Source organism: Solanum dulcamara, chromosome 8, assembly GCF_947179165.1.
Source record: "Solanum dulcamara chromosome 8, daSolDulc1.2, whole genome shotgun sequence".
NCBI lineage: Eukaryota > Viridiplantae > Streptophyta > Magnoliopsida > Solanales > Solanaceae > Solanum > Solanum dulcamara.
This window is the reverse complement of record NC_077244.1, coordinates 54,777,306-54,849,394: the sequence shown is the minus strand read 5'-3', so window position 1 is coordinate 54,849,394 and position 72,089 is coordinate 54,777,306. Positions and strand designations below refer to the sequence as shown.

Below are 72,089 nucleotides of genomic sequence, written 5' to 3'. Positions count from 1 at the left end.
TTATATTGCGTCATATTGTGGTATTTATGTGTTGTATAGCTTCTGGTTGTTGTGTATTCTAAGGTTTGAGGGTAAAATGGAATTTTTGATAGGGCAAGTTATAGGGGAGGTGCTGCCCGATTACCGTTAACTCCATAACTAACAAATAGACTAGTCAAGAAGAGTAAATAAGGAAATGATTCCTACGGATGCTTGGTTTTGGATTAAGGGGATGGAGAGTTGAAATGTATTAATATCACTATTACTTTCATGTTAAATAGGTTTAGAGAATGACGATACAAGCACGGTTAAGAAGAATCCATAAGAGGTATTTAAAGATAATGTTTCCCTCTTTTGGCATGTTTTTGGCATAAATGTGTAAAGTTTATCTTTCCCTTATTTTGGCATATCTTCAAATTAAGTAGTGAATGATATGATCTTGAGGGTAAATCTTCTCATAAATACCAAGCATAATTCACTAGGACTTCTCAAGCCTTCCATACGTTAGGAAGTGAGGAGTACATAAATTCTACCTTTCTTTTCTTTTGGCATGTCTTAGTCTTAAGTGGATTGTGTATGTAGTGTGGGAATAATTCCATTCATAGAACCCCGAGTATGGTTCGTCAATATTATTCACTTCTCGACACTAGAACTCCTGCGATAGTTGAGTTATGGACTTGTAAGTCTTCTATATAATGAAAAGTAGTACACGTGAAGTCTATCCCTTCCTTCTCTTGAAACAGTTTAAGGTAAGTAAAGTGATACATAATATGACTTAGAGGTTATTCCATTTATAGGTTCCGGGTATAACGCATGACTTGTACTTACTTTTGAGTGATAAGAGCCTTGAAGTAGTTGAACTATAACCCTCGAGCCTCCTGCATACTGAATGATAATTGGATGTGCAAGCTCTTATACCTAGAGTCTCTTTGACATATCTTAAGATGATATTCGGGAGATGTCTGATATATCACCAAGGTTTACGTACACGTATATACATTATTATATTATATAGGGATCGAGCCAAACGTTCCTCAGCACTAACGTATTATATCTATAGGGATCGGGCCATACGTTCCTCGGCAATAATGTATTATAGTTATAGGGATAGGGCCAAACGTTCCTCGACACTAACATATTATATATATAGGGATCGGGTCGTACATTGCTCGGCACTAACGTATTATATGTATAGGGATCAAGTCGTACATTCCTTGGCACTAACTTGTTATATATATGGATCGACCCAAACGCTCCTCGGCACTAACCTGTTATATATATGGATCAAGATATACGTTCCACAACGCTAATAGTATGCATATGCCTACAATGATAAAATGATGCATTTGTAATACTGAGTCCCCAAGCAGGTTAGATATGGTATGTGATAATGATATACATGACCTTATTTTGTAAGGTGTAGGTACAGTACTCTGTTAAATTTTATACTTGTCCCCTGAACCCTTATGGTAATTGTAATTTTCTTATGATGTTTTGTACTTTACATACTCAGTACATATGTCGTACTGACCCTCTCTTTCTTAGGGGGGATGCATTCATGCCCGCAGGTACAGACACAGGTTTTGCGAGTCCGCCAGCTTAGGATTCTGCTCAGCCAGTTTGGAAGAAGCTCCATTATACCGGAGCCGAGTTTTTGGTACTTAGTATTGGATGTATATATTTGCTTATTGAGGGGTACGATAGGGGCCCTATCCTGCCATGTTATATGGTTGCTATTCTTAGAGGTATTTAGACATATGTATGTGGGTCGTTTGTAAGTTGTTCCAGTTGTGCCTATACGGTGTGTTGTAACATTATTACGCTATGGCAGCCTTGTCGTCTTGCACGCTCTTTCATATTTTGAGTAATGTAACTCCTTAGGAGACAAATGAAATCGGCTACATGTATGTAAAAATGTATGACCCATTGGGGTCCTCATGTATGAGTCTTATATTTGTTGTTACAGTTGATAGTTATATACACAGGGGTCCCAGTTGGACCTCAGTCGCAGCCTATAGGGATGGGTCATGATAGAAGTGGTATTAGAGCAGTTTGTCCTTGGAATATCTACAGACTGTGTCTAGTAGAGTCTTGTTTATTGGTGTTTTGTGCACCACATCTATAAATAGGAGGCTACAGGACATTTAGGATGTTACTTTCTTTTAGATCTAAGATCGTGTGATAGAGCCGAGTCATAGGGAATAAAATTCCTCATACTAACCTGTGATTTCAACAGAAGGACAACATCGATAGAAGAAGTGACTGATGATGTTGGAAGTTACAAGGCACGCAAGTAAGCAAGGCATGAAGGACCTATATCATGTAAGGTGTTGAAAAACAATTGACATATAAAGTTGAAAAATGAAAGGAAAAGTATACAGGAAAGTGCAATAGGTGCAGTTCAAGTGGATATACGAGGTAAGTCCATTTTCATACTGCTAATTGTGGGCGCCCTGTGTGGCAGCAATATGATATAATGTGACTATATATATATATATATATATATATATATATATATATATATATATATATGCCCTATGAGGCACTGTTGGCATTTTCTGTATGCAGGGGTTGAGATAGTAAGAAATATAGAGGAAACTCTGCCCAAATCTTCCTAGAAATAAAAATAGAATGGGATACAGGGCTGTAGTATGTCTTGAAAGGTTGTGCCCACAATAATGATGAGATTTGGTTAAACCACGAGTATGGATAGCCTCAAGAAGTGAGTTAATGGTTGAATTGATGGTAATAAAAACTAGGAGGTCAATACTGGTATGGTAGAACGAAGTTGGAAAAGAATCATACGCATTTGAAAATTGGAAATAAGGGTGTAAAGTAGAACACAAACAAGTAGTGACATGGGTACATCCTAAAGAGGGGAAGTGGCTTCAAGTGAGATCCTATACCGATATGAATTAACAGGATCTAAAAGCCAGCAGTGAACCGATAAAAGCCATGATAGGACTACTCTAAGCACCTACACATGTTTGTATAAGGATTACAATATGATGTGTGATAAAAGAAATGGAGGGAAAATCTGAGTAAAACTACAGTATAACATACCTAAAGTATTACAAGCTAGGTTAAGAGGGGTTGTACAATAGCTTAAACAAAATGGAGAATCAGAAGCTTGATAGCCTATTACAGGAAATGGAAACCCCGACTCGGAAATGGAAAGCAGTTAATATGGATTATAGTACAAGCTAACCTCGCATTCTAAGGAACTATGAATTCATACGGGTTATGGTAGATAGGGAAGTTCAATTTACAGCTAACCATTGGAAATTATTCCGGTAGGGATTGGGAACACAAGTGAATCTTAGTTTGACATTTCGCCCTTCGATTAATGGATAGGCCTAGAGGGGATCCAGCAAGTTATTGATGAAGTAAAGCTTATTTAGGAAAAATTATTAATAGCCCAGAGTTAACAAAAGTCATACGCAGATAGTCGACGTCAACCTTTCAAGTTGAAGTGGATGAATGAGTATTTGTGAAAGCGTCACTAAGGAATGGTTTAATAAAATTTGGCAAGAAGGGGATACATTGGTCCTTATCGGATCATTCGTAGAATAGGCAAAGTTGCCTAAGAGTTGGACCTACCATTAGATTGGAAGAAATACATTTAGATTTTATGGATCAATGCTCCACAAATATATAAGCAACCCTCCCAGAATATTCTCTATGGATGAGGTCCACATAACAGAGAAGTTACCCTACGAGGAGTGACCTATCGCCATCTTGGGTCAGCAAATTAGAAATTTGCAAACTAAGGACGTGGCTCCCATCAAAACATGTGATGAGACAAATGTCACGCACCAGGAGGGTACCCTAGATGTGACCAGCACTCGAAGGCCATTTCTGACCTCCGAGTGAACCACCTGGTCCAGTCACACATTCATTCAATCATATTCTCTTAGCGGAAACTCAATTAATGAAATATTATTCACAATATGAGGGCCGAAGGTCAAGCATTCATCAACCCAACAAAAAGAATAATAAGACTCCTCAAATTAACCATTCAACCTCCCCACACTCCAGTCTATGAAGCCTCTATCCAAGTCTAAAAGGTGCCAATGACAAGTCCATGGCTACCAACAATCAAAATGAAAGAAATGACAACAAAACTGTACCAGAAGGCTCAATATCCTCTAGGAACTAGGAGGACTCACCAACTAGCTGGAAGTGTATGCGGATCTTCAATAGAGCGCCGATTGATGATCTTTAGTACCTCTCTCTGCATCATGAAACAATGCAGGCCAAATGGCGTCAGTACATGGAATGTACGAGTATGTAAAATGGCCGGATGAAACCACATTAAGAAAACATCAATATCAACTCAGGATCTCAACTCATATATATATACATGACAACTCACTCAAATGTCCTAAGTTCAACAAGAATATTTTAGACAGGACTAACTCATAAGCCACTGAAAGATATTTTTGAGTTATGAAGAGGTACTAATTCAGATTCTTGATCCTCAAGTTCGCAAATTGAGAACCAAGGAGGTAGCATCCGTTAAAGTTCTATAGCGGAATCAGTTTGTTGAAAAAGCTACATGGGAATCTGAAGAGGATATGAAAGCTAGATACCCTCATCTATTCATGCCTCCTAATGATAATGTTGATGGTAATTTCCCTTTTTCCTATCTTTATTCGAGGACAAATGATCCTAAGGGGAGATATTGTAACACCCTGTGTTATATTAGCCTAAACTAGGCTCGATGACTAAGCAAAAATTTGAGGGAAGGAACTGACCCTAAGGACCCCGAGTGTCCTCTATGATTCATAAAGAGTTCTACAAGTCATAGGGATGACCTCTAGTCCCTTCCTACACTTAGAGAAATTCTGAGTATTGAGATTCACTCTTACGACAGACATTATGAGTCATAAAAATGACTCGTACAAGCACCTGACACTTAATCAAATTTAAGATCTCGAATGTCACTCCTACAAAGCATATTGAAAACTCATCAAAAAGTATATAAGTTGTAAAAATGATTCGTATAAAAAGTTTAGAGACTCATTATTTCAAAATTCTGAGAAACCTGCAGGATGAATTGTATGTACGACTCGTCGAGTGTCCTACGACTCATAGACTTGAGTCATAGACCCTTAAATTTTCTAACCTATTTCCATAATTGAAAATGAAGACTCATGGAGGTTTCTAGAGTCATAGAAATGTTTTGTAGACGTCAAATTTTAGGTTTTTAATGAAAGGTATTCATGTATTTTCCCATCCTTCCCAAATAAAAAGATTGACATTTTGGGACTAAATTGAGTCCCTTATTAGTATCCTAAACACCGAAAGCTTTCATTAACACTTAGATTAGTTGAGACCAAGGATTGGAGAAAAGGAGAAAGGCTAGGGTTCAAGCTATTCCAATAAGGTCTTCGAATCTTTAATTGTTCTTCGAGTCCAGGTATGTAAAGCTAAACTAAAACATGGATTTTGTTCCTCCATGTGCCCATGATTGTGATAGGTTGATTGCGAAAGTATTGAGTCCCTATTGATATCCTTCTTGAGAAATTCTTTTCTAAAATTTACACATTTTACTGATTATTATTAAGTTCATGCCTTTCTACGAATGAATTCCTTGAACATATGATTTGAACTACTTTTTTAATAAACCCTAATAGCATATTGATTGAGATTGAATTGTATATATATCTAAAGATTGAGTCTAGAGCTTTGAACTTGTGAATGTATGATTATGGTCGTGATATGAGCATGATGATAATGTTGATGAACTGATAGTCCTTTACACTTTCATAATTGAACCAAAAGTGAATGGTCTTAACTGAATGTTGTCATAAATGATTGTCTAAAACATCTCGTAAAATAAATGATTGGAAAGGACTAGGAAATTAATTGGTTGAGAGGATTGGTTTGATAGAATTGATGAATCGAAAAGAGCCCAATAGAGACTTATTGATTTGGTATGATCGGTATTGATTGTCTTATGAGCTTTGAATCTTTGGAAGAGTATCGAGCACCAAATTCGGAAATATTAAGTACTAACTCAAACCCAATAACAATGTCGCTATATGTACGAGAGGATTGAACCATTAAGTCGGATGTTTCCTAGAATTTTGTCTTGACATGATAGAAATTGATTGGTTTTTGATCCATGATTGGCTGATTTATTCTTACCCTGACAAGGTAATTAATGAATGTGGAAATAAAGTCAGCTTGTTGTACTATCACTGGCTCATAAGTGATAGTTGTAAGATAAGAGAAACTCCTATATAGGTCTTGATAATACTCTGATTGGATTGGATAGTATATAATTGGTCTTTTTCTAAATCTTATTTTTGTTTAGACTTAGGACATCTTGATTGAGTTGTTCAGATTTCCGATTTGAGATCTCTGAGTTGATTTGATTCTACCTTGATGCATGTTTCATTCTGCTATATTACATACTTGTACATTCTATGTACTAACGTCAATTTGGGCCTGTATCATTTCATTATGCAAAGACAGGCATTAGCGATCATCAACAAGCACATCGTTGGGGATATATTCGTATTCATCTATTTAGTGAGTCCTCCCTTATTTCGAAGGATACTACATGTATCTTTCTATATTTTCTGTTAGCTTTTCTTTATTTGATTTGAGGTAGCCATGAACATGTAATTAGAACCATTTAGACAATTGATAGAGGCTTTATAGACTAGATTGTTGATGTTGTCGATTGGTTTTGTTATTGTCTAGTTTCATTCATACTAGTCATGTTGATTTGATTGATTTGAAAGATTGTTGGCCTTTGGCCTTATTTATGAGTAAGTATACTTAATGAGTTGAATATTTCACTGAGAGAACATGATTGAATAAATGTGTGATTGTACTAAGTGGTTTGCTTGGAACCAATAATGGTTTTCGAGTGCCGGTCACGTCTAGGGTACCCATTATGCCTAATCCTCAAACAAATCATAATAGCACGTTTTAAGTTTTCTCAAGGAAGAGGCTAAGGTTCTTCACCTTCAAGCCTAAATCCAAGATTTCAAGTCATTGTTTCCCTTCTAGGTATGTAGGGCTTTCATAGTGATGGACTAGTTCGTCCACACACCCTACGTATATAAAAATTTCAAAAAGAGTAATCTAGGGTTTTATTCCTTGATTTTAAGAAATTTTGAGTTAAGCCTATTGTTGAATTTTAATTCAATTATTGAGTTATTGTATCCATATCATTAAGTATTATTGTGATATTGTTCATCTCTATATTTCACTATGAACCCTACTTCTTGAGTTGATTTTTGGAGTATTTGAAAATAGATTATTTTAACCATATTATTGCTTGAATTGATTTTTGAAAAGAGTTTAGATACAGTTTTGGAGAAGAGTTTTAAAGAAGAATTTTGAGAAAGAGTAAAGGAAAACTAAGTATTCCCAAATGTAACAGTTTTACATTGAGTAAAGAGAAATTTTGATTTCTAAATAGTTTATGAGTTCAAAGATATTTCAGATATTTACCTCTTTTAAGTGATTACCTCAAATCTAGAAAGAGAATGTTTTTGGACATTGAGTATGATCATAATATAATTATTAGTAGTAGTATTGAGCATCGATATAGGAATGAGTTTAGATAACTCATAGTCCTCATAAACCATGCCACCAACACAGGTAAAGGATTCGTACTTTTTAGATAATTTCCTTAGTGCCCTTAGGTAGAGCTTAGTGGATCCACTTAGTTAAAGATGTCTTTTACCCTAGAAAGGTATAGGATGGTTCTGGCAGCGTGGACGAGATGTTGTATCATCACGTAGTTCATATTGATGATTGTCTGTTATAGAAACTCCCAAAGAGTAAAGTATCATATTTTTATATATTGAGTTGCATTTATTATATCATCTTTTAAAGCATGGTTTTACATATATTTCCTTCTTTATTGAGTTGAACTATTTTTAGAGTTGAGTTGAGTTATATTCAGAGTTGAGTTCTTTGAGATGAGTATCATTGAGTAAGTTCCTTTTTAGCTTCATTACATACTCTACATTCCATAGGCGTATTATTGAAGTCCATATTACATCAAGTATTTTGGTGAGACCTCTTTGCATTTAATTAGAGGCACTCCTGAGTCTTTACTTTCAGCATTTCAAGGTAGTCATGGGCCTGTCCTGGTACATATTCAGAGTTAGTTTAGAGGCTTCATAGAGTAGTGATATAGAGTTTGAGTTTATTCAGTTTTATCCAACAAAGTCATAATTTGAAAACATTTGAGTTTTATCGTATATATTTGAGTACTGAATTTTAAACTGATCTTTCTAAGCTTGCATACTATTGTGCCCATATGAGAATTCATTTATGGGTTAAGTCTTCCGCTTTGTGAGTTAGATAGGCCAAGGATTTTCTTGGGACCAGCAATGATTTTCAAGTCCGGTCACTTCCAAGGTGTAGGCTCGGGCATCACATAATCATAAGAATTATTCGATAGAAAATTAAGAATATAATACCAACACTTGTAGGAATCATCATTGTATTTTTCCACTTTCTCTTGATGAGAAATACGTTTATCATAATTCATAGAGAGAGTGTCAAATTTATTAGGATTCTTCTCAGCTAACACATAAGAAACAATGAGAAGACTTAAGTAGAAAAGTACTTTACCCTTTTATCTCTTGAAATGACTACCATTTAACCAAAATGGCTTGTTAACATCTCCCATCTTGATATCCTTGGATTTTTCAATTGTAGCCATATTGAATATCCTTAAAATTATTGGTGAAAGTTACAAGATTACAAATTATAATTGAAAACCAAAATGAAGAAATCTCTTCAGGTTGAGGCTTGGATATCTCGCTCTCTTTAAGGAGAGTGAAGTCCACTGCAGCAAATTTTTTCATCGGTCCAATAATAGTCTTGTTAATTGGTCCCCTCCAGAATTCAACAACCCAATCATAAAGTGTAACTCAAAAAACTCTATAAACAATTTTGAGTTCAAAGCTCCATAAAAAGAATGTCTCTTTTCAACTGCTAAGAACTCTCTTTTAACGAACTTTTATGCACTCTATATTTTCTTTTATGTAAACACCAAAGTAAGACTATATCTATTTATATGTGAGGAAGTCTTCCAAGCAATGAATAGGAAGATAATTGTGAAGTAAATAGAGAAGATAAATGACCTAGAGGTTACACAAGTTACAAGGTATAATGGAGGAATAAAGAATGAGGCAACGGAGATTGAATGGACAAATAATGGGCAAAGGCTGACCACATTCAGCCATTTATCACTAAATACAATGATAATAAAAATGGCATCAAAAGCCATCAAGCCACCAACTGATGGCAACAACTAATTCATTCAGAGCAGCACCCTTGACTCCAAAAAAAAGAGCAAATTTCCCATATAAAAAAAACAAATTAATATTACTAATTATTAATATTAAAAGGCTAACGACCAACAGCTGGAACCAAACTACTTGGGTTGAAGTGTAGTTGATTGATTGATTGTTTGTTGTTAGCACAACTTTTGGGTTCACCATGTAGTCTCCTCTTTGATTTGTGGATATTTCTATTTCATGTCTCCATTCATATGATGTTATCTTAAATCTTTTTGGAGGAAAGACCAGAGTTTGGGGAAATGAGGGATGGACAATGTAGTGATCTATTGTGTATACATCCAGATACACAATAATTACTAGTCTTGAAATAATAGGGTGAAACCTGGCTTGCATAATCAAAGGTCTAGATGGGATGTTAGGACCATTAGATGGCAAACATCCAGATATATTAGAAGCCAACATAGGGAAATTATGGAGAAACATGTTCATCGTCTCTGTTGATTGAATTGGATTTTCATTGCTTGAGCCTTGAATATTCAATTATGATTCTCGGATCATTGAAAATCTTGCCCTATAAGCCTCTTTAGCACACTGGGCTTCCTCCACGCTTCTAAACTCAACCAATGAGAAATTATTATCATAAAATGTTTTGATTCCATTAATCTAACCAAGCAAAATCATATCATTGTGTATCATAACATTATCCACATGGACCGATAGAGGATAACTTATACACAAGACTTTACTAGGTGACTGAAATAATACGAAGAAGAAGAAGATAAGAGTTAACAGTTGAACAACATTGCATGTTTTATCTAATTACTGAGAAAAGAAATTAGAAATCTTTGAAAGACAAATGAACATTAAATGTTGCCTTGTGAAGCCAACATTCATAGCATGAGAGTAGTTCCTAACAAAATCACAATGCATAAGCCAAGGGTCATGATGACCAATGCTCCTATTGGGATAGTGTACATCACTCGTTTTGACCAAACTACATAGGAGCATTGGACATCATTACCCTCGGCCTATGCATTGAGATTTTGTTAGGAACTACTCTCATCTTATGAATGTTGGCTTCACAAGGCAAATGTAATGTTCCTTTGTCTTTGAAAGGTTTCTAATTTCTTTTCTTAGTAAATAGACAAAAAGTTCAATGTCATTCATCTATTAACTCTTATCTTATTCTTCTTCTTCTTCTTTCAGTTTCTTAGTAAAGTGTTGTGTATAAGTTATCCTCCATTGGTCCATGTGGATAACGACATGATACACAATGTTATGATTCTGCTTGGTGAGATTAATCGAATCAAAACATTTTATGATAAAATTACTCATTGGTTGAGTTTAGAACCGTGGAGGAAGCCCAGCGTGCTAAAGAGGGCTTGTAGGGCAAACTTTTCAATAATTCAAGAATCATAATTGAATATTCAAGCAATGAAAATCCATTTCAATCAGCAGAGACGATGGGCATGTCTCACTTTAATCACCCTATGTTGGCTTCTAATGTACATAGACATTTTCCATCTTATGGTCCTGACATCCTACCTAGATCTTTGAGTATGCAAGGCAGGTTTCTCCCTATTATTTTAGGCCCAGAATTTGCTGATTTACCAATGCTATGTAATCCCAATGACTATATACGGCATGGCATAATCATGAAGGATGGATTATATGTCTGCAATGCTTACTGCAGTGACATTCATGGAAACTAAGTTGTAAGTATTGTTTGTACTTTCCTCGTTATTTCTTGAGGGAGAGATCTTTCTGAAATATTTCTTCTTGTATCCATGACATAGTCAATTGATCCTCTGGAACGAGCTAGACAATCTAACCAAAACACTAAGCAGATGTTGCTGTTGGGTTCAGCATTGTTTCCTGCTTGCCTGATACTGATCAAAAGGATTTTGCCTCATACACAAAACAATTAAGGTAACTGGTGTTACAAGGGTTATGGAAGGTAATTGAGGAGGCCTTTCCAGAAGAATTGAAACAATCTGAAAAATCACACTTGAAGGAGAGAGTTTTGATTGCGATCTTCATGGACATTACAGTTAACATTATTTGGAAAATTGCGGAAAACAAATTACGGCAACGACATGGAAGAAGTTAGAAGATGTGTATTCTAAAAATTCATTGAAAAATCCCCTCTACTTAAAAAAATGGTTGTACAATCTTTGTAGAGGGAACTGCCTACCTAGGTGATGATAATTCATGAGAGGTAGAGGGGACTGGTAACATCAAATTAAGAATGTTTGATGGCATTATCAAAAATATTGAGAATTGGCATGTTTCTTGAATGAAGAGAAATTTGATTTCTCTTCGACTTTGGATGATCAAGGTTATAAGTTTCACTTAGATAATGGAAACTTAAAGTGTGTAAAGGATCCATGGTACTCATGAAGGAAAGCTTCTTTCCAAACTATATTAACTTCAAGCCAATGTATTTAAAGGGGAAGCAATTGTAGCTTCTAGGAAGAGTGATCTAAACCAGTCTCAATTGTGGCTCTTGCAACTTGGTCATATGAGTGACAAAAGATTGTCTTTGTTGAATGAGCAAAATTTGTGGAATTTGCTTTAACATTTGCATAGATTGTTCACGTGCTTGAGCCTAATAGTTCTAAAGAAGTTGTTTCTAGCTCAAAAGCAGATCAGCGGGTTGGTGCTATGTGTGAAGAGATTGAGTCTCTTCAAAAGAATCAAATATGGAATCTTGTTTCAATGCAAAAGGCACAAAATATAGTCAAAAGTAATTTTATCAGAGAAATTATATCTAAAGGTGTTGTTGATATGAAGAAAGTGTATGCACATGATAATCCAATTGATATGATGACCAAGACAATTCCGACAAATAAGTTTAGGCATTGCCTAGACTTGATTGGCGTGTATAGTACTCAATAAGATCATTTGAGGAATAAGGGCAAGGTAGAGAGAGGTTATTCCTATTGATGAAGGAAATTCAAGCCAAGGGGAAGATTTATTAATTATGTCTTGAATTTTTCCCTAATATAGTTTAGGAAACTCATAATCCCTATTGGTTTAGGAGACCCTTTGTCCAAATAGATTTGAAAAAGGAACATTTTTTCTTCTAGGACTGGAAAACCTTTTCCTGATAGATTTGGGACAATTGAATTTTTTATTTTTTCTTCGTCAATTATTTGCTAAGATTTGTTAGTAAAATTTTCAACATTGTGATTTCAAATCAACTAGAGGAAGTCCTTACCTTTTTCCATAACAAATTAAAAAAACTAGCCAAAAGGAATTTGCAATAAAATAAGTAGATGCATAGAAAATAGAAAGAAGATATAGATGATATAAACTAGGAAGAAAAGAATTACAAATATACAAATGTGCCAATATGGATCGAATGCAATGAACAGGGAGAGAAAAAATGTAGCAAAAACAAATGTTGTTTTCATAAATCTGAAATCATTTCTTTTGCAAAATCTATGCATCTGGTATTCAATTCCTTCCCAACCAAGTGTGATTGATGTATGAAACTTCTAAATTGAAAAACATTAGCTCAATAGATGAGGCAAATTAGATTTTCTCAAAATTACAGATAAGTATCAGACAAATCAAAGGGTTCATTGAGTGTGTAGTTAATTGTATGTTCTTTTTAGTTTTTACAATAGATGTTTATTTACATCTAAGATATTTGAGATCTAAAACTAACACATGAGTGATATTTGAAAAAGGACATTTTCTACATGTTTAAACGCGACCTATTCCCATGTATGACACCTAGTATTGAGTCTACATGTTTGTTGAATTAAAGATTTATCAATTTTTAAGAGGGTTTGGTTCAAGACACGCAAATGCAACCTTGCCATTTTATTTACTTATCTATATCTAGACGCAAATTTGTGACCTTAGTTAAGAGGATAGATTATGCATGCTCTCGCTAGGAGCTTCAAACTTGAAGCAATTAATACTTCACTTAGACCGGACAATTATTTGTCCATCTTTACACATTAATTAGTAATTAATTAAACTTATACATAATTTAGGCCCAAAATTCTCGTACTAACATTCTGAACCAAATTAATAAATAAAAAAATCATTCAAACTTGATTAAGAAAGAACAAAAGTAACATCATAGCTATTAAAACTTCATACAAACAATCGTCAACAAAACGACTTTTAGTACCTCATTTGGACTACTCACAAATTAACTTGCTCAAACTTTAACACATCAACTAATATAAGAAACCCAAAATAGTTAAAACTTAAGCTATTCAAATCGAAATTTAAACTATTGAAAAGAAAAACCAATGTGACCATCTTGGCTATATACTATTCAACAAAAATATTAAATTAAGCTAAGCGTTTTGGTCCATACAATACTATTAATAAACATTAAATGATTTCTAACTCAACCTCTAACATTGACCGGAAGGATAATAAATTTAAACATACCAAGATACTATGTGTGAACTTATAGACATTCTAACAAATAATTCACGCAAAACACTTCAAATAAAAGAAAATGCAATCAAAGGGACATCAAGAATGGACAAATGAAATAATGACTGAGATTAAAAAAGAAGATGGAACCTTTATTCGAGTAAACAACGCTTCTAATGTCCGAACTGAATTGAGATCTGAAACGAATTAAATTAACACCTCGAACTAGAGATCCGATGAAGAATTTCCTCCTCAATCTCAAAACATTTCAACTGAACATGTGATGGTGCATGGATATCCACATACGAGCTGTCTATTATTGGAAACATAGGAATTTTATTTTGGTAGCGGCTAATTTCCTTTGTCAATGAAGGTTCTACTATTTCTTAGGTGTTTTTACATGAGCAGGTGATTTTTTATGGCTGCTCATGGTGTTTTCATAGTGTTTTCATGGAGTTTAGGTGGTGCGGCTGATCTCTAGGTCCTCCTTAGATTTAGGTCTATAAGTTTCTATTTATAGGTTCTACTAGGCGTAGGGTTTGGTGTCTATATCTTTGTTCTATCCTTCCTTAAATGCCCTTATGGATTTTAGATAACATCAAAAAACTTACAGAGGAAGAATGGAATATTCTCCTCTCCCACGGAGTATGCTTCTGATTAATATTGAGATGAAATTGACCACGTGGCAACATAATACCATTGGGTTCAATCTTTTTTTGGATTTTCATATTTTGAAAATAATATAAGAAAAATTAATGAACATATTTTTTTGTAATTTTTCTATTTCCTTAAAAATCAAAAACAAAAATATTATCTAAAAATGACAATTTTATGGTTTTTATTCTTTCAACTAAAGTATACTAAAAAATAAAATTAAAATTGAAACAAAGATTAGGTTAAAAATAGATATTTTAAACTAAATATAGACACCTTGCTCCTTTGACCGGAAACATGAATAGTTTTCAGACAAAGAAGTAGACAATGTGACAAGTTTTGACCTGATCATTATTTGAAAGGGGAAAGTAAAGATGTGACCAAGTCCTGCTTTTTGACAGCATTCTGGGTTATTAGCGAATCAGGTCATGTGTAGTTCAGGAAGATAGAATGATGAGATGAGTTTGAGGTGGAATGAGGTCTCGTCGAGGCTACGATAGTTACACATTAAAATGAAAGACAAAAAATAAGAATAAAATACAAGTACAAGATCCTATCTATGTAACTTCTATTGAATCTTCAATCTTGATTTCTTGTCAAGTGATGAGATAGGAATTTTGATCTAAAGTTGAAAGTGAACCCTATTCTCCAAGTGAGCTGGTGCTACTTAATATAGAATGTTGATTTTGTTCTTCAACGAGCTCTTAAACTTGAAATGTGGAATTTCCTTTTTCCTTATAGGGGTTCCTGAGATCACAACAAAGTACGAAAATTGAACAAATCTTTTTCCCTAGTTTAAATAAGAAAATTCTTGGGAATATGAATCAAAGATGGTGCTTAGATTGTGTATCGGAGCTTTGAGCGACACTTGATCTTTGTTTCAATGCATCCACATAGATTTTGATTATTGAATGTAAACTCCATTCTTTATGAAGTTATGTTAAACAAAATCCCATTTTTTCCAGGAGGGGACTGCTAATTAAGTCTTATTTTCTAGGAGTGCCCTGCTAGTGATCCCATTTTTCAGAAGGGTCCTGCTAATCTCATATTTTAAGAGGGTCCTTCTAAATTATGTCCCACCTTCCAAGAGGTCTTGCTAATCCCATTTCTAGGAGAGATTGAACTTCACGGAGTCCACCATAGTTCATGGTGGAGACTACAGGTTGTGAAGGCTCTCATGAAGTTGAACCCTCCCTAAAGGTTTTGGGTTTAAGTTCCAAGGGCCCCTTCAAACTTTGTGGAGACCATTATAGGTCGTGAACCTCACTCTATATGGTCTCTAACTTAGGGGTCATGGGAGTGAAGTTCACAGATGGCTTCATGGTCCGTGGTGAGCACCACGGGCTGCAGAGCCCTTCGTGATCCCTTCCCCTCTCTTCCCCATCCAAGGCATTTTCCAAGGTCCCTCTCCACGAGCCGTGAAGAGAAATACTGCTTGTGAAGGGTCTCGTGGTCAGCGTCTGAAGCAAAATTGTAGATCATTTCGAGTTAGTTCCGGCTAGAAACTTTAGCGTTGTTATAATATCTCCCCCTTAGGATCATTCTTCCATGAATGATAGCCAAGCTATTAACTCACTCAAGGCATTAATGCAAAACAAGTACTCAGATACTCAAACACTCAAACAATCATTACTCGATCTCAAGAATACACATGATTTACTCAAACTCAAAATGAATATCAACTCAAAGACTGGGAAAAGGAACTTTACCATCAATGTAATCATTAGAAGACATGAATATATGAGGGTATCTAGCCTTCAGATCCTCTTCAACTTCCCATGTAGCTTAGCTCCACGAACTGGGTCCGTTATAGGACTTTGACGGATTCTACTTCTTTTGTTCTCAATGTGCGAACCTAACGATCAAGAATCTGAACTAGAATCTCCTCCTAAGTCAAACTCTCTTTCACCCCAATGCTTTCAGTAGGTACAATGAGTGAAGGATCTCTAAGTACTTCTTAAGCATGGATATATGAAACACTGGGTGGAAAATATCTAACTCTGGTGGTAGATCCAACTCATAGGATATATTACCCACTTTTTTCACAATCTAATAAGGACTAATATAACACGGACTCAACTTCCCTTTTTTGCCAAACCTCATAACTCCCTTCGTGGGTGAAACTTTCAAATACACCCAATAAATTACCTCAAATTCCAAGTCTCCTCTCCTAACATTAGTATAAGATTTATGTCGACTTTGAATAGTCTTAACCTTTATTGAATGATATTGACCTTCTCTATAGCTTGATGAACTAAGTCTAGCCCAATCAACTCAGCTTCACCAACCTCAAACCAATCGATCGGTGATCTACATCTCCTCCTATAAAGAGCCTCATATAGGGCCATATAAATACTCTAATGGAAGCTTTTATTATAAGCAAACCCAATAAGAAGAAAGTGGTTGTAAAACCCCCTAAAATATTTCCCTAAGATTCGGACCTTTCTTGTATTCATGTAGGGTCGAACTCTATTATTGTGGAGTATATGCATGAGTTACGATGAGTCTCTGAGAAATTGAAGAGTGTTATAGGTGATGTGGGGTCACAAAGGACCCCTAGGACCAAGCTAAGTCCAAAAGATTCATCGTGTCTAAGTTTTAGGATGAGTTCATATAAAGGGTCGACTTCTAACGACCCTATCTTTTGAAAGATGAAAATATGGTGGCCCATGACCTATTAAATTAAAAGTTGTCGAGTCTTCTTTCCAACGCCACCAAGAATGTAATTTTAGGAGTTCGGAGTCAAAAGATATGACGATCCTAAGACAAACTAGCACGGCAGGAATTTCAGGCCTGGGTTGCAACTGTTGGAAATCTGGGCTTGGCGCCGCAGTGGCGCAATGCGCCACTATCGTGCTAGGAACAAGCCTTAGTAGTTTGGTCCCTGGTGCGGCGCGCCACTACAAGGTGTGCAGGGTTTTTAAGCCTATTTTCCAGAACCTAGAAAACATAGGCTTGGCATTGTAAGGGCGCGATGTGCCACTATTGCGCCAGGAACAAGCCTCAGTAGTTTGGTCCTTGGCGCAAAGCGCCACTAAAAGATGTGCAGGTTTTTAGCCTATTTGACTTGGCGCCGCAGTGGCGCGATGCGCCACTATCGCGCTAAGAGTATTGTTAGCCGTTTTTCTAGATTTTTGAAGAAAGGGCAATTTGGGTATTTCCCCAAATTATATATACACAACCTTGGGACATTTTTAGAGCATATTTTCAGCCCCTCTCTCTCTCTAAAAGCCCTAGAAATCCCTCTGTTCTTCTTCAATCCTTCTCCAACAAAGATTTCATTCAAGAGATTCAAGGTTTCCATTGGAGACCCAACATCAAGGTTTTCTTCAAGTCTTCACTAAGGTATGTAAGACTATTCAAAACATGGGTTGAGTCCACTCATGTGCCCTACATCTTCTTTTGATTTATTGTCCATAAGAATGAAGCTTATTGATAGAGGTAGGTCCAAATAGGTCCTTTTCATCTATTATCCTAATTTCCATTATGATGATGTTGTGGAGTCAAGAAAGTGATGTGCTTCCTGTTTTTATGAGTTGATTGAGATGAGGTGTCGATCATATATTGTTAATTTCCTAACTATGTTGATTTTGATGAAGAAATGTTAATTTTCTTAAATATGTTGTTTATCTTGAATTATTGATTTAAAACCTTGGAGTTGTGTTGAGTCCCAAAAGATTTGTTAAATGAATAGAGGAACGATTGGATAGGTTTACATGTTATTATAAATGCATATTTGATCTACTTTTGAAAGATGTGATTGAGATTGATCGGATAGTATGATTGGGAGAGATTTGATTGTGATAGAGTTGATGAGTTGACAAGGTTGTAAATGAGACTTGTCGATATGATTTGATTGAGTTGATTGGATGGAGTTTTATGAGCATTCAGTCTTGGAAGGAGTATCGAGCACCGAATTGGGTAAGAGTATAGTCCATACTCGAACCCAATAACTACATCGCCAAACGTAGGAGGGGATTAAATCGTTAAAGTCGGATGCTTCCCCAAATCTATTGTCCTGGCATTATAGGACTTGGTTGGATTGGATCCATGATTGGTTGATTTGTTCATACCCTAGCAAAGTATGAATGAACACAGCAACAACGTCGGTTTGTTGTACTTTCACTGGCTCATAAGTGATGGTTGTCAGATAAGAGAAACTCCCATATAGGTCTTGATAGTACTCTGAGTCGGATTGAGTTGAATGGTATGTGATTGGTCCTATCTAAACCATATTCTTGTTTAGACTTAGGACACTTGATTGAGTTGTTATTTCTCTTGAGTTGAGACTCCGAGTTGATTTGATTCTTTCTTGATATTCGTTTCATTTGGCTATTTTACATACTCGTACATTCTATGTATAACTCCATTTGGCCTGCATCGTTTCATTTGGCTATTTTACTAGGATCGAGTGGCTTGGATGTACCAACTATTTCCTTAGATTGAAACAAGAATCAAATTGATATCTTTGGGCATGTGCACCATACACTTTGTAATTTAAGAGCTTTATCATGGCAGACCCTATACAAAGTGTGGCACCTAGTCCACAAGCCCATTGATAGAACTATCATAGGAACCAGGTTGGGGTTGGTGTACAAAAAAAAACTTGATGTGCATGGTGCAATCACAAGGAACAAATCCAAGCTGGTGGTTCAACGATACGATCATGAAGAAGGAATTGATTGTGATGAGATCTTTGCTCTGATTACAAGGATGGAAGCAATAAGAATTCTCAATGGGATTCAAATTTATTCAAATGAATGTGAAGAGTGTCTTTATCAATGGGTACATGAAGGAGGAATCGTACGTCAATCAACTCCATAGTTTTGAAAAACATTGATTAACCAAATCATGTGCTAAAACTGGACACTAGGGACCTGGTCATCTCACTTGAAAGCTGCTACAAAAAGTCTAAGATACTTACAGGGACCTAGTCCTATTCTGTCTATCTGGTGATTTTTTTAACTATGCTGATGCAAATTTTGTAGGGGACCTGGTCGATAGAAAACACCTTAAGAATGACTCATTTTTTGGGGTTTCCTCCATGATGTTCCGGGGCACAGAGAAGAAAAAATCAGTAGCTCATTTCACTGTTGAGGCAGAATATGTAGCAGCCGCATCATGTTGTGCTTAGATCCTATGGATCAAGCAACAACTTGAGAATTTTGAGACAGTTACTAACACTGTCAACTCTTATGTGACAACAGTAGTACATTGAACTGAATAAGAATCTAGTGCATCATAAGATAACTAAGTACAATGATATGAGACATCATTTTTGAGGGACAATGTAGAGAAGGAAAATATTTGCATGAAATCTTGCAAAACTGACCCAGTAATAGACCTTTTCACAAAGACTCTAAATGGGGAGCAATGCAAGAAACATAGGTTGAAGTTGGGGATAATAACCTTGAATTGACTCACTCAAGTTGATGCTATCAACCCTTTCATTGGCTATGATTAGGGAATAGGTATCCTTTTTAGTAATGTGTATCTTTTGGTCTAAATTCAGTCTTATACCTTTTGTAGGTATACAAACATGGTGGACTAGCTAAGGAAGAAAATTTGATGGGACAGACTCAAGGAAAGTATCCTTCAAACGAGTTCAAGAAAGGGACCGGGTCCATCCTCAGAGGTTAGTATCAAACTTATTGCTGTCTAAAATGCCTTTGAGAACTGTTCAAAAATATCACGTGACTTTCTCCACCTTTCTAATTTGTTGTCACATATCTTACAATGTATCAACCGTCTTCTTTTAATTCATCCCTTGAAAACTGTCATGCCCCGGGAGGGTACCCTAGATGTAACTAGCTCTCAGAAACCATTTTTGGCTCCCAAGCGAACCATATAGCCTGATCAGACATCCGTCCATCCATTCAATCAACGAAAGACTTAAAATAAAGAGAATATTTGGCGGGCAACTCAAAACATCAATCTAACTCAAAGAATAAAGGCCATGGGCCAACAATTCAACTCCGATATTCATCATAAAAAAATAGTTTGACAAGAATAATTCAAGGAACAAAATACTCACTTGACCCATCACTATCTAGTCTATGAAGCCTCTATCACTACTATCTAAATGGTGCCAATGACAGGTTCATGGCTATCTTAAATCAAATTGAAAGGGCTAACTTGACGCAAGGATAACATAAACAGTGTCCTCCGAATGCAGGGGAGGACTCACCAATACGCTCAGTGTGAATAGATCCTCAATGGTGCTCCTATTGACAATCTCTTAAACCTGTCTCTGCATCATGAAACGATGCAGGTCCAAATGGACGTCAGTATATGGAATGTATGAGTATGTAATATAGTAGAATAAAGCATACCTCAAAGAAGAATAGCGTCGGTCCACATATCTCAAGTCAGAAAGATAAGAGAGACTCAAATAAGGCGTCATAAGTCTAAAGTAAGAATACATTTTTAGACAAAGACCAATCATATACCATACAATCCAATCTAATCATGTACAATACAGTGCAATTAAATCGTTCAATCTAATTTAATCATATACTGTTAACTCGAAGTCAATCACATATCACCTAATCCAATCAATTCACATATCCATCCAAATCATGTATAATCCAATCATAACTCGTCTAACCCAATCCGACCATATACCCTCAACTCATCAATTAACTCAAAGGACTCAACTCAATAAATAAGTAACAACTAACTTAAGTGTCCTAAGTCTAACAAGAAATGGTTTAGATGGGACCAAATCACATGTCACTCAACTCAACTGACTCGGAGTACTATCAAGACCTAAATGGGAGTTTCTCTTATCCGACAATCATCACTTATGAGCCAGTTATAGTACAACAATCAGACGTTGTTTCCATGTCCGTCCATACCTTGCCAGGGCATGAACGCCTCCCTATTCATGGATTCCATCGATTAGTCAAGTCCTATCATTTCAGGACAATAAAATGGGAAACATCCGACTTTGACGGTTCAATCCCACGGGAAGCATCTGACTTTAACGGTTCCATCCCTACCTACATTGGTGGCGTAGTTTCTGGGGTTTGAGTATGGACTATACTCTCACCCGCTTCGATGCTCTATACTCCTCCCATGACTCCATGCTCATAAGACTCCATCCAATCATCTCAAACAGGCCCTCAGAGCTAGTTTCATTTAGAACCTTGCCGACTCATCAACTCTATCCTCAATTCAACTCAATCGAGTCATAATGGCAAGTCTCATTGGACTCTTTTCAAATAGACAAATCTCAATCATCAAACTCTTCTCTTCAAATTTGATACCATCTCAACTCAATGGATGTAGAAAATATTAAGTATATTAAAAATATAATTTCAACTCCTCAACTCAAACTCAAAATACATAATTTAATGTAAAATACTCAACTCATTTGGAGGCTCCTCAAACTCAACTCATACTTAAACTTCTTTTTATATCAAAGGTAAAAATAATCATTCTTTAGACTCAAAATAGTGTATAAATAGTTTATGCAAAAAGTTCACAAATCAATTATTTAAAGCTCCTCCTCAAAAGATCATTTGTTTTCAAAATATTCATAAGACTCCAATCAACTCAAATTAAGCAAATCACATACCACATAATCACATTAGACTCAAATCTACTTCATCACACAGCATCCTCATCAACTTAACCTCTTCATTCACATCATCGTCAAATATCATCATTCACATCGTCATCAAACATCATCATCATATATCATCATTCACATCATCATCATCAAACATTATCATCACATCATTGTCAAATATTATCAACACATCAATCGTCAAACATCTACTCCAAATTCCTTATTTTAGTCCTATGTTCATTTTATAGAAGCAAAAGGACATTCTTAACTATCCAATTCATTCTTTTCATTCCAATCAATACATATATATACAAAACCATCCATCTTAACCTCAAGACAATTATGACAAAGAAATCTCATCTTGGGTTCATGTGAGTGAAACATGAATCCATACTCTCAACAAACGCAATTCAAGAATATCGTCAATACCTATAAATCTATTTACCAAGATCCATTTGTAGTCAATAATTATGAAAGATACCTATTTAGTAACTCAAGTCATTAAAAACATCAATCAACCAATAGTATATAAAACATTCTATAGTTTAGGAAAACTTTCAAGAAAACCTTCTTAGAAGGTTCAACTCTTTCACAACTCCTATCCAACACATCTATGGGCATATGGAAGAACTCAATCCATATTTTAGGTTAGCCTTACATACCTTGTTTGAAGACTTCAAAGAGACCGTGATGTTAGGCCTACAATGGGAGGCTTGAATTCTTGAAACTCTTGAAGGCACCCTTTGTTGGAGAAGGATTTGAAGAAGAAGAAGAAGAGAGGGAAAATTTCTAGGGCATTTTTAGAGAGAGAGAGAGAAGCTGAGAATAATGGTCCAAAATGCTCAAGGATGGTGTATATATAATTTGGAAAAAGTTCAAGTTTCCCCTCTTTAAAAATCTAGAAAATAGGCTAAAACGCTTCTAGCGTGATAGTGGCGCGTTGCGCCACTGCGGCGCCAAGCCCAGGTTTCCTACAGTCACAGCCCAGGCCTAAAATTCCTGCAGTACCCATCCGTCTTAGGATTGTCATATCTTTTGACTCTGAACTCCAAAAATTACACTGTTGGTGGCATTGGAAAGAAGGCTCGATGACCTTTAATTTATTAGGTCGCTGTCCACCCATATCATCATATTTTAAATGATATGGTCATTAGAATTCGACCCTTATACAAACTCCTTTTACAACTTATCCAAGACGAATTCTTTCGGACTTAGCTTGATTCTAAGGATCCCTTATGACCCCACATCACCTCTAACACTCATTAATTACTTAGGAACTCATCCTAACTCATGCTTTACAATAATTGGGTTCGACCCTGCATAAATACAAGAAAGGTCTGAATCTTAGGGAAAATTTTTGGGGGTGTTACAAAAATAAGAACCCATATCTTTTCAGAACCTTAACTTTTGGCTTTTCAACCATGTTGTCTCTTTCCCTTCACTTCTCCTAAGACAACATTTATTCCTTCTAGGTCTCATCAGTTCATGATTTGGCTGTCTTTGACTCTCTCTTAGAGACACATCTCAACCTGGTCCCGTTCCTACAGGTGCAACTGAACATATGTTTGAGGGTGACCTATCAAAAAATAAAGGGTAAATAAATTAAGGTTATTTATTAAATGAGGTCTTTGCTTATTACATGATAAAATTTGGCGAAGAAATTATATGGATAGTGAAACATTCCTTCTTATTAGCCACTCTCATTGAATGTGAGTGTTTTGAGGGAAGAATGGGCAACAAAACAAAGTTCCAAATGTCAAGACTTTTTGGGACAACAAAAGAAACTAAAGGCAACATAACTCAAGGACCAGGTTGTGATGAGACATTTCAGAAATAAAATGCTTATTTGAAGGCAAAAGTTCATGTCTTAACTGCTGAAAGAAAGAGTCTCACTGTGAAGTGTAGGATCTGACCAAAAATCGTTATATGCTTATGCTGCTGAAAATGAGCGCATGATGATGGTTCTCCATTCTCTTCATCCTCGTCCTCCTTCTTCCTAGTCTAATTTTTTTTGCTTTATATCCTAATTGCATTTCTTTGCTATCTCCATGGCTATAACTGATCAGTTCCCTTATGCATTTTTGTTAATGCAATGTTTTTGATGCTATTCTAATTAACTATGCATGAAAACTTGCCTCCCTGTGTACTATTTTTCTTTTCTTGCTCTTGGCTAGTTCATTAATGTTACCGAGAGTGCGTATTATTTTACTTGGTTTACTGTTCTAACTTTTTTATGATGCCAAAAGGGGGGAGAAGTATTGATGACAGGTATCCAGTTCGGAACAAGGGATCTGGTTCATATGAAAGGAGAAAATAATGTCGATAGGGGGAATAGTTTGTCATCATCAAAATGGAGGGGGAATGTTGTATCTTGGGTTTTATGATTTAACAAACTATCGTTCAATAAAATGATGCAAAGAGGGACATGGGAGACAAGAAACGCATACTAGTAGGGGGAAGTTATGTGTTCTTGTTAATTATGAAGCTTTGTGACAGGGGACCAGCTACCTATTTGCAGAAACATGAAAATAAGTCCATATGGTTTCTCATCATTAAAAAGGGGAAAATGTTATAATTCAAGTTTCAATGCATTAAAAAACCATGGGATCTGATTGGAAGACCTGGTCCCATGATCAGTGTGTGTCACATACCAAATGGGAGCCAGCTATAAAAAATAACACCACCTGCTATGGTTGGTGGGCAAATCAGAATAGACTATAAACCATGAGACCTGATCGGGGGACCTGGTCGACCTAGTCCAGTTGTAAAAGCTACCACAACCTGCTGTGGTTGGTGGGCAGCAGCTGAAGGGTAGAGACGTCCAGATAATCAGAAGGTACTAGGTTGTTTCTTCCATATGCTAAATACTATCTTTAGAACATGAAACAAATCAGCTCCACACATTACATTTACAAGGAAAAAAGAAAAATGAGTGTGTGCTCAAAAGAAAGAATACTTCTTCAAAGTAGTAGGGGACCTGATGGAGCTACTATTGAAGAATAGTTTTTAGGTTGTTGCTTTGTTGTAATGTTGTGTCTTATGTTCTAGAAATTGTAAGATTAGTTCCTATACTATAAAGGAATATTGATCATCTTTCCTTATACCAGTTTTGCATCGAGCTCATTGCTAGAGTTAGCTTTAAAAAGTGTATTTGAAGTCTATGTCAACTAGAGGTAGTTGGTATAGTGGGAAATAGAGTTATTGCTTAGTTTCCGAGTCATGGCCAAAGTTAGCTTGATCGGAGTATTCAAAGTCTATGTCAACTAGAGTTAGTTGGGATAGTGGGAAATAGAGGTATTGCTTAGCTCAAAGTCTGTAATAGAGGTATTGCAAGTCAAGGGGTGGAGAGGGTTAGTGTCTAGTTACAACAGGTTGTAATAGATTACTTTGCTCTTGCATCTCAGTGAAGAATGGTTGGTGAAATTCTGTTGGAAAAGTCGTGGTTTTTTCTCCCTTGAGCAAGGAGGTTTTCCACGTAAACATTGTGTGCTATTTTACCTTTTGCACTCAACTTGAGCATTTTGTTAACTCATTGTGTCAAGAAACCTGGTCCCCTGACTCGTGTGGTGGATTCGTACAATCCAACACATTGAATTGACTGTTTTTATTCTTCATTTATTGCTTACATGCACTACTGGCAAGGTGAATAATAAGTATTATCTAAAGCCTGCTCCGTTAGTAGAGATGGTCAGGTAAAGACTTTGGTTCCTTTATTTCCAGCTTGCTAAGTGGTCTTTATCTGAGATACAACTACCTAAGCTACTAAATTTTATATCCCTTTTACAAGGGAATTGCGACTGCTTATGGTCCTTATGGGGACAATAGAGGATACATATTCTAAATGGATAAGGTTATGTACAATATTGGCCAGAAAGTGTGAAAATTTCTTAAAATCGTGGGTTTTGGAATGTAGATCATATCTCCTAGAATATTACTAATTAGAGGTCCCATTACCTATTAAATTAAAGGTCTTTGAGTCTTCTTTCCAATGCCACCATTTTTTCCTCATTTAGAGTTTGGAATAAAGAGTTATGATCGTTTTACTAGAGGTTGACAGATCATCAAAAGTTAGGACTCAACATTACGACTCTTCGAGTTTTGTACGAATAGTAGAAACGACTCATAGAACCTATTAATACTAAGAAAAAATTCAATCTTCAAGGTCTTTTCTACTATTCTTGATTAGGAATCATAGAAATTCTTATGACTCATACAAATAAATGAGTCGTAGAACCTCCTAACACTTAGAAAAAAGTCCAAACGCGAAGCCATTCCTACGAGTGATGATGACGAATTGTCAATAATCTACGAGTAGTAGAAATGACTCATAGGAGAGATTTATAGACTCAAATTTTCAGAGTTGCCAGGACGAGTGGATCCTCTGACTTGTCAAAGTTTCAATGAGTCGTAAAAACGACTCGTATGCGAACAGAATTATATTTTTATAAAGGATAGCTTAGTCTTGTCCCACCTTTTCCCAATAAAAACCTTGACGTTTTGGGACTATTTTGAGTCCCTTAAAAGTACCCTATATTCCTAAGCCCTCATTAACACTTAGTTTATTTGAGACCAAGGATTGGAGAGGAGAAAGAAGTTAGGGTTCAAGCGTTCACTCCCATCTTCCAACTTTTGATTGTTCTTCGAGTTCAGGTATGTAAGGCTGAACTAAACCATGGAATTTGTTCCTCCATGTGCCCATGATTTTGATAGATTGATTGTGAATAGGATTGAGTCCCCATGATTATGTTTCTTGAGAATTCTTTTCTTAAATTTAACATGTTTTACTGATTATTGAGAAATTGATATTTTTCTACAATCTAGTTTCTTGAATAAATAATTTGAACTACTTGTTTCATAAACCCTAATAGCATATTCATGGATATTGAATGTATATGCTTAAGGATCGAGTCTAGAACCTTGAATTTATGAATATATGATCATGATTGGGATGTGAGAATTATGATAGTGTTGATGAACTTGATAGTACTTTAATTTTCCTATTTAACCCAAGTGAATGTTTTCCACCTAAATGCTGTCAGAAATGATTGCCCAAACTTCCCTTAAATAAATGATTGAGAAATCGATTGGTTGAAAGGATTGATTTGATAGGATTGATGAACTGGTAAGAGTCAAGTTGAGACTTCTCGATTTGGTTTGATTTGAATTGATTATCTTATAAGCTTTGAATCTTGGGAGGAGTATTGAGCACCGAATTGGGCAAGAGTAAGTAATAACTCAAACCCAATAACTACGTCACCAAACATAGGAGAGGATTGAACCGTTAAGTCGGATGTTTTCTAATTTTATTGTCCTAACATGATAGAACTTGATTGGTTTTGGATCCATGATTGGTTGATTCATTCTTACCATGTCAAGGTATTGAACGGACGTGGAAACAATGTTGACTTGTTGTACTATCACTGGCTCATAAGTGATGGTTGTCGGATAAGAGAAACTCTCATATAGGTCTTGATAATACTCTGATTGGATTGGATTGGATTGTATATTATTGGTCTCTGTATAAATCTTATTTTGTTTAGACTTAGGACATCTTGATTGAATTGTTCACCTTCCTGATTTGAGATCGCTAAACTGATTTGATTCTACCTTGATGTATGTTTCATTCTGCTATATTACATACTCGTACATTCCATGTACTGACGTCCATTTGGATCTGCATTGTTTTATGATGTAGAGACAGGTTCTAGAGATCATCAACAAGCGCACCATTGAAGATTTGTTTGCATTTCAGCTGATTGGTAAGTCCTTTCATTCTTGCTTTGAGATTAGCCCTTTTATTTTGATTGAGGTAGCCATGAACCTATCATTGGCACCTATTAGACAGTAGTTAGAGGCTTCATAGACTAGATTGTTGTTGTTGATTGACATTGTCTTTTGGCTAGTTTCATTCATACTAGTCTTGCTGATTTGATTTAGCTAGATTGCTGGCCTTTCGCCTTATCTGGAGTTGTTTTCTTAATGAGTTAAGTCTTCTGCTGTTAGAATGTTGATTGAATTGATGTGCGAACGGGCCAAATGGTTCGCTGAGGGACTAGCAATAGTCTTTGAGTGTCGTCCACGTGTAGGATACCCTCCCGGGGCGTGACAAATATATATCATGATAGCATCAGTTTGAAGAAGATTACATCTTCTATAGTCGTACCAAAATGCAGTTTATGTCTTCCTCCAGCTTAAACCATTCTTCTTGTGTTTTGATATCAAAAAGTCTTAAGTGACGCTCAACAAGGAGAGAGCAAAAAAAAAATTCAAATTGAAGGAGAAGAGTAAATTTGAAAGAGAAAAATTATAAGAGGGATGTTGATTGATACCACAAAACTGAAGAAAACAAACCTTTTGTACTTTAAGAATGCCACCAACGAAATGACTTCCCAATTTTCTTGCCATTCTTTTCTTCTCTGCCCTTTCTTTGTTAGGTGTTTTATGTTTATATTATCATACTTTGTTTATCTTTTCTGTTGCTTCACGTTGTTTTCCTAGCTTTAGCCTCAAGAAAATAAAGAAAGAACAAGTGAAACCACTTAAATCACTCGACTGAAAATTGTTTTAGAAGAGTTTGACTTCATTAAAATTGTTTATGCTTCATTTTTCTGTTGATAGCAACCTGGAATCACAACGATGCCATGCTACCTGGTTTCTGTATTTCAGAGTTCTAATTATAGCAGACGATCATCTGAGAAGAAATGTGATATTTCTAATGTTAACTTTTCACTTTAAATACCTAGAATTTATATCTCTGTCTCAATTGAAGAGGACATGAATCATTCTTCTCGGAGGATCTTTATTTCTTCCTAAGTTTTTTGATTTCAAGAACTCCTTAGGTTATTATTTACCCTTCGTTTAAGAGGAAATAGCCGGATGAAACATTATTTTTTTAAAAAAAAAATGCTTTGCTGATAGGTTCTTTCCTTTTTCCATAAAAAAGATTCCTCTTCTGCTGTCATTTGAAACATTGTGCGTATGAGAAAGGATCTCATCGTAAGTGGTCATCTTATAGATTCGGGAATGATAGATAACTTGTGTACCTCAACATTTCCAGGTCAACCGATCTTCTACTTATGTAAAAGGCAAAAACCGTCCTTGCGATTTAGCAGATTTTGTGCCTCATAGAAAGTAAGTTCAAAGCAAAATTGTCTTGTGAGTTCTTAGACGATGACAATCTTTGCTAGGTAATTGTGCAAACTTATTGTTTTTCATAGTTGTGGGTGAGACCTGCCAAAGTAATTAATAGCTGAACTTAGTCTCTGGTGATTGTCGAATTCACCATACTTACAACTTAGTTTCCATCAACGTCAGTGCATCGAGCATGGCAGACAAATGATCCAAACAATACTTACAACTTAGTTTCCATCAACGTCAGTGCAGCGAGAATGGCAGACAAATGAACCATCCTTTGTGATTATGCCACGCCATATATAGTCATTGGGATTACTCAGCGCTGGCAAATCAGTATATCCAGGGCCTGAAATAACAGGGTGGAACCTGCCTTGCATACTCAAAAGTCTAGCTGGGATGTCAGGACCATAAGATGGCAAACGTCCAGATACGTTAGAGGCCTCTAACATAGGGCATAAATAAGGATAAAATAGAGTAAACATTCTATGAAGAGAAATGATATCTAAGGACATAAATAAGGATAAACTAGTCAAAAATTGCCTCCTAGTGGATGTTTCTTAAAGGGCATGTAAAAAAGGGGGGAGAATTTTCGCATATAGTCACTCAAAAATACCTTAATTATGCTTCATAGCTATAGTTTGCTAATTACAATTCGTAGTTATAGTTATAGCAGCGTTTGTATAATTTGCACAACATTTGTATACGTTTGTATAATTCGTTATACAATTTGCTGTTTTTGTATAACATTTGTATATTTCACTATACAATTCATGCACAACGTTTTTATAATTCGCTATTCAATTTGTAGTGTTTGTATATTTTTCTATACAATTCAATTCGCGCACAACGTTTGTATAAATCACGCGAATTATACAAAATTCAGCTGTATAATTGCGCGAACTATACAAAACTCAAACTGTAATTACAGCTAGATGTTTGCCGCGAGCCATAATTAATTGAAACTATAGCTATATTAGCTATTTAACTAGTATATGTTTGCTTCTTCGCGTAATTTTCCCAAAAAAAGAAAACCACACCAGATTATTTGAGACATAGGGAAAGCAAGAAGTGTTAACCAGACTCTGAGATAGTATTTGGGACTTGACATTCCGTAATAAGAACACTCTGTTTAGACCATTTTATGCTTGAAAAAAATCCAAAAAATTTCTCAAAATTTCGAAAGATAGTTTTACTTCAAGATATTTGAGGGCCGCTAAACACTTTAACTAGTTTCAGCAATTATAGCTTCATCTTTTTAAGTGATAGATATATATCTTCAACTCTTAATCGAGGTCTCGAACCTTAAGAGCGTAGAAATTACTAGTTGGGAGCATTTTCCCCTTCAATAATTCCTACATATCATGAGGATTAATCGAAACAATGAGTATGGAATACTAAATAGTTAAAGAAGAAAAGTCAGACTTGATTATAAAACAAGAAATCCGGAAACAGAAAGAGAAGAGAGACAACAGGAAGTTAAAGCATGAAAACATTGAATCACAAATTTGAGAAAAAGAAACTTGTTTCCAGCTTGTGACTGGGAAACATGAGTCTGGTTGGGCAAACAATAATGTCCTAATACATCAGTACCATGAGCTATCCCAGCATCTTGTTGTCTTCCAAGCTAAAGCTACCGATCAACATATCTCCAAGACTCTGGCGCAACAGTAATATCCGATGCAGGAATACCAGCAGACGCTCCTGCAGTTCCTTCCACTCTGCCTGATGGCTGAAAATTACTTAGACTTGCAATAAGGTCAGATGTTAACAAGGGCCTTGCTTGCACAATCTGAGAGGATGTTAGCTCTGGTAAATCCACGTATCGAGGTTGATAGGACTCTGGTGGAAAGGATGTGCCACTAGGTGCAGACTTTAAAACCACACCATAAAGACACGGGGGACCATCAACTTTCAGAACCTTCCTAATGAAGTCTGAAGGTGGCACCAAGAACATGTGGGTTCCGTCACCAAGTTTCGCAACCCCAGCACGATCTTTTGAACTCAGATACCTCAAAAACTCTTCGTATAAGGAAGAATCGTTATCTGTATCAGGCAAAAAGAAAATGATGCTGAACCCGACAGCAGCATCTGCATAGTGTTTAGTCAACCTGTCTAACCCCGTTCTGGCTGAGCAGTTGACTACATCAGGGCTGCAAATAGAAAAATGTCAGCACTTGAATATAGCTGACAAAATCCATACAAAACAGTTAACTTGTATAAGAATTATATATACTGTGCTAATCCAAAGAAAGATCAAACATGCATATATTATGTGCTAACAGCTTTTCTTGACACAATTTAGGAATGAGTTTCATAAGAAATCTGTGAAGAACCCCCAATTCCCCGGCCCCAAAGGTTAGAAAAAAATGCAGAGACCACCAGTTAAATTTTTTTTATTTTGGAAAGATGATAACTGACTGATATTAACAAGCTGAGGAATCTGTTAAATCATAGAGGCAACAAGGAAAATACAAACTATACTTACAGCTCACATCTTATACTTTCCCCAATAGGAACAGAGACAGCACGACACACAGATGCTCCATTCTTGGCGATAATGCCACGCCATATATAGTCATGGACAGAATAGTGCTTTCCAGCAGAGATTCTTGCATCTCTGTTGTTTGCTTGACTGACTGTAGCAGGACCTGAAGGAACATTGCTTCCAAATGGACCCAAACCAAATTGTTCATCCAACACAGGACCTCGATCACTTGTTCTTTTATGAGGATAAGAACTATCATTTTCATTGCTTGAATAGTCGATAGTGATTCTGGGATCATTGTAAAGCTTTCCCTGCAAGCCCTCTTTAGCACGCTGGGCTTCCTCCATGCTTCTAAACTCAACCAGTGAGATATTCTTATCATAAAATGTTCTGATTCGATTAATCTCACCAAGAAGAATCATAGCATTGTGTATCATGTCGTTATCCAAATGGACCAATGGAGGATAACTTATACACAACACTTTACTAGGCAACTGAAAGAAAATAATAAGAAGAAGAAGATAGAGTTAACAGATGAACGACATTGCATTTTTTGTCTAATTACTAAAAAAAGAAATTAGAAATCTTTCAAAGACAAAGGAGCATTACATGTTGCCTTGTGAAGCCAGCATTCATATTAATGGAGGCATTCAACATAATAATATCCACAAATCAATGAAAAGATTGCAGGCTAAACCCAAATAGGACAGACTTAACAAAAGACTCAAACAACATCATATTGTAATTTTTTTTCTAATTTCTAAGAGAATGTTTAGAAATCTTTCGATGAGAAGACTACAGGGTATGCAGGGAGTCGACATATATGCATATAATTTGTTTCATCCCACACATGTTTATAATTGATTAGAATATGTTAACTTTTTATTGAAGGACTGGAAATAGTAGGATGTCACTTCCAGAAATATAATGAAGTCTCTTGGAAATTAACTTTTTTTCAATAAAAGTATGTTTTTATTAACTTGTGTTTAGTTATCTATGATATTCACATGGTATATACCATAGTATAACAGAGTATCAAAAAAGCTGGTTCATTTCTTTAAAAAAATACTGTATCAATCCTCTATGATTGGTTTATATTATATACTGATAGAGTATCACAGAGAATTGGTATTCCTTCAAACAAAAAAATTATAAAACAAAATATACAACAAAGTGTTGGGGGGAGGAAGCACCACAACTAAAGTTTGATATGATGAAAATAATGAAAATAAATTGGACTCGAGAATTTTATGTGGAAACCCCTCTAAATGATAGAAGGGAAAAACCACGGGGTAGAAGGATCTCACTATTTAATATGGAGTACACAGCTCTCAAATACAAGGAGAAAACAACAATTAACACTTCTCTCTTGTAAAAGGAACAACTACTAAAGAGGACACTCAAGACTAAAATATTTATCTTGGTGTATAACTCTCTTTGTATTCTTACTCTCTCTTTCTGTGATTTTTGGATGATTTAAATGAGGGCAGAATGCCCTCTATTTATAATAAGAAGAAACCGCGTAAGCTGAAGGAGTATACGCGTTTTCATTACGTGTAAGGAGAAGTTGGCAATAATTAGTCAAAAAGGGCTAGCAACAATTAGTCAAAAGAAAAGACAATTGCTGCCTAACGTGTACTGTTTCTTCCCTTTTTTGCTTTTCATAGCAACTTTCTTTGACTTCTTTTCTTTCAATATCCCACTTGAAGATTTAATTGAAAATCAATTAAGTCTTCACACCATCCTTTCTACCCAATTACTGCAATGTTACGTTTCAGCTAGGCCAATAGAAGATCGACACCATATAAACTTGTTACAGTTGATTGGCTTTATAAACATATCTGCTAGGTTGTCATTAGTGTGAATTTTCTGAATATCCACACTGCCTTCTTCCACCTTCTCACGAACAAAGTGATACTGAACTCGTATGTGCTTTGTCCTTGAATGAAATGCCGGATTCTTTGCGAGATGCAAAGCGCTCTGACTGTCACAAAATAGAGCAATCTTCTCTTGTTTGTGCCCGAGCTCCTCCAGTAACATCTGCATCCATATTGCTTCTTTGCTAGCTTGTGTAGCTGCTACATATTCTGCTTCCGTCGTAGATGTAGCCACGATAGACTGCAGTTTTGAAACCCAGCTTACAGCTCCTCCAGCAAGAATAAACACATAACCTGTGGTGGACTTGCTTTTATCAAGATCACCTGCATAATCTGAATCAACATAACCTTTAACAGTAAACTCTGATCCTCCATAACACATTGTAACATCTGAGGTACCCTTGATGTATCTCAGGATCCTCTTAACAGTATTTCAATGCTCTCTGCCAGGATTAGCCATGTACCGACTAACCACTCCCACTGCTTGTGCAATGTCAAGTCTTGTACATACCATGGCGAATATTAAACTTCCCACTGCTGATGCATACGGTACTCGAGACATCTCCATTCTCTCTACTTTATTGTTAGGACACATACTTGAGGATAACTTGAAATTAATAGGAAGTGGGGTAGAAATTGACTTACAATCTTGCATCTTGAAACGTCTCAAGATTTTCTTCAAGTAGTTCTTTTGAGAAAGCCAAATCTTCCTATTATTTCTGTCTCGGTGAATTTGCATCCCTAGAATCTTGTTTGCTGGTCCCAAGTCCTTCATTTCAAACTCCCTAGCCAATTGTGCCTTTAAATTTGTGAGACGATCTTTGTTGGGGCCTGCTACCAACATGTCGCCAACATACAACAGCAAAATAACAAAATCTTCATCACTAAATCTCTTGTAATAAACACAAGGATCTGAACTATGTCTGTTGTATCCAAGGCTTATAATGAAGGAATCAAATCTCTTATACCAACATCTCGGCGCCTGTTTGAGACCATATAGAGATTTGTTCAACCTGCAAACCAAGTTCTCTTTTCCCTGTTCTTCAAAACCTTCTGGTTGGAGCATATAAATTTCTTCTTCAAGCTCTCCATGAAGAAATGCAGTTTTGACATCTAACTGCTCCAAGTACAAGTCAAATGTAGCACACATCGCCAGGACCACTCGAATTGTTGTGAGTCGAACCACCGGAGAAAATATCTCATTGAAGTCTATACCTTCTTTCTGAGCAAATCCTTTCACCACCAATCTTGCACGATACTTCTCCACTTGATCATTACCATTGCGTTTGATCTTGTAGACCCATTTGTTTCCAATGGCCTTCCTTCCTTGTGGTAATTGAACAAGATCCCATGTTTTATTTTTATGAAGAGCTTCAATTTCTTCTTGCATTGCTGCCACCCACAGAGATGATTCTTGGCCTTTCATAGCTTCTTGAAAGGTTGAAGGCTCTCCATCTTCTGTTAATAGACAGTATGCAATATTACTCTCCATAGAATAATCTAAGTGCCAAGCTGGTTCTCTTCTCTCCCTAGTTGACCGTCGAACTTCTAGAGTTTCGATCTCAGCTTGCTCTTGTTCTTCGTGCTCTGGTGCTGCTTCAGAAGAAATTGGAACTTCTTCTATTTCTTCAACTTCAACTGTAGTAGTCTCTGATTTTTCTTTTGAAGTGCTACCTTCTTTTGCTTGTATTTTGTTTTCAACAAATACAACATCCCTGCTGATTACCACCTTGCGGGCTGTGGGATCCCACAAGCGATACCCCTTGATTCCATCAGCATACCCTACGAAAATGCATTCCCTAGATTTTGGATCCAACTTCGATTTTTCTTGGGTGTTGTACATAACATAAGCAGGACTTCCGAATATATGTAAGCGAGAATAATCAGCTGGTTTTCCTGTCCACATCTCCATTGGCGTTTTTAGATCAATTGCGGTTGATGGTGACCGATTGATCACATAAAAGGCGGTTTTGACTGCTTCTGCCCAGAATGGTTTTTCCAACCCTGTAGTTGCCAACATAGCTCTTGTCCGTTCCAACAAGGTTCTGTTCATCCGCTCTGCTACTCTATTTTATTGTGGAGTATATGCCACCGTGAACTGCCGTTTAATACCTTCTTGTTTACAGAAGTTATTAAATTCATCACCAATGTATTCTCCTCCATTATCTGTCCTCAAACACTTGATCTTTTTCTCAGATTCAAGTTCCACCCGCGATTTGAATTCTGTGAAAACTGAAAAAACATCTGCCTTCCTCTTGATTGGATACACCCAACTTCTCCTGGAGTAATTGTCGATAAATGACACGATATATTTCGCTCCTCCTAGAGACTTCACCGATGCTTGCCAGACATCAGAGTGAACCAGATCTAGTATTTCCTTGCTTTTAGCAGAGGAACTACTAAACTTCAGTCTATTTTGCTTACTGGTAACACAATGCTCACAAAAGGGTAGTGAAACCTTTTTGAGCCCTGAAAGAAGTTTTTGCTCAGCAAGAATCTTCAAACCTCATTCCGACATATGGCCAAGTTTACGATGCCACATCATCGTTGATTCTTCAAATGAACTTGCTGACGCGGTTGATGCTTCTCCTTCTTGGTGTATTTCACCTTTAAGCACATATAGATTTGCAGCAAGTTTTTCTGCTTTCATCACTACAAGCGCTCCTTTGGATATTCTCATGACTCCACCATGAGTCTTATACGAACATCCATTATCATCTAGTTGTCCTAAAGACAATAGATTCTTCTTCAAGTCTTTTACATGTCGTACTTCCTGGATGGTGCGAACCGTGCCATCATACATCTTTATTTTGATGGACCCAATACAAATAACATCCAAAGCATGATCGTTTCCCATGAACACAGATCCTCCTGAGATAGGATTATATTGATGGAACCATTCTCTCCTCGAAGTCATGTGCCATGTTGCTCCTGTGTCCATGATCCAGATATCAGCAAAACGTTTTCTGCCTTCATTATTTGATATTGCCTCACTACATAAAATATCGCCATCATCCGAGGTACATGCAACATTCCCTTGAGCATTTGATGGCTCAGGGTGTTCACTCTTCTTCTTGAACCGACAATCTTTCTTGAAGTGCCCTTTCTTGCCACAGTTGTAGCACTTGATATTCTTCTTACTTCTTGATTGAGATCTTCCATGATTGTGACTCCCACTGGGGCCACGTTCCATTGGTCTTCATCTCACCATCATCAAGGCTTCAGCTTGCTGCGGACTTGCTTGTCTGTCTTCCTTATTTTTGCGCCTATTTTCTTCTTTCAAGACAGCGGCTGCAATTTCATCGAAAACTAGACTGTCTGTATTGTTCGTCAGGTTGATGATGAGTTGATCATATGAGTCAGGCAGACTTTGAAGTAGAAGCTCCGCACGTTTAGTCCCCTCTATTTTGCAACCCATTGTTGTAAGTTGCGAAAACAGAGTATTCAAAGTATTGATGTGTTCAGTAACTGACATGGATTCTGCCATTGGAAGAGTATACAATCTTCTTTTTAAGAAGATTCTATTATGTAAAGACTTGGCCTCATACAACCCTGTAAGAGTATTCCATATTTCCTTCGCCGTCCGTTTTTCCGCCACACTAGACAACACTTGATCAGCTAGTGCCAAGTGTAGATCAGCAACTGCGTTGCTGTCTATGTCGTTCCACTTGCTGTCATCAACAAAGTCTGTGGGCCTGCCTTCAATTGCAGCTAAGCAATTGTCTTTTCTCAGTATTGCTTTTATTTTCATTTTCCACAATGAGAAATTAGTCCCATTGAATTTCTCAACGTCAAACTTTGTTGTACTCGACATTGTTATTTGCTTCACACCCTTCTAGATCGTTTCTGAATATGTTTGCGAACAATCGTGACAAACTGTACCGTCACCGAAATTTACTATTCACGTGAATAGTACTATTCACCGAATTTTACTATTCACGAAAAGTTACTATTCACAGATAGTACCTTCGCATAAAATAGACAGAATAACCGAGGGCTCTGATACCACTGTTGGGGGGAGGAAGCACCACAACTAAAGTTTGATATGATGAAAATAATGAAAATAAATTGGACACAAGAATTTTACGTGGAAACCCCTCTAAATGATAGAAGGGAAAAACCACGGGGTAGAAGGATCTCACTATTTAATATGGAGTACACAGCTCTCAAATACAAGAACAAAACAATAATTAACACTTCTCTCTTGTAAAAGGAACAACTAATAAAGAGGACACTCAAGACTAAAATATTTATCTTGGTGTATAACTCTCTTTGTATTCTTACTCTCTCTTTCTGTGATTTTTGGATGATTTAAATGAGGGCAGAATGCCCTCTATTTATAATAAGAAGAAACCGCGTAAGCTGAATGAGTATACGCGTTTTCATTACGCGTAAGGAGAAGTTGGCAATAATTAGTCAAAAAGGGCTAGCAACAATTAGTCAAAAGAAAAGACAATTGCTGCCTAACGTGTATTGTTTCTTCCCTTTTTTGCTTTTCATAGCAACTTTCTTTGACTTCTTTTCTTTCACAAAGAGATTTTAAGCTTAAATTTGATATTTTAATTTTTATATCATTTTTAGTAAGTAATTTTGGTAAAAACAAACTATAAAAAATAGAGTTATATTTTAGATATGCGTTTTGTTTTCATTTGCAAAAGATAAAAAATTATATAAATATATTTACTATTAATTTAGATTTTAAAGTCACCTTAGTATTTTTTCCTTAATTGTTTCTTATTTATTCTTTCAAAAAAGAGCTCAATTCTATGTAACACTAACGTGGTATACATTAATATATATTGACAAGGTATCAAAGACTAAGTCATAGTTATGATCATGTTGGCATCATGCGTGAAAAAAGGAGGCATGAATAGGCCTGATAATAACCTTTGGCTGAATTGGTGCTTGCGAAATTAGTTTATGAGTGGGCAAATCAGGGCAATTAGATTGCTTATATAGGCAGATTGTGTGACATGTGTACTTTTCCCTAAAATTTTGAACTCTTGGGACTCATTTGCTTGCATTCAATGGAGATTTGAATTTGAATGGTTCAGTTAATAGAACATTAAGTACATTTATTTTTATTAAGATTTAAGCACTTAATGAGTCTGAATATGACTTCATCATTAAGATCTAGTCTTAATATCATTAGACGCATTCTTTTGTGCGGATAATATATAAAATCACTCTGTCGCAATCACCAGTGACCACCACTAACCACCTCTACCATCACAACCATAACCACTACTATTGTCAACCACCAGTATTGTTGTCTACTACCAACCGACACCGATGCTAACTAAGTACTAGTGTCAACTGCTACTACACTTACCTCCTCCATTATGATTATGTCCATTGTTGCAGCCGCCACCGCCACCACTATCAACCACTATCACCATTACCACCGTAACCGCCGCCACCACCACCACCATCACTATCAGTCACTACCATCATTGTGGTCAATCTCTACTACCAACCACCTTCCTTATAACTAGCATCGCCGCCAATTACCACAAACACAACACCAACCACCCTGCATTCTTCAAGCCACCACCTTCAACTCCACCAACTACTAAACATTAATCAACTTCATCATTACAACTACTAATACCATTATAAATTGTCACTATAATGATAGTCACCACAACACCAACCACCCCCACCATCACAATTATCATCACCATCATTACTAACCACTATAATAACTATTACCATCACCACCACCTCTACAAACTCTCTAAACCATTACTAGCAAGTATAAATGTTTAATCAAATAATGATTTTATTTTATAAATTCCTTTTTAATGTCTAATTATTTTTATATGAATTGTATATTTATCACGTACGACAAATAGACTATGTACATTCAGATGTTAAAAACAAGTCATAATCATTCAATGTTCAAATCTAGAGAAAACATTCTAATCATTCAGATGTGCATTTAGATTCAGACGTTTAAATCTTAATGAAAACAATGAGACCTCAGAAAGGATTTAGACTCAAATAAGTTCAAAAGACTCCATCAATCAGAATGAAAATAAGGTTCGTTTGGATATGATTTCAAATTGTGATTTGAAGTTAAAATTTTTGTTTGGACATGCAATTTGGTTTATTAAGTTATATTTTTCTCATAAATATAAGAAATCGTAATTTGTAAAACTATCAAAAAAAATTCCAACTCTTATACCATTTTACCAAATGGACAAATCATAATTCATAAACTAGTTATTGAAATATTCTAAGGCAATGAATTAATAAATTGCGTATCTTTATGTTTCTTTTATAAATAAATGTTTACGATTACATGTAAGTACTAACTTTCAAATACAAATATATAATGACACTCCAGGTTATTTTTGTGTAAATGTTTTGTTTTCTTCATTTAGAGCGTTTTTGTAGAGATCCGAAGTCTTTTATGACTTGTTGGCACTAAATGTTCAATCACTTGGTTATTCATTTGGGATTTATGCTTGTTTCTGTATTATAGAGTTTTAGGAACTTGAATAGTTGACTTCGATCAAAATATCATGTAAATGGCCTCAGAATAAAATTCTAACGGTTTCATCAGCACCGAAGGGTCATTTTAAGCTAGTGCCATGGTCGGCTTGAGTCTCGAAGATTTTGATGCAAGCTTGAACCTTTAGGTTCTTTACTTTGAAACCTTGGCCTAAGTTTGACCTCGGTCATACTTTTTGGAAAGCAAGTTCAAATGAGAATTTCATCGGCACAGTTACCTCTGGAATATCGAGTTTGGTCTAGAACGACCCTTTATGTGCTTCTCGAGGCTTCTTGTCTAACCTTGAGGCCCTTGTTGAAATTGACTACAATGACACTTGGGTGTGGACTCACTTTTTTGAAAAAGTGATCCCAGTTGGAAATTTCAACTATGTCGTTGAGTCCAGAATGTCAAATTTAGTAGGGTAGCATAATTTGTTTGCCTGCACAGGGTTCCAACTGAATCCCGAGCACTCCAACAGAGAATTTGGATTTGCCAAAAATCAGTTGATATGCATCAGTTGGTGCAACCATGATTTGGCCTTCGCATTTGCGAGCCACCTTGGCCACATTTGCAAAGCCTGATCTGCTAGGCCTGCGCATGCGCATGGAGGCCTCCGCATTTGCCAAGGTCTTGCCAGCTCACCCTCCGCATTCGCTAGGGTCTCTCCACGATCACGAGGGTCATTTTTCCAGTGGTCCATGATCACGAGCGTAGGGATCTGCGATCATGGAGAGCAATTTGACTGGTCTTTTAAATTAAGACTAGCCGGTATTTCAGCCATTTCCAAAATATTCCAAAGGTGATTTATTTCACGTGTTTGCTCCATTTTGGGTGATTCAAAGGTTGGGTTGTTCGGAATTGGCACAGATACACATTAGAGTGTTTGGAGATTAAGAGGAGACCTTCGTTTGAGGTAAATTTGGGCTTAAAAAGGCTGCTAGCCCTTTTTTCTTTGTGCTTTAATGGTGTTTTTATGCATGGTTCTTGTTTGGGTTATTTTGAGCCCCAAATTGTGTTCCATTTTGGAACATATGTTTGGAAGATAATTAGGACCTTTTTACGGAATCAATTCCAGAATTTCTGACGTGGATCCCACATTCCCATTTTAGACTCAAAATTGGTTTGTCTCAAGTTTAAGTGATTTTAATGTCTAAACGACTATATTAACAATGTGACTCTATTTTTGATAGCGTGGTAGCATTTAGTTGCAGTTTAGAAGGGAAAAACTCCAGAGAATTGATTTGGAGTGCGCGATCCATCTATATGTAGGCTATGGGTTCTCGACCTTTAGATTGAACTTGAGCATGTAAATGTATTTTTGTGAATTTGGGGTGGGTATCTAGTTGATCATGTCTATCTAATTAGAATTCATGTTTTAGTCATATTTTGGATATTTTGAGATTGTTGGCATGTTGTTTCCTTTATTGTTGATCATTCATACCTTGTGGTGTGGCTTGTTTAAAGTTTGTTGTTGATGTTGGAACATATTTGTCTTAGTCTAGGCTTAGATTAGTGATTGTCATAGACTTGCGAGACTTGGAGCCGTTAGGCCATAGAATCTCTCCAAAATCGCTTCGAACAACTTCGCTCCCTATAGACTGATATATAGCATACTTGCGTTTGATAGTCTAAGCCTTAGCTAGGCAGTAATCCAGCACGTGAGAACTTATATCCATAATTCCCTCCTTTCATTGGATCTTGTTGTATTTGGTTCTTATTCCCGAGGCCGCTCTCAATTTTGGTTGGATTCGTTCGGATTTGAAGTAATTTATTGATGGCACTTTATTTAGGGATCTCCCCTTGATTCGCATCTGGTGGCTGATCCTAAACCTAGTTGACTCATCTTTATTCTCGGTTTAAATCCCTTATTCACTCTACCAGATTACGATTAAAGTCCTAGCCTCGGCTCTCGGCCCTGGTTAGAGTCCTCGGCTTATCTTTGACCTTGGTTAGAGTCCTTGGCATATATTTCTCCTTGGTTAGAGTCCCTAGCATATCTTTAGCCTTGGTTAGAGTCCTTGGCATATCTTTCACCTTGATTAGAGTCTTTGGCATATCTTTTGCCTCGGTTAGAGTCCCTGGCGTATCTTTTGCCTTGGTTAGAGTCCTCGCTCATTCTTCGCTTTGGTTCAAGTCCTTAACTCCAATTCTGTCATGGTTGAAGTTCCTAACACTCAGTTGACTCAGTTCAAGTTCGTGGAAGATCATGTTATTATTGGAAGTACCATTAGATTCTCTTTGTGGCTCCTAATTCTTCTGTGCACCTATCGGTCTTATAAAGGTCTATTTAGATTTTACTTAAACTTGAATACGAGTGTAACCTCTTGTCTTATGGGGACCAGTTGGGTTTCGTTAGTTCTACCTTCTCTCTTTTTGTTCTTAGTACACTTGTGTGCATTCATGTTAGTTTCTTGCCCCTTTGATTTTTGTTATGTTTAAATTTTATCATTTCATATTGCTTTTACTTGTTTTGCTCAGTAGGTCAATGATGCCTATTGAGTACCGGTTGTTTTGGTACTCATAATACCCTCTGTATCTATTTTCATAATTTAGGTACGACTACCAACTATCAATGTGAGATCGAGCTTGCAGCAGTCTGATTCGGAGACCAGGGTGAGCACATGTCGCCTTCTGTATATAGTGACTAGTCTTTTGCTTTTTGTGAAAGTCTTGGTTCTGTAATTTACTTTTGGGACTTGTATTAATTTTGTAGTAGCTCTGTACATGTGACTTCCAGGTACTGGGAGGGATCTTTTATTTGTATATATTTTAGCTTGTTTCCACTTATTCTCATATAACTTCTTAAAGTTGTTTCTTTTGGTTTAATTTCTACCCTTAGTCCCATTACTTTGGAGTTTCGTTTACCTACTGATGGATTATAGAAGGTGTCATCATGACTCGAGGAATCGAGTCGTGACAACACCATTTTACAAATATACATTGGTTTACTAAATCAACAATAATAGTAACTAGCTATTTTTCGCCTTTTCGGTACAATCTCTAACATGGGATGATCAATCTCGTCACGTCGAACATATTTTTTTCTTTCACAAAATTTAAAATTATTGAATTTGTTTTGTAAAATATAAACTTATGAGTCAAGTTCTATATTTAAAAAAATTAAAATCACAACTTGAAATTTGAAGTCGTGCTTTTTAAAGAATATGAAATCATGATTTGTATGTAAGTTAAAATTTTGTGCAGATTTCATAAACAAACGTTGATTTCAATTCAAAATTTAGATTGGCATCCCAAATCATATGGATAAAGGCCTACTAAAAATCCATTTGAAATCATTGATTTGAATCATGTTAATTTAAAATACAATTTGGAATTTGAAAATACTACCTTTCGGAGAGTTTGAGATGTGAAATCATAATTTAAAATTGAAGTTTTGTGAAGATTTTATAAGCAAACATTGATTTCAAATTAAACTTGAAATTTGGGTTCCAAATCCTATGGTCAGACGCCTACTAAGAATCTACATAATGTAGTGAAAAATAGGGTCTAAAGAGGGTGCGGTATATGCAGACCTTAACCCAACCTTCGTGGGATAAAGAGGTCATTTCTGATAAACCCTCAGCTCAAGAAAATTATTTTTCAACATACGAGAGAAGCAAAGAAAGGCATTTTTGCTTTATAGCATTCGAGTTTCTTTCTGCGAAAATTTGTATTAAGTCATACAACCATGACTATATTTGCGTATGATGCTCGTGGTGGTCTTGCATGTTTGAAACTCATACAATATTTTAAGAAAATAAACTTTTTGAAATATCTCTCATGTATTATATTTTTCATATTACAAATATCTTTGATGTAAATGAAGATCGCCCGTAAAAACTAACTACAGAATCAATTAATACTTTAATTTGTGTGATCACTTATCTGCAATTTCGAGAAAAGCTAATTACTATAATACACACATGATTTATATCATATACTTATAAGGTATCATGGAGGATTGGTCGTTCATTCCTTCAAAAAAAATTGTCCTCAATGATACCAACTGATAAAATCACTTACCGACAACGTTTCACAAAGGACATGTTCATTTCAATAGTTAATTTTATATTTTTTAGCAAGTTTTACTTGAAAATAAAATATAAAAAATGAGCCATATTTTAGGTGTAAAATTTTTCCATTTGGGATATAACTTTTTTTAATAAAAAAAATATGTTTCCATTAACTTCGATTTTATTATAAAGTAGTAAATTTAGTTATCTATGATAAATTTAGTTATGTATGATACGCACATGGTATATCATATACTGATATGGGATCATAAAGATGGATCTTTTTTTTAAAAAAAAAGAGTACTTTGTAATCCTCTATGAAACCCACATGATTTATATTTTATATTGATAGAGTATCACGGAAACTGTCTATTCTTTCAAAAGAAAATATTATAAAAAATACACAACAAAGAAAGTTCAAGCTTAAATTTGATATTTTAGTTTTTATATCATTTTAGTAAGTGAATTTTAGTAAAACAAAACAACAAAAATAAAGTCATAGTTTAGATATATGTTTTGTTTTCATTTGCAAAAGAGAATTAAAACAATTATAAAATATATTTTCTATTAAGTTAGATTATAAAACTAAACGAGTGACTAGTATTTTCTCTTAATTATTTCTTATTAATTCTTAAAAAGGAGCTTAATCCTATGTGATATGGACGTGGTATACTAACAGAGTATCATCATATACGCACAAATATATCACAAAAGACTATATCGTAATTGTGGTCATGACGATGTCATGCTTAGAAGGCACGAGCAATTTTAATAACTACTTTGAATCGAACTGGTGCTTGCGAAATTAGTCAATTAGTGGGTCAATCAGCGCAATTAGTTTGCTTATACGTGACATTTTATGTACTTTTCCCTAGAATTTTGAACACTTAGGAAGGATTTGGACTCAAAGAAGTCCAAAAACACTCCATCAGTGCAAAAGAGTCAAACAACTTGTAAGAAAAAAATTAGAAGTGTTTGAAAGACAGAGGAGCATTACATGTTGTCTTGTGACAAAATCTTGAGGCATAAGGCGAGGGTCTGGACGGTCAATGCTCCTATTGGGATATTGTCCATCCCTCATTTCCCCAAACTCTGCTCCTTGCTCCTGAAATATTATAAGAAAATAATGCCTAAATATTCACTTCAATTTGTAAAAACTATCAAAAAAATATATGCAATTTTACCTAATAAAAAAATCATAATTCATAATAAAGTATCAGAATATCCTAAGGCACCATATTAAAAAATCATATATCTATATGTTTCTTTATAAGTAAATATTTTTATTACATATTATTATAAACTTTTAAATACACATAATTTTACAAAGATCGATTGGTCCACTAAATTAATAATAGTAGTAACTAGTTATTCTTGATATAATCGTCACAGATGCTATGGGCATTTTTCTCACGTCGAGCATTTGTTTGTTTTACATAATTTCACATTATGAATCCTTATTGTAAAATATAAAATTATGGGTCAAGTTTTATATATAAAAAGATTTGAAATCACAATTCGAATTTTAAAATACTACTTGTTTTTGGAGAATTTGAGATTTGAAATCATGATTTGAAATTGAAGTTTTGTGCAGATTTCATATCAGAATTTGAAATTGGGTTCCAAATCCTATGGTCAAACGCCTGCTAAGAATCAATATAATGCAGCGGCAAAATGGTGGTCTAAGGAAGGTGAGATATACGCATGCATTATTCTTACCTTCGTGAAATAAAAAAACTATATTTTCGATAAATCTTCAGAGCAAGAAAATTATTTTTGAGCATATGAGGGAAGGAAAGAAAGGCATACAACCGTGGTGGTTTTGCAGGTTTGAACCGGTCCCAAATGGCCATTTAATATTTTAAGAAAATGACATTTTTCAAATATCTCTCATGTGTTACTTTTAGATCGCAAATATCATAAATGCAAATGGATCTCTTGTAAAAACTACCTACAAAATTAAGTAACCCTTTAATTTGTGTCATCACTTATCTGCAATCTCGAAAAAAACTAATTTTTCTTGTAGAGTTGATTATGTTCAATTAACAAGTTTAAGATTTGCTAATGGTTGCAAAGGAATTCATTTTAAGATTTATAAAAACAATAATAAATATTGCTTTTCTCTTTATTCATCACATTTGATACAAATTGGCACATTTTTCTATATGTTATTCATTCATTTATTCATTACAAGTAAAAGGAAAAAAATGTGATTCTTGTTTTTCTAATTTATTTCATCTAATTCTTTTTCTATTTTCTACGCATCTACTTATTTTATCGCAGATCTCATTTGGACGGTTTTGTTATATTTTTTATATTGAGTGTGCGGAGAAGGGAAAGGACTGACTGGGAAGCACAATGATGATACTAATAAACCTCAACAAATAATTATGAAGAAACAATAAAAATCCATTGAATCAAACAACATAAACAAAGATAAACAAAAACACAAACCAGCTTAGCGAATTCGATCCTAAGAGGATTTCCATGAAAGAAGTATCCTTGGAGCGCGTCTTTAGCCTCCTTGGAGTCGTTGATGTTTCTAAATTTGACAAATCCGAACTCACGAGAGAGATAAGTGGTTACACTATCAAGTGGGCCGAAAATCTGGAACAAAGACGTTATATCATCATCCCTAATGTCAGGGGAAAGATTACTCACCCATAAATTGTTTGGTGGTGTTTCTTTCGGCGCCATTAATAAAACCGTAGAAAAATACTCTCAAGACAAACAAAACTCTCAAACTGAGATTTGGGCAAATGTGAAAAAAGAGAATAAAATGTTGATAGCGGCGGAGGTAAAAAAACAATTAAGTGAAGCTTTGTAAATGATGTTTTCTTCTTTAGGTTGCCATATCTTAAAGGAGAAAACAATAAGCGTCGATTATAAAGATAGGATAATGCGAATCAAAATTTATAACTGGTCACATCTGTTTGAGTTATATCAATAAATGGACAAATTTAACCCTCTAGTTTATGTTTGTTTTCTTTTCTATTCAAGACATTAGTTTTTGGGTAAGTAGTTCTCTTTCTTTATAACAAGAGATGTTCTCTTTTGTTTTTTTCCCCTTTTGTTTTAACAAGCGTTGGATGACCATTTTGGCAATTTAACTGTTGGGCAATGGTTAAAAGAGGCAAAAATGGCCTACCACTATCACGACTCAAATTCAAGGATCGTAATTGACCTTTAGTGAGCAACTACTCATGTCAAGTGAACCAATATTCATCTTAGTCAAGTATAAAATATTAATAAAAAAATTCCTATAACAAGATCATCCCAATAATCCTTATAACCAACCAACAAACAATTCAACCAACAGAAATATCCACAACCATCAATTGTAACAAGATAATGTCTTGAAGCCCAAGAGTAATAACTAAAAATAATATATATGACCTAGTACGTGCTAGTTCCAATGAAATGTGAAGATTGACGATGATGATTTACATAGTATTTGTCACAACACAATCCGTCGACATGCGAGGCACCCACACAAAATCTCGGGTGGGAGAACGAAATATCTACTAACACACAATCAAATAAACAACCTAAAGTAACAGTTTTCAACAATTAAAACAAGCCTCATAACGAAAACCCATTATCATAAAACATTCGTGAAATTAACCCCATATAATCTAAAATTCGTGTACCAAAACATCTAAATATGCTACAACACGGGGATGCAATCCCAAAATAAAAAAGTTTAAGTCCGAAAAAAGTAGGGCTGTACAGGGCAAACCGATAAACTGCACCAAACCGATAAACCGCACCAAATCGACAAACCGAACCAAACCGGAAAACAAACCCGACTAGTGGTTTGGTTTGACTTAGTTTGGTATTTGGAAAAAAAACCCGACCATTATAAGGTTGGTTTGGTTTTAACTAAAAAAATCAAACCGAACCCAAACCGATCCGATTATAGTTATACTACTTTTAAATTATGTTATACATAAAAATATTTATTAAAATATAATTTATAAATATTTTTTATTTTTTTTTCATAATTTTGTTTTCTTTCTTACATTTAGATTTGGACTTGAGAAACCCATCTAAATAATATACAAAAAAAGCTTATCTTATAAAGTTATATTATAAAGTTAAAACTTCAAACAGTTTTTTGCCTCCATCTTATATGTTGATATTTTGTACTAGAACTCTTTTTAAGAAGCACTGCTCTGTGCTTTTTAAAAGATAATAAGAAAAACCCGAAAAACTCGAAAACCCCAAAAAAATCCGAAAAACCCGAGAAAAATTGATATCGAAAAACTCGACTTTTATTGGTTTGGCTTGGTTTATAAATTTAATAACCCGACACAAGTGGTTTGGTTTGGTTTGTAAGATATACGAACCAACCCGATTCATATACACCCCTGAAAAAAGGATTAGAGGGAAAAGATGAACCCATAGCAGTCCGAAAGAAAAAGTTCACCCTTGGATTCAGAAAGCATGAGATTCACAACTGAAGTCGCGTAGCAGCTGCTGGAATATGCCAACACTCAACAAAAAGAGAGAAAGTGTAGTATAAGTATAAAAAATCAACAATGTACAGGTAGGATCATCGGCCAACTCCAATTATATGAATATGAACAGGTAACTGAAACTTAGTAAAACAAGACAACATGATGATATATAGCCACAGGCAACAACTTAAACATGACTCTCAGTCCTCATTCCGATTTAACAATCACAACAAATACGATCAACAATTTTGCAATAAAACCAACCCGTTTCATTCATGAAAACAACACACAAAACAATCACATGTTCCATGTGTGGTATCTGAGCATGCAACATATAGAGAATCTGTATCAGGTGTGACATTCGAACCAACCAATAGATACCATAATCGAATTAAAAGGTCAAATGGGTAGATTCAATTAGAGCCACCATATGTAATTACGATGCCTTCAATCATACCAAATTTAAACTTTAAAATGGATTTACACCTAATGGACTTCTTCCATGTGATACATTGATAAAAGATGGACTTAACCCACTTGATTAGTGAATGACGTTTTTTTTTCAATTTTCATAAGGAGAGGGAGAAGAAAAGGCTATTAGAAGGAGGATATATCGGTGAATCCAAAGTTATAAGTGGTCACATATTCTTCGATTTTAAGCATAAATGGACAAATTTAACCCTCTAGTTTATATTTATTTCCTTTTTATCCACGACATTATTTTCTTGGTAAGTTATTCTCTATCTTTTGCTCTCATATAAGAGATCGATGTTGCTCTCTTCCTTTTCCTTGTATATCTGTTCTTTCTATTTTTGGAAAAGTTTCAAATTTTTATGACTAATACAAACTAACGAAACCTCATATAGAGATACCTATGACAAGATCCGTCACCTTGACAGGAATTGCTTTAAAATTGAGATTGATGCAAAAATATACTAATGGACTGTTGAATTTCATGTCCAGCTAAAAAAAAGAGAGGAGAAAATAGAGAAGAAAGGAATTGAAGCTATGGAAAATTTTTTGCGCTACAACTTTTCCACTGATTATGTGAAAAAATATTTTCTATATATTTTCTTTACGTTTCCCACTGATTTCCTAAGAAAATGTATTAAAAAAATTATGATGTTTTCTACAAAGTCAGTGGGTAATATATCACGCGATTGTTTGCACAAAATTTTCAAAACAAATATATAAAAATATTGTGTTTTTTCTTCTCTCATTGATTGGGTCAAAATATCCCCAAAACTTTATGTAGAAAAATAGAGTGATTATCTAGTAATGTTAAAATTAGAAAATACCAACAGCGAGACTAGTCAATTAAATAGACATACGAAACAAAATGTCACGCTCCGAACCTCACCCTGATGCCACAGGGCATTTGAAGCTATGACACCACATCAAAAGGACCTTACAGATATGAATTATGATAGATCTCAAGCAATTATAAATTCATCCTTTTAAGGTATAGATGGATTTCTTCCAACCTTATTAATCAGAGCTCCAAAGCTCTAAGACAGTAGAAATTTCTAGTCGGGAGCATTTTCCCCTATAATAAGTCCAACACACCGTGGGGATTAATCGAACGAATGAGTACGGAATACTAAATGGTTAAAGAAGAAATTTTAGAGTTGATTATCAAACAAGAAATACTGAAACAGAAAGAAAACAGAGACAACAGGAAGTTAAACCATGAGAACATTGAATCCCAAATTTGAAAAAAAGAGACTTCTTCAATACATTCCAGATTGTGACTGGGAAACATGAGTCTGGCTGGGCAAACAATAATGTCCTAAGACATCAGTAGCATGACCAATCCCAGCATCTTGATGTCTTCCAAGCTAAAGCTATCGATCAACATATCTCCAAGACTGTGGCGCAACAGTAACATCCGATTCAGGCATACCAACAGACGCTCCTGCAGTTCCTTCCACTCTGCCTGATGGCTGAAAATTACTTAGACTTGCAATAAGGTCTGATGTTAACAAGGGCCTTGCTTGCACAATCTGAGAGGATGTTAGCTCTGGTGAATCCACGTATCGAGGTTGATAGGACTCTGGTGGCAAGGATGTACCCAATGAGATGACCTTACTTGTCTCAGTGCCCAAAGTGAAAATGATCTATGGCACATGAGTCTTGGTCATGTGAGCTCTTTGTTGTTGAACAAACTTGTATCCAGAGACCTGGTCCGTGGATTACCTAAGTTAAAATTCACTAATGACAAAGTGTGTTATGCATGTGTCAAAGGAAAGCAGATCAGATCATCTTTCAAGTCAAAGAAGCAAGTGAGCACAACGAGACCTCTTGAACTATTTCATATGGATCTGTGTGGTCCAATAAAGATTCAAAGTAGAGGTGGAAAGAAGTACTACTTGTAATTGTAGATGATTATTCAAGGTACACTTGCACCATGTTTCTAAGGTCCAAGGATGAAACGTATGATGTGTTAATGATATTTGCCAAAATGTTCTAAATGAAGCTAAGTTGCAAAATTATAGAGATCAGGTCTGATCATGGGACTGAGTTCAAAAATGCCAAGCTCTATAAATTTTGTGCTGAAAATGGCATTATCACAATTTCTCAGCACCAATAACTCATCGGCAAAATGGTGTTGTTGAAAGGAAAAATAGAATACTAGTTGATATTGCCGGAACAATGCGCATAGATTCAAATCTTTCAAAGAGTTTCTGGGCTGAAGCAGTTAACACAGTTTGTTATGTGACTAAAAGGTGTTTGATCACATCTACTCTTAACAAAACTCCCTATGATTTACTCAACAACAAAAATCCTAAATTGAGCTATTTAAGGGATTATGAATGTAAATGTTTTCCTATACGCTGGATAATCTTAGTTTTCCTTTGAATTGTGAAATGCATAGTAGGTCAAAAACTAGAAATCTAGCTGCATTCCCAGCACTCATGTCGAATATTTAGCCGAAAAATATCAAGAAAGCCTTGAAAGATGCTGATTGGGTGAATTCCATGCAAGTAGAACTGCACCAATTTGAACGAAGTAAAGCATGGCACCTGGTCCATTACAACACTCTTTTCTTAAAATCACGAGGCAAAGAACTGTTCATTATTCAAGTTTATGTTGATGATATTATTTTTGGAGCAACTTTTGAAGCCTTGTGTGAGGAATTTGTTGCACTAATGGGAAGTGAATTTGAGATGAGTATGATGGAAGAACTGAGTTTCTTCTTGGGATTACAGATCAAGCAAACTCCAAGAGGTACTTCTATTTATCAAGAAAAGTACATTAAGGAGTTGCTGAAAAAGTTCCATATGCTGAATGCAAATCCTATTGATACTCTCATGGGCACAAATTCAAAGTTGGATGCAGATGGACATGATCCTACAGTGAATGAAACCATGTATAGAGGCATCATTGGTTCATTGCTATACTTAACTTCCAGTAGACCTGACATTGTGTTCAGTGTTGTTATGTGTGCTAGATTTCATGCTTGTCCTAAAGAATCACATTTGAAAGCTACTTAGAGAATCCTAAGATATTTGAAGAAAATAAGGGACCTGGTCATATTCTATCTAACTGGGGATTATTTTGACTTGGTGGGATATGCTGATGCAAATTATGCAGGGTATTAGGTTGATAGGAAGAGAACTTTTGGAGTGGCTCATTTTCTAGATTCCTCACTCATCTCTTGAGGTACTAAAAAGCAAAATTCAATTTCTCTTTCAACAGCTAAGGCAGAATATGTAGCAGCAACATCCTATTGTGCACAATTATTGTGGATTAAACAACAACTTGAAGATTTTGGATTAGTTACTCTCACCATCCCTCTTCCGTGTGATAACACTAGTGTACTGAACATGGCCAAAAATCAGTACAACACAAAAGGACCAAACACATTGATGTTAGGCATAACCTTTTGAGAGAAAATGTTGAAAGGGGAAACATTTGCATGCAATTTTGCAAAAAAGAAGCTCAAATTGCTAACAATTTTACCAAGGCTTTGAGCAGGGATCAATTTGAGAAGAACGGATTAAAGTTGTGGATGTTGAAACTCGGCTAAGTTGATTTTATAGAATTCAACCTTCATTGACTATGATTAAGAGCCAGGTATCTCTGTTCTTTGTAATTAATTTTCGGTAAAGTCAGTTTCATACCTTTGCAGGTATACACACATAAGGAATAGGCTAGAGTAGAGGAAGGACAGGAGGAGTAGGGCAAATCAATTTCAATTTGAAGATAGGGACCTAATCATATCTCAAAGGTTAGTATTCTTAACACTACATTTAAACCGCCTGTGAGAACCGTTGTGACTGTCACACTTCAGTCATCTACTGTCTGACTGTTCTCCCATTATTCAAAAACCAAACGTCATGATTTTTTCAAGGGACCTGACACACCTCTATATTTCCTTATATACTATTTTCCTTCCATTCTTCCTACAAAATTTAAAACTAATCTCTTTTAGAAAAGTTCATTCTCTCTCTAACACTTTCTCACAAAACTTCTCTCTATTCTAAGGAAAATGCTCAACCAAACTCTCCCACAAAAGAAATACTAGAAGTGCTGAACGAACTGCATCCATCCACTTTATCTTTTTTTCCTGGTAACCCACTTTCTTCAACCCCCATCTCAACCATTACCTCAGTTGAAGTAACAGAAAATCCCATCGCTGAAATATGCTCTCATACTCTAAATCTGAATGACCCATAAAACTCCTCCCCCGATGGGTCGGTTCAATCCAAAATTCCTGTTGAGCATGAACCTCCTCTAACTTTATCCAATGTATCTACTCTTTGAAAGGGACCTTTCTAAAGGTAAAGGCACAAAATCCAACATCTTGGTTGTATGTGAAGAGTTGGTAGTAGAAAGAGTACTCTTACAATGATAAAGGATATTACAGGACCAATATTTTCAGAAGAAGAAACAAGCACTCTGAAACTCATTTCTAAGTAATTGCCTCCTAAGTTCGACAAAATCCTAGGTATTTTTCCACCCCATTCTATTGTTGATGATGAAGACGATGAGGACAATCGTCATTTATCCTAGGGTGTTAAAAGGAGAATGGTACCCATTCAACTAAAGGAAAGGAGAAAGGTTTTGAAGAAAAGGCTACGAAGTCAAAACCCTATTCTCCTAGGGGTTCTACCAAGAAACTCATGAGTGATGCAATGAAGGAAAACAAAGTTCAAACAATAGAAAGTAGAAGGAGGATGAGAACAAGGTAGAAGAGGACCAAATCCTAGAGGAAAATATCATAGAAGTCTCAAATGGAAAGAGTGATAGTGAGATAGAATGAGAAGATATTTTGTGTTCTGTGGAACAGAGGAAAAATAAGACCCTGCAAAAAGTGAAGCAGGCACCAAAACCTAGACAAAGAAAAGACTTCAACTTGGGAGGAAACTGTTACAAAGGGGAAAGGAAAGCAAGATCTGGAAAAGCAATAGGAAAAGAAAACTGCCAAGAGGAAGAGAGAAATGTCACCTGACAATGATGAAATTTTTGCAGCATCTGAGCCCGAGTCTTGGAAGGGAACAGGTTTAAAGAGTAAAAAGATGAAGGATAAAAAGAGTTGACACGGGATGAGAGAGTCAACATTCTAAAAACTCGAAAGGTGTTGAATGGCAGAGTCTTCGATTTTGAGATTCTAACCAAGCCCAAGATGTTTGACTTAGTTGATGTTGTTGAGTTGCAGACCTGGACTCATCTGTTTGTCGACCATATTCTAGTTCTTCATAAAGCAAATGTAAGGAAATTTTATTATAATGTTGTGTTTAAGGAAAATGGGAGTCTTTACTCCTAAATAGGAAACAAGAAAGTTCTTTTTAATGAGGAACTGTTGGGTGAAATTTTGAAGGTTCTAATAGAAAGAATTAAATATGTTAGAGGTAGGACTTGTTCTAAAGACTTTGTTCAGGAATGTGGCAAACTCCAAAAATTAAGTAATACTGGGATTCCCAAAAAGTTTCTCAAAGGAGAATATTATCTTTACTTTGAGTTTGTGAACAAATTAATCCTTCATGCGTCTGAGAAGAGGATAGTCACATCTGCTACTGAATTGTTTGTCATGGAAATCCTGAGCAAATTTGACGCCATCAATTTATGTTCCATCATTCTGGAACATATGCATAAGACTGTTTCAGTAAAACATGGTAAAAATGGTATAGGGTATGGTTACTTTCTTATTATAGTGTTCAACTACTTGGAAATTCCTCTAGGAGCAGGTGTTAAAGGAACAGTAAAACAAACATTTTCAATCAACACTCTTGTGGAATGTGAGTATATTGAAGGAAAAACAGGGTAGGTCAGCAAGATTCAGAATTGCTAATAGAACAGACTCAGTTGAAGCATGAGCTTGAATAAATGACAGCTCTTTTGAGTCCAAGAATGCAGAAATTGTTCGTTTAAAGGCCCAGTTGGCAAAGGCACAATCTGAGGGACCAAATTTTGTTGAAATGCAAGAACTAAAGACTCATAATGCAAGTCTTGTTGCACAGGTCTCTAGTCTTGTGGACAAGTTGCTTCAACACCATGAAAATTTAGTTGATCGTCTTACTCTATTCCTCGAAACCCTCACTCAACAACCCCCGTCATCTTAACCCTTCTCTTTTTCACCTATTGTCCCTAGTCTATCTTTCGATCTTTAGTCGATACTGTCATAATGGTCCTTTCTGTAGATTTTGTGTAATGTTTTGAATAATACTTTCTTTAACTTGTTGGAATGAATTACCTTGTCTTTACTGGCTTTCTTTTTACTAATCTACATGTTTGTTTATGATTGTGTTGGCCAAATAGCCATGACTTGCCTATAATTTGCTTGCATTGATTTTAGTTTATTGCTACCCTTTTTATGATATCAAAAGGGGGAATATTGTTTGCTGCAAGATGTTTTAGATTAGTTGAAAGGGAATAAATAAAAAATAAGGGATATACTATTAATGATACTGTTGATAGGGGAAAGATACTGGTGATATGGGGAACATGCATGTTGGTTTGTCATCATAAAAAAGGGAAAATGATTTTATGAAGTTTTGATGATTTAACAAATCATGGGAACTGATAAGGGACCTGATCCGATATGAGAGTTATGATGTCGAGAAAAGGACACTCGACAAAAAGTACATTGTACACTCTACCAAAACTGCATATCATTGGTGTGCATCATTTTTGTTAGGTGGCAGGCTTCCGACCAATAGAATTGCTCCAGGGATTTTGTCAAGCATAAATATATGTTTCTTCTTCAACAATGCAATTTAGTTTTTGCATCTAATTCTCACACGCAGAAAAAATATTTTATTTCCGAAAATATCTTCTCAAAGTACAACAGGGACTGATCGAGTTATCACTGTTCTTAGTTGTTTTTAGGATTTTTATTTTAGTGTTCATATCTGTAGATTTATTCCTAATCTATAAAGGAATCAAATAAACTTAGGTTTTCTTTGAATCTGTCTTGATATAACTAGAGTTAGGTTGTAACACCCCGGAATTGTTTTCGCAAAGACTCTAACATTTCTCCACGTGTGTGTAGGCTCGAACTGAAGGATTTGTAATTATATATATGAGTTAGGATTAATTACTAAGTATTTGAAGTGTGTTAGATGTGTTTAGGGGTCATAAGGGATCTCTAACACCAAACCGAGTCCAAAGAATTCTAATCGATTAAGTTTTCGGATGAGTTAGTATAAGGGTCAACTTCAAACGACCATATCTCCTAGAATATAATGAACTGGGTGTCCACCTACCAAATTAAAGTTCATTGAGTCTTCTTTAGAACTCCACCAAGAGTATAATTTTTGGAGTTCGGAGTCAAACGTTATGACCATTTTACTACATACTAGTACTGCAGGAATTTCAGGCCTGGGCGACCACTGCAGGAAATTTAGGCTTGGCGCTCCAGTGGCGCCCGGCACCACTATAGCACCAGAAAACAGCCTCAGTAGTTTGGTCCTTGGCGCGATGCACCACTATTAGATGTGCAGGGTTTTAAGCCTATTTTGGCTTGGCGCTGCAGTGGCGCGATGCGCCACTATAGCGCCAGTAAGATTTTTGCCCAATTTTCCAGATTTTGAAGAGGGGCAACTTGGACATTTTCCCTAAAGATATATACACTAACATAGGACATTTTGGGATCATTTTTTTAGCCTTCTCACCTTCCAAAAACCCTAATCTTCATCCCTTCTTCTCTTCCAAACATCTCCAACAAGAAATCCTTTCAAAAGCTTAAGGATTCAAGATCTTCAAGTCACGTCTTGGTTTCCGATGACATGATATTCAAGAAAGGTATGTAAGGATAACCTAAAATATGGATTGAGTTCTTCCATATGCCCATAGATGTGTTGGATAGAAGTTGTGAAAGATTTGAACCTTCTATGAAAGTGGTTACACAGTGGGTTATAAATATTACATAACTCATTATTCCCCCTTTTGTCATCATCGAAAAGATAGACTGACAGATCCAAGTGCCAAAGGAGTTATCACAATCAATTCAAGGCCTGTAAGACAATCACCAAGGCATTAAAGGCAATACTGATAAATAACATAAAAGAGTATTAAAGTTAACAAGCACAATATAAATTGACAGAGAAAAGATCATTGCATGTAACAAAATAGATATAGTCCCATAAAAAATATCCATGATCATGCCAATAGTAGACAATATCTGAGCCAACACATGAGAAACAAAAAGAACAAGTTAAATAAGGACTGAAACAGATGAATCAAGAAGATAAGGATAATAATAAGGAGGAGAAATAGATGGAAGCACCAGGTTCATCCGAAGAATAATTTCAAGATTGTCAACTCATTCCTTTGCAAGAGTAGCTTCCAACTCACTAATTGTCACGCCCCGAGAGTGTACCCTAGATGTGGCCGGCACTCAAAAACCATTGATGTCCTTCAAGCGAACTACTTGGTCCAATCACACTTCCATTCAGTCACATTCTATTAGCAGAAGACTAAACTCACAGGAATACTATTCATAATTAAGGCCAAAGGCCAACCACATATCCAATCAACAACTAGTAAAAATAAAACTAGTCAAAATGAATAATTCAACATCATCCACACTCTAGTGTATGAAGCCTCTATCAACAATCCAAGAGGTTCCAATGACAGGTTCATGGCTAACACAAATCAAAATAAAGGAAAATAAACTCAAAGTTGAAATATAACTACGGTATCCTCCAGAAAAAGGGACGACTCACCAACTAGATAGAAGTGAGTAGATCTTCAATGGTACACTAATTGATGATCTCTAGTATCTATCTCTGCATCATGAAATGATACAGGCCAAATAGCGTTAGTACGTGGAATGTACAAGTATGTAAAATGGTCGAATGAAATAAACATCAAGGTAGAATCAAATAAACTCAGAATCTAAACTCAGAAGAAGGAATAACTCAATCAAGATGTCATGAGTCTAAACAAGAATATATGATTTAGACAAGACCAATCACATACAATTCAACCCAATCCATCCCAATCTGACTCAGAGTACTATCAACACCTATATGGGAGTTTCTCTTATCGGAGAGCTATCACTTATGAGTCAGTGATAGTACAACAAGACGACTCATGATAGACAAGGGAATCCCATTCAATATGAGAATCTCCTGAATATATCATTTTGCATAATCTTCTGTGGTGTCAGTAGTCTTAATAGCCAAGAAGTTAGCTGATTTAGTCATTCTATCCACAATTACCCAAATCGAATCATGTTGTTTTTGGGACCTCGGCAAACCTATAATAAAGTCCATACTGATCATCTCCCACTTCCATTCTGGAATCTCTATATTTTGAGCTAACCCATATGGCCTTTGATGTTCAACTTTAACCTGTTGGCAATTCAGGCACTTGGAAACAAATTCAGCAATATCTCTTTTCATTCCACTCCACCAATAAACTTCCCTCAAGTCATGATACATCTTTGTAGAACCAGGATGAATAAAGTATCTGGAACTATACGCTTCGGCCATAATCCTTTCTCAAACATCATCAACATCTAGGACACATAATCTATTTTGGTACCTCAACACACCATGTCCCTCTTTGGTGAAAACCATCACCTTTTTTTTGTGAACAACTTCCTTCAAATAGAGAAGGACATGATCTTGGTCTCGCTTCTCTTTTACCTCTGCCACGAGTGAGGATGCAGACCTATTTTGAACATTAACTCCACATTTATTATTCTCTTGAAGCCAAACTCCCAATCGAGATAATCTATGCACCTCTTTAGCTAATTCTTTCTTACCCACCTCTATATGGACAACGCTACCCATAGACAACCTGCTAAGAGCATCAACAATAACATTAGCTTTACCTGGATGGTAGAGAATGCTCATATTATAATCCTTGAGAAACTCTAGCCATCTCCTTTGCCTCAGGTTGAGTTCTTTCTGACTGAAGACATACTGCAAACTCTTATGTTCAGTGAACACATCAACATGCACTCCATACAAGTAGTGGCACTAAATTTTAAGAGCAAATACCATAGCTGCCAGCTCAAGGTCATGAGTTGGGTAATTTCTCTCATGAATATTAAGATGTCTTGTAGCATAGGCTATCACATTTCCCTTCTGCATTACAACACACCCCAAACAAACTATAGATGCATTACAGTAGATTATAAAATCATTTATTCCATCGGGCAAAGTAAATACAAGAGCAGTAGACAGCTTGGTCTTTAATTTCTAGAAACTCTCCTCGTAAGTATTGGACAATTGGAACATAGCCTTCTTTTGGGTCAACTTCGTCAATGGTGATGATATGGATGAGAAACCCTCTACAAACCTTCGATAATTGCCAGCCAAACCCAAGAAACTTCTTATATCTGTTAGGGATGTGGGTCTCAGCTAATTTTTTTATTGCCTCAATCTTTTGAGTATGAACCTGAATACCATCTCCAGATATAAGAAAGCCACTAATGCAAGACAAAATTCACATTTGGAGAATTTTGCATATAATACCTGGTTTTTTAGAGTTTGCAAGACAACTCTAAGATGATAGGCGTGCTCCTCCTCATTCCAGATAAACCAAAATATCATCAATGAAGACAATCACAAACATATCAAGATATAGTTTAAATACTTGATTCATGAGATCCATAAAAGATGCAGGGCATTAGTCAACCAAAAGACATAACCAAGAATACAAAATGGCCATAACGGGTCCAAAAATCTATCTTTGAGATGTCACACTCCCTCACTTTCAACTGATGGTAACCTGATCTTAGGTCTATCTTTGAGAAACAAGTGGCACCCTGAAGTTGGTCAAATAAATCATCTATTCTGGGGAAAAGGTATTTGTTCTTTATGGTGAACTTGTTTAGTTAACTGTAATCAATAAATATTCTAAGGGACCCATCTTTCTTTTGCACGAATAGGATAGGAGCACCCCAAGGTGAGACACTCGGCCTAATGAATCCTTTGTCTAACAAATCCTTCAATTGTTCTTTCAACTCTTTCAAATCCGCAGGAGCCATTCTATATGGAGGGATAAAGATAGGCTGTGTATTAGGAAAGACATCAATCCCAAAGTTGACCTCCCTATCAGAAGGTACTCCAGGTAGATCTTTAGGAAAGACTTCAGGGAACTCGTTGACAATCGAAACCGACTCAAGGGATGGAGACTTAATATTGTTATCTTTCACTTGGACGATATGATAAATACACCCTTTTGAGATTAGCTTCCTGGCCCTAAGGTAGGAAATAAACTTAACCTTAGGTACGACAAGACTATCCTTCCACTCTATGATAGCCTCATTCGGGAATTTGAACTTAATAATCTGAGTCCTACAATCAATAGAGGCATAACAAACATAAAGACAGTCCATGACAAGGATCACATCAAAAATCAACCATGTACAACTCAACTAAGTCAGCCAAGGTATCCCTATGATAAATTGACATAGTGCAATCTCTATAGACTCTCTCACGTAAGACAGAATCACCAACAGGAGTAGCTACACTGTAGGGTTCTAGAAGATATTCAGGATTTTTATTAAATTTACTAGACACATAAGGAGACACAAAAGATAGTGTGTCACCCGGGTCCATCAAAACATAACAGTCAAGAGTAAAAAATCAAATCATACCCGTCATAATGTTTGGGGAGTTCTTCTGATCTTGTTGACTACCTATGGCATATAGACGGTTTGTACCTCCACTCGTACCTTAAGTAGTTCCCCTTTGATTACTTCTAGCTAGTGGTGAGGTGGTAGAATACCGTGCTTTGTTTCCCCATGTTGGACACTCCTTCTGAAAATGGCCCACTTAGCCACATTTATAACAACCATCCTTTTCCTCTCTACACTCTCCCAAATAGAGCTTACTGCACTTGTCGTATGATGGCTTTTCCTTCAAACCTTGACCCACACTAGCCTGGGATTGAAGACCTGGGATCTGAAATTTTAGTGACTCTATCGCTGTTGATCATATCTATTATGCGGCGTAGATGTACTTGCCGCATATGGAATATAGTTGGAAGACCTCTTCTAAAAGAAGGACCTGTTTCTCTTGATTTGCCTCTATTCACTCTCATGCCCAACTGATTTTGACTTCTTACTCAAATGGTCCTTCTTATATTTCCTCTTCTCATCCTCTACCTGCTAAGCATACACTATTAATCTAGAAATATCTATGTTAGAGATCAACAATGCCGCTTTGCACTCCTTCTTCACATGTCTTCCCAATTCGGAGAGAAATTTTCTCATCTTTTACCTCATATCTGGGATCATCTATGGGGCATATCTAGACAGCTGTATGAACTTCAGACTATAGTCTTTAACTGCCATACCCTGTTGTTTCAAATTCACAAGCTCTTCTACTTTCTCTTCCCTCAATTCTTTGGAAAAGAAGTGATGAAGAAATGCCCTCTCAAACTCATCCCAAATGGCAGGCTCCACATCATTACCTCTACTTTCTTTCCACTGGTTATACCAGATATTTTCCACATCCTTGAGTTGATAAGACACCAACTCACCCTCCTTGATCTCTGTAGCATACATCGCCTTCGGGATCTTCCACATCTCATCAATAAAATTTTGAGGGTCCTCATCAACCTTGGAACCTGTGAATATCGGCGAATTCATTCTCAGAAAGTCTTTAATCCTCATGGTAGAAGAGGGATCCTGATAACTAGAGCTAGGAGTTGTTAAATTTTGGCCACCATTGCGGGCAGCCACCAACTTAGTGAGCATAGCAATCGCTCCTCAGAAATTTACCTCCGAAGTTGGTATAGGCTGAGTAGAAGGCATTTGAGGTGCCTCAGTATATCTCGCAGGTCGAACCCTAGTCCTTGAGGGGGCCTTTTTGTCTGTGGCACCTCTGTACGGATAGCGTTCCTCTGACTTGTGGTATATTTTGGAGGCATTGTGTGCAACGTGTAAATGTACGAATTAGAGAAAACCCTTATAGAGTTAAACTTTATCGCATGAATTTAGAGTATGAAAGAATTGAAACAATTCTTAATGTCTTATAGCCTATTGATTATAAGCGTGGTGCACAACACACCCATATGTAAGACTTTATTAGATACGGCTTCATATACTCCTTAGGACTCTTGAACTCTATGCTCTGATACCAAGTTTGTCATGCTACGAGAGGGTACCCTAGACATGGACGACACTCGAAAACCATTGCTGGACTTAAATCAAACCACTTGGTCCAATCATACTTCTATTCAGTAACATTCTATTAGTGAAAGACTCAACTCAAAAGAATACTACTCATAATTAAGTCCAAAGGCCAACCACATATCCAATCAACAACTAGTCAAAATAAAACTAGTCAAAATGAATAATTCAATATCATCCATACTCTAGTATATAAAGCCTCTATGAACAATCCAAGAGGTTCCAATGACAGGTTCATGGCTAACACAAATCAAAATAAAGGAAAATAAACTCAAAGTTGAAAAGATAACTACGGTATCCTCTAGAAAAAGGGACGACTCACCAACTAGATAGAAGTGAATAGATCTTCAATGGTGCACTGATTGATGATCTCTAGTACCTATCTCTGCATCATGAAATGATGCAGGCCAAATAGCGTTAGTACGTGGAATGTACAAGTATGTAAAATGGTCGAATGAAATAAACATCAAGGTAGAATCAAATAAACTCAGAATCTAAACTCAGAAGAAGGAATAACTCAATCAAGATGTCATGAGTCTAAACAAGAATATATGATTTAGACAAGACCAATCACATACAATTCAATCCAATCCATTCCAATCTGACTCAGAGTACTATCAAGACCTATATGGGAGTTTCTCTTATCGGAGAGCTATCACTTATGAGTCAGTGATAGTACAACAAGCCGACGTTGTTGCCACATCCGTTTATACCTTTCTAGGATATGAATAAATTAAACAATCATTGATCCATAACCAATCAAGTCCTATCATTTTAGGATAATAATTTGGGAAATATCCAACTTTAACGGTCCAATCCCCTCCTACATTTTATGACATAGTTATTGGATTCGAGTTATTACTTACTCTTACCTAATTTGGTGCTCGATACTCCTCCCAATAATCAATGCTCATAAATATCTATCCAGTCAACTCAATCTAATCATATCGACATGTCTCATTTGGACCCTTGTCAATTCATCAATTCTATCACAATCAACATCTCAACCAATCATACTATCCAATCAATCCTAATCACATCTTTTAGGAGTAGTTTAGATATGCATTTATGACAACATTTAATCCTATCCAATCATTCCTTCATTCATTTCACAAATCCTATGGGGACTCATGAAGACTCTAAAACTCTAAATCAACAATTTAAGATACTCAAAATATTTAAGTTTTTAACAAAAATATCTTTAACAACTCATATCAATCACCTCTTAGATATAAAAAAATATGTATAACAACTCATTTCAATCAGCTCATATCAACATGAAGCATTTATCAATTTATCGACTTATCAATATCAACATAATAAAAATTGAGTTAATAGATGAAAAAAAAACTCATTAGGACATAAATCTATCAAGAAACTCCATTCTTATGAACATTCAATCTCAACGAAGATGTAGGGCACATGGGTGGATTCAACCTATGTTTTGAGTAGCTTTACATATCTTAGTGTAGATTTTGAAGAAACCTTGATGTTAGGTCTTCAATGGGAAGCTTGAATCCTTGAATTATATTAGGGAAAATCTTGTTGGAGATGAATTGAGAGAGAAGATGGTGAAGGTTAGGGTTCTTTGGAGGTGAAAATATGCAGAATTTGACCCAAAAATGTTCCAAGTTCGTGTATAAATATTTTTGGAAAATTTCCAAGTTTCCCTTCATTAAAAAATCTGGAAAATAGGCTAAAACCCTACAGGCATGATAGTGGCGCATCGCGCCAAGGTTCAAACTACAGAGACTAGTTTCGGGCGCTATAGTGGCATGTCGTGCCACTACAGCCCCAAGCCTGAAAATCCTGTAGTGATAGTCTATAGTAAAATGGTCATAACTTTTGACTCCAAAATCCACAGAATGCAATCTTAATGGCGTTGGAAAGAAGACTCAATAACCTTTAATATGATATGTCATAGGCCACCCATTTCGTTATATTCTAGGAGATATGGTCGTTTGAAGTTGACCCTCATACAAACTCATTCGAAAACATAGCCGAGAGGAATTCTTTGGAGTTGCCTTGGTTTTAGGGATCCCTTTATGACCCTAAATTATATCTAATATACTTTAAATACTTAGGAATTGATCTTAACTTATATATACAATTTGAAGTCTTCGATTTCAAGCCTATACGCATACAAACAAAGGTCTAAATCTTAGTGTAGAAATTTTTGAGGTGTTACACCAATGTTGGCTTCAAGGGACACTCTTTCATTCTCATAAGCCACCTTAGCAGAGTCCAATTAATCATCGTTGGCCGCTAGAGCCATTTGCATCCATTGGGGCAAAGTATTTGCCCTGCATATTGAAACAGGTAGAATAACCTAGTCCACTGTTCCTAACACATCCTTTGTAGTCTGCAAATTCCACACTTGCACTAGGAAAGAGTAATCCGCAAAAATTAGCACCAGGCAAAACCCATAGGGCAAGGCATGACTATTTTTATCCTTAGTAAGCACCCGTTGTATGTGTTGAATGATCATACTAGACAAATTTATCTTGACCTCAGTATCCAACAGTTCCATTAAAGTTAGATGAAGATAATTTGCTTCAGTTCACCTCTCCTTTCTAGGAATCAAAACCTTGTGTACTACATCAAAGTACAACTGATGTAATGCAGACATCTACTTCTTTTAAATGCGCTGATACTAAGACAAAGTAGGACAACTAAAGAAATTATGAGAAATAGAAAGTGTAGAGGCCATGTTGTGTAGAGGTGGCCATTTATTCTTAACATAATGATCCCATCCCTCATTTGGAATCTCTAGAATCTGAGTAATATATTTAGCTACCAGATGAATTAAGACCCCACGAACTTTGGTAGAGAACGAAGAACCCTGAGAAACACCCTACCATAGAATAAGTCATCTAAATCTTAGCAAACTGACACCGAACATCACCCTGTAGAAATAACTTTGACCACCCTTGAACCTCTATTTTGGTCAGAAGAATGACCATTTGAGGACCCCCAACACCAGTAATCACCCTACCACAAATGAGAGAGCATCATTGGAAGTGAGTAAAACTTGCAAGATTCTGTTTAGAGGTATCAATAACTTTTTTCTAGTCAATATCAATAGCTTCAGAGTCAGAATCTGGTGATGAAATAAGTTTAGAGACCTGTTTTGAAGGACCAGAAGAGGATTTAGATGAAGGCTTAGAAGAAGAGGATTATGATTTCCACTGAGTTCGTTTAGGAATTGGAGATGGTTTAGGAGGTTTTGGAATAACTGTCTTTCGAATGAGGGAACGATGCACACGCCAAAGCAAAAAATCCTATAGAGGAGGAGAGGGCATAGGAGAAGAGGGGACAAGCGAGGGTTTCCTTTTCTAGATCTGATGTAGAGCCTTTTTTAAGGATTCCTCTTCTTGACGCTTCCTATTTTGGGTATGGAGAACTCTACAGACACAGTGGGAGAAATGGGTTCAGATACAGATACATCATCAAGAATCTCGATGGGTTCACCAGAAAACTTGGCAATCTAAACCTTACTTTCTTAGGAATGAGACGTGCAATAGGAACATCATCACTTAAAACTGCATTTAGAGGAACTATGTCTAAACTTTCAAAATTAGGGTTCTAAGTAAATGGAGGAGACAGAGGAATGTCAGAGAACCTATTTTTGAAGGCGTTACAATATGAAAAATCATAGAGTTTGAAAGGAATGAAAGGTGGAATAACATCTATTTTAGAGGCAATAAGATGTGGAATAAGGGTGAGTGCATCAGTCTCGTCAGTAGTGGTGGAGGATCTTGTGGGTGAAGAAAGGAGAGACGCCATTGAAGAGAAGAAGGTAGTAGATTTTTTTTTATTTTTCAAGAAGGTAATGAGATGAAGAGGAAGAGAGTGTATGAGTGTTTGAGAAGAAAAATGTATGTAAAAGAGAGATGGGGAGATGAAACGTGTGGAAGAAGATGTTTAATTATGGTGAGGGATTGGAGGGTGATGTGATAGTGTGCAGTCTTTTCAGGAAGGGTTTTTGAGTTTTTGGCAATTAAAAAGATGGAGAAGGAAAGAAACAGATGTACTCAAATGGTCCATGAAGTCAATAATCAAAGAAAATGTAATGGAACATACCTTTTTGTAGTAATTTCATGATAGTTTCTTCGTCTGAATCATGTTCTTTAAACAAGGTTAATACATAATTATGTTAAACAAGTTATAATTCTGAATTTGGGATTCATAATTGCTTGTGTAGATTTGTATTGAGTAACACTTTTTAGAAATGAAAAGCTATGTACAAAATCATTTTATAACCAACCATTTAGGGGATTTTTGTAATATTAATCATCCCCAAGTCTAAACTGTTTTTTTCAAAATGTTTAGTTCTGTTATGTTGCACATGATTTTTAGCAATGTTTATGGCATTAGAATTATCACATAGTATATGAACGCAACCAACATCAATACCAAATTCCAACAGTTGTTGTTTGATCCAAAGTTATTACCGCAATATGAACCAGCTGCCACATACTCAGCCTGTGCAGTAGACAATGCTACAGAGTTTGTCTTCTTAGTGGACCATGAAAACAAGCATGTTCCAAGGAAATGTTTCATTCCTGTAGTGCTTTTTCTGTCAACCAAATATCCAGTATAGTCAGCATCTGTATATTTTACAAGATTGAAATTGCTCCCCTTAGAGTACCGGAGTCCCAAATCAGTAATTCCTCTGAGATACTTGAAAATTCTTTTGACAAAATTGAGATGTGATTCTTTAGGACATGCTTGAAACCTGGAACACAGCCCTACACTAAAGACAATGTTAGGTTTGCTTGCAGTAAGATACATGAGAGACCCAATCATTCCTGTATATAGTTTTTGCTCAACAGATGAACCTATTACATCCAAGTCTAACTTGGTGGCAGTGGAAATGGGGATGTCGATCTCCTTGGGATTATCCATATTGAATCTTTTGAGAAGCTCTTTCACATACTTTTGTTGATAAATGATTGTATCAGTAGGAGTTTGCTTGATCTGTATCCTAGAAAGAAATTTAGCTCACCCATCATGCTCATCTCAAATTCACCATTGATGAAACGGGCAAACTTCTTAGTCATCACTTAATTTGTATATCGAAAGATGATGTCATCTACATATACCTGCACAATTAACAAATCCTTGTTATTTGCCTTAAAAAATAATGTGTTATCAACTTTGCCTTTTGTGTGTCCATGTTTCAACAAGAACGTTGAAAGTCTATCATATAAGCTTGTGGAGCTTGTTTCAGATCATACAATGCTTTGTCTAATTAGTAGACATAATCAGGAAACTAAGAGCTTTCAAATCTAGGAGGTTGCTGCACATATACTTCCTCATTTAAGTATCCATTCAAGAATGCACTTTTGACATCCATTTGATATAGAATGAATTCTTTAAAGGCCGCGAATACTATAAGTAATCGAATAGCTTCAAGCCTTGTTGCAGGATCAAAAGTCTCATCACAGTCAATTCCTTCTTCTTGATTATACCCTTGGACCACCAGTCTTTCCTTCTTTCTTATAATTGTTCCATGTTCATCTAACGTTTTTCAATACACCCATCTTGTTCCAATCAATGTTCCTCCTTCTGGACGAAGAATAAGATGCCATACTTTGCTTTTCTCAAACTGATTGAGTTCCTCTTGCATAGTATCCAGTCTTCATCAAGGAGTGCTAACAAATAATTCATCCAAAAGACTTCAAATAAAAGAAAATCCAATCCAAAGGACAACTAGAACGAACAGATAATATAATACCAAAGATTAAAGTAATAATGAGATTAAATAAAATGATGGAACCTTTATTCGATTAAACAACGCTTCTAATGTCCGAACTAAACAGAAGATCGGACGAAGAATTTCCTCATCAATTACAAAGAATTTCAACTAAACTAGGTAGCGGTTGATTTCTTTTGTCGTTTTAGGTTCTACTATTTCTTTAGTGTTTTTCCATGGATACTCATGGTGTTTTCATAGTGTTTTCATGGAGTTTAGTGGTGCGGCTGATTTCTAGGCCCTCCTCAGATTTAGGTCTATAGGTTTCCATTTATATGTTTTACTGGATCTAGGGTTTAGTGTATATATTGTTGTTCTATCCTTCCTTAAATGCTCTTATGAGTTTTGGATAATAACAAAAAACTTAGAGAGGAAGAATGGAATATTCTCCTAACCCATGGAATATGCCTCTCATTAAGATTAAGATGAAATTTACTACGTGGCAACATACCAGTGGATTTGATCTCTTTTTGGATTTTCATTTTTTGATAATAACCAACAATAAAAATACTGTTATAAAGACCACATTTTTTGTAATTTTTCTATTTCCTTAAAAATAAAAAACAAAAAATATATCTAAAACTGAATATTTTTGTGGTTTTCATTGTTTCAAGTAAAATATACTAAAAAAATTAAAATATTGAAATAAAGATAAGATTTAAAATAAATATTTAAAACTAAAAAAAATCAGATGAGGTCCTAATAAAGCTTAGGATTTTCTATGCGTGTCTAGATAGTATATTTGAGTTGTGAATGTGGAGTAGGCTGATGTAAGCATTCCTTATTACCCTTAAGAGTTTGATCGAAGGGATCATATAAAGACAATGATGAGTGTCTTAAATATTGTTGAAATGTCCTCCAATTAGGTAGATATGAACTTGGAAGAGCGGTATTAACGCGCTAAGAAAGAGAAATCAGACTATTAAGAGTTAGATAAAATGTATTTATAAGACAATGTGGGTGATGATTTTAGAAAGACTTCTAAGAATCATTTCACAAAGAATCCTTAGAAGGAATCTTATTACCTTCACATAGTATCCATAAGATTAGCATTTCCTGAGTATTAGAGTAAAGCAAATATAGATCAGTTTAGAGAATACAGAATAGGTCCATAGCCTTAGAGTGTCAACTTCAGACCTAAGGGGGAAGGGGGAGATTATAAGTTTTGGGACCAAGTCGAGTGTTGAGAATCATATAGTGATGTGTTTAGAAAGAGTTATGGTGATATATCACAGTCCATTCCTACTCTAGCATATTCCTCAAGTTTCAATCGTTATAATACCTTATTGACATCTCACATATCAGCATTATGTCCATAACCTATGTTCATACACATCAGATAGATTTACATCTATGCTCAGTTCCTAGAATGAGAAGTGGTGACTTTAGTCAGCGATCCCTGATCTTACTCCATGAATCTAAGAATTTTCAGCCCTATGTTATAAGAATCATGTTACGTCATGTATGTTCCTAGACCATATCTCTTGAATAAATCATGCTTATGATCTTTTTCTTTAAGCCCTTCCAGTGATCATTCATTTTTAGTCTTCATAGCAACGTTGATGATAGTAGATAAGTTATGGCAGATGGGAAGAGAGTGGGCATTCCTTATTGTGATAGTTGTGGTATGCTTATTCCATTTAAGGTTATAGACATGGACAAAGAGAGAAATGAGATCATGTTGTGTGCAATAGATAGGTAAGAGTATATTGGTGTGCCCCTTTGGTAGGAGTTAATGCAAATGCGAATGTAAAGATACTAGGGTAGACCTGAAAATTCTTAAGTGGTTTTAACTTCAAAGAAGCCATAAAGTGGTTAGAATGATAGGCTTGAATGTGTGTTTGTCTTTATGCCAATGATTGTAGTGGGCTATTGATGACTTCTTGTTAAGGATTTCAAGTAAGTGTATTAGAGTGGCTATAGAACTAGGCTTGAATTTGTTGTTGATGGAATGTTGATGAATGCACGGTGCATTGGGTGTTTCTTGATTAGGACTCAAGGTTTGTTAAATGTGGTGGTAAGTAGTACTCTTGGGATAAAATTCCGTATAGATATATAGAACATGAAGCTTGTAGTTCATATTAGTATGATCACGTTATGTGTAGCACCTTCTGACTTTGAGATAGGCTTGAACTCCGTGAGAGAATACAGTCAGACACACAGGCTGGGAGCTATGAGTTTCAGTTATTTAAGTGTAGTATTAGAAAAGAAGAGCATAGTTGAGAAGAGTTGCCAAGATCAAAATCTATCAGTTGTATCGCTTGATGCATAATAGCTTTATTCTTACTCCATGTCGAGGTATCCATGTTCCATGTCACATAGCTTAAGATAGAGTATGACTCTTTTTCAAATCATAATCGTTCATGCTTTATGGATCCATATCAGATGACTCAGATACTTTGGCATTATTAATACTTTATAGTTAGAAGTCTTCGGGGAATCATGCCCGTAATTCTGTTCCCAGAAAGTTATAGGGAATTTTATTTGAGATTATAGCCCTTCTCTTATTTCAGATCCAATATATATTCATGAGATTGAGTTTTTCAATTCTTGCATGGTATTTGTGCCGTGCGCTAATTACTAGATTGGCATCATTCAAGGATAATGATCTCATGGGAGAGATATTGTAACACCCCAAAACATTTTAAGCTAAGATCCAAACTAATTTTAGTATGCGTATAGGCCCGAACTCGATGACTTCTAATTTGTGCATAGAGGTTAATATCCTTTCCTAGGTATTTGAAGTGTATTGGATGTGGTTTAGGGTCATAAGGAACCTCAAATACCTAGCCAAGTACAAAACATTCGTATCGGCTAAAATTTTGCATTAGTTTACATAAGGGTCAACTTCAAATGACCATATATCTCAGCATATAAAGATTTAGGTAGTCCATGACCTATCAAATGAAAGTTCTATGAGTATTCTTTCTAATGCTGTCAAATTTCCACCATTCAGAGTTTGGAGTAGAAAGTTATGACTGTTTTACTGGAACATTTATTGACTGGGCAACTCGGCGAGTTGGGGTCAATTCGGTGACTTACCGAATGGGTTAGGAAAATCGCCGATTTACCTTTCCAATGACTTGAAAACCTCCAAAAAATATTATTTTAGGTAGTATGAATCTCCCATTCAGCGATCCGCCGAATAGGTCTCCTGTGGGACCTCTAGATCGCCGATTTGGCAGATGAAATTTATTAAAAGGTCATTTTGTTTCTTCAATTTTTGTGGTTTTCTTACATTCCTATAATGGAATTCTTGACCTTTTACCCTCAATTAACTTCCCTAAGACTATATTATGGCCTTATAACCACCCCATTCATGTGTAACACCCTGTGTTATCCTAGCCCAAACTAGGCTCGAAAGAGAAATTTGAGGAAAGGAACTAACCCTGAGGACCCCGAGTGTTCTCTAGGATTCGTTAAGAGTTCTACTAATTGTAGGGAGGAATCATAGTCCCATCCTACACTTAGAGAAATTATGAGTATTGAGATTCACTCCTACGATAGACATTATGAGGCATAATGATTTCTATGAGTCGTATTGACCAAATTTAAGAGCTCGAATGTCACTCATACGAGTCACATTGATGACTCATCAATAAGTATATGAGTCGTAAGAATGACTTGTATGAAAAGTTTAGAGACTCATTATTTCCAATTTCTGAGAAACCCAAGTATCCTACAACTCGTAGACCTAAGTCGTAGACCCTTACCTTTTCCAGCCCATTTTCATGATTGAAACTGATGGCTTATGGAAGTTTTTACGAGTCATAAAAATATTTCGTAGATGTCAAATTTTAGGATTTTAATAAAGGGTATTTATGTCTTTTCCCACCCTTCCGAAACAAAAACCCTAACATTTTGGGAATAAATTGAATCCCTTTTCAGTATCCTAAATGCCAAAAGCTTTCATTAATAATTAGATTAATTGAGAGCAAGGATTGGAGAAAAAGAGAAAGTCTAGGGTTCAAGGTATTCAAGTAAGGTCTTCGAATCTTTGATAGTTCTTCGAGTACAGATATGTAAGGCTGAACTAAAACATGGATTTTGTTCCTCCATGTGGGCATGATTTTGATAGGTTGATTGGGAATGGATTGAGTCCCCATTGATGTGCTTCTTGAGAAATTCTTTTCTAAAATTTACCAATTTATTGAATATAATTAAGTTCATGCCTTTCTATGAATAAATTCGTTGAACATATGATTTGTACTACTTGTTTTATAATCCCTAATAGCATGTTGATTGAGATTGAATTATATTTATCTAAAGATTGAGTGTAGAGCCTTGAACTTGTGAATGTATGATAATGACTGTGATATGAGCATGATGATAGTGTTGATGAACTAATAGTCCTTTATACTTTCATAATTAAACC

General features: G+C 35.9%; 1 protein-coding gene across 1 annotated transcript; it reads right to left on the bottom strand.

Moving 5' to 3' along the window:
- Nucleotides 1-40,385: 40,385 nt before the first annotated feature.
- On the bottom strand, nt 40,386-46,596 carry LOC129899965 (uncharacterized). The gene is made up of 2 exons (XM_055974959.1): nt 46,354-46,596; nt 40,386-40,604 (listed from the first exon to the last, which is right to left on the bottom strand). Exons 1-2 carry the CDS (start codon nt 46,594-46,596, stop codon nt 40,386-40,388), a joined length of 462 nt encoding a protein of 153 aa, XP_055830934.1.
- Between the last annotated feature and the right edge of the window lie 25,493 nt (nt 46,597-72,089).

Coding starts and splice junctions, on each gene's coding strand:
- LOC129899965 (XM_055974959.1), bottom strand. CDS start 46,596: ATGGCGCCGAAAGAAACACCACCAAACAATTTATGGGTGAGTAATCTT. Junction 40,605..46,353: donor GGATCGAATTCGCTAAGCTG/GTTTGTGTTTTT, acceptor CCATGATCGCAG/ATCCCTACGCTCGTGATCAT.